This window comes from Coffea eugenioides, chromosome 5 (assembly GCF_003713205.1).
Source record: "Coffea eugenioides isolate CCC68of chromosome 5, Ceug_1.0, whole genome shotgun sequence".
In the NCBI taxonomy this organism is placed as follows: domain Eukaryota; kingdom Viridiplantae; phylum Streptophyta; class Magnoliopsida; order Gentianales; family Rubiaceae; genus Coffea; species Coffea eugenioides.
Window position 1 is genome coordinate 41861013 of NC_040039.1, and position 72089 is coordinate 41933101.

Genomic DNA, 72089 nt, shown 5'->3' on the forward strand with positions numbered 1-72089 from the left:
CTATTCCTCCTTTTTTGCCTTTGAAATTGCCAAATAACAAGTTTAGTTGAGGGATTAGATTTGGTGGTTGAAGTAAAATTCAATTTCATGGTCAAACTAAAAGAGATGAAGAGGCATATAATAATAATGGAACAAATAATGCAATCATTGGCCAAAAGAGGAAGAAGGACTGAAATTGGCAAATTTGCTAATTGGTTTATTAACCATCCAAAATACATTTTAAAATGTTAATAAGTACATTTATATTTCTTTTTATGCTTGACAATTGTTGGTTGTGGTTTCACAATGGAGATGGAGTTTCTTCTTTGTATTTAAGACGTTAACATATTTGGAGATTTAATGGTAGATTAGATTCTTTTGTTTTGAGAATGTGTGGGCATTGGGTTTGTAGTTTGGGGTGTGATTAGCTGTAAACGGAATTTTGATTTTTGACAAAATGAATTTCTTGAAAATCTCTATAGTTATAATGGTGCCTTTCCTTCCCTTAAATTTGATTAATCCCATCCATGCCTAAATCTCCCCTAAGGATTTTCTTCAAAGCTAAAATGTGGTTCATGTAGTAGGAGTTAAATCACTTATATGGAACCAAATCATGGCATCCTATGTTGAAGATTATGCAAATATAAGGGTAGTTGATTGTGAGTTTGATTATTTCATAGAACCATATGGTGAGAGTATTTCTGAAAAATGGAACGAATCTTCAGACTTGAATGCATGCTTTGGAAGAAGCAATTTTATGACTATGGTGATGGAATTGTTTGCGTTTAAAATTTGGAATTAGACTATTTGTTAGGCTAGTTTGTTAGTATAGCGGGTTTGGTTGAAATATGGAAGAAAGCAATTGACAAAATAATTTTTGTACAAAAAGGGTAGTTTAGGATTTTTGAGAAAAAATAACCTTTTTGGTCTATATTGTTATTGAAACAGTAAAAGCAAGGGAGGTAGGTGTAATTTAATAAACTTGAAGGCAGATCTCTACAATTGTTAGAAATTTTAAGGGAGGTTTCTAAAATTATCCCTATTAATAAACTAGCTGCAAATTGTCCAGTATGATTTGATTGATTATCCAACTACTAGTAGGGGTGGGTGCGGGTCAGGTACTCGTTCTGTCCACCATTTGACTGACTCGACCCGTAATCAGTTATTTTTTAATTCTTACCCATTTCGCATATCAGTTATTTTTAATTATGTAACCCTAACCCGTCCCGCATCATATTTTTGGGTTGGATTTAAGATTATTTTGGTAGATATAATTGAAATTGAAATAAAATTTATTTATTTTAACTTATAATTTAAAAAATTTGTTTTTGAAAATCCAAGTTATTCAAAAATAGTAAACTTTTCATCATATAAAGTTTTAAATTAGTCTATTGCATGTATTATTTTGTGCATATATATATTTATATAAATTATTTTTTAAAAAATTTATTGAACCGAAATTGAACCGGTTCGATTTGTTGAATCTCGACCCTTTCACTTCACTGATTCAATTGACGGTCCGAGTTTTAAAATATTAACGAATAATTTTGTCCACCCCTAGCTACTAGCATAGTCCACAGATTGTTGATGTGCTTGTCTCACAATCGCTCGTTGCTTGGGCCCATATGGAGTTTCGTGGTCCATGATGCTCCTGCCTACATATTCAGAAATTTTCCATATTCACCTTAAAGGTAAGATAGCTGCCTCTTGTTTTATATACATGTCTCGACAATGTTGTAGGCAAACCAAGGGTCATATAAATATAAATATATATATATAAATCACCTTTTAGACGTCATATTAGAATTTGAATTTAATTTGCTACCAACACAACATCAGTCACAGTTAGTGTGATACGAGGCACGTATAATATGAAATATATTATGTATCTATATTGTACGGATTTTTAAAATAAGAGTACGATTAAGAGTTCGGTGTAAAAATTTGAATTTGATAAAATTATGCATACAAATTCATATATGAACTGTATGAATATATTTAAAAATTAAGAAACTTACCGTTTTTAACTCTTATTCTTGTGTATCAAATATTAAGTTTGTTAAAACTTTATTACAATGTTATGTTTACATGTATAAGTCTATACAAGTTATGAAATACATGTGTGCTTTTTTATGTATAACTGAAAAGACACGTCACTATTACTAAGCAAATTAAGAATTTCTTTTTTTTTTTAAATTTGAAGTAGAATTCGAGAATTATAATATGTCAAAATTTCATTATCTGATTTATACGGTTTGTAAGATGTATGAGTGCTTTTTTAGAATATTTTTTTAAAAAGCACGAAATATATAATTTTTTTGAATTATACGTGTGAATATATATTATATTAGATGTACTAAGAGCAGGTAAGTTGTTGCCAGTTCAGCTATTCCAAATGATTAAAGTCTGAAGAAATTGTAAGCTGTTTGTTCAACAATGTACTAGATGTGATATGAAGCGTACATTTCTACGAATTAAAACATTGGGGTCATCTTGCCCCCATATCTCATATAAAATTCCTCATTCCTTTTATAATTTTGAAGTGACCCTAAAACAGAAGACATATTCCGGTTAAAATGAGCCGATTTGGACTTCTATTTTCTGCTCTCTTATAGAAATATATACCGTAATGATTTAATATATGCAAAATAAAAAAATAATTAAAAATATGTTTATAGAAAACGTGAAAACTTTTTGTAGAAAAAATTACAATCCAAGCAAGATCTTAGTTTCCCAGAGTAGGCATTGAGGTAAATGAAAGGTTGAAAGCAATGTTTTAAAACTCGGACCGTTAATTGAACCGGTGAAGTGTTCAGGTCAAGGTTCAACCGGTCGGACCGGTTCAATCTTGGTTCAATGAATTTAAAAAAAAAATAATTTATATAAATATATATATGCACAAAATAAGACATGCAATGGACTAATTTAAAAATTTATATGATGAAAACTTACTATTTTTGAATAACTTGGATTTTTAAAAAATAAAATTTTTAAATTATAAGTTGAAACAAATAAATTTTATCTCAATTTCAATTATATCTACCAAAAAAAATCTTAAATCCAACCCAAAAATATTACAATATTTTGAAATTATACAAAATTCACTATGAGAATTTAGATATTGTGCACTTAAATTTTAATTTACGTTTTTGGGATTTAGAGATTGCAATTTAAAAAAAGAAGTTTGGAGTTTGAAGGAAGTCAAGAGAATCGAAAATGCAAACTTGATAAGAAACAAAAAATGAGATAAAAGTGAGTGGTTGTGGCATTAAATAATTTGGATTAAAGAAAAATAATTCTTTTTTTTAACTTTTTTCAATTTAATGGACAAAAACAAAATTAAAAGATGGAAGAAAACATCAATAAATTAAAACTAAAGAGGTTTGATTAAAAAGGAAGTGACAAAAGAAAAGAGGAGAGAGAGAGAGAGAGTTGAAAATTAAAAAGAACGAGTCATGAGAGGATAAAATTTTGTAAGAAAAATGAAAAAAAGAAATATGGGTGTTTGTTTTATATAAATAAGTTCTCAAAAAAAGCTAATAAGATGTGATGGTGCAATAATTATTGCATTGGTTTTCTATTACAAAGGTCTTGAGTTTGAATCTTGATAGCTGCATTTTGTAAAACTTAAAAAAAAAAAGAAGGGAAACTTAAAAATCGAAAACCACCGGTTCAATCCAATTTTCACGGTTTTGACCAATTTTCTGATAAAATCAATTCTAACATAAAATCGAACCAGTGCCATAGCCGATTCGCGATTCAATCGATCGAATCGGCCTATCCTATCCGATTTTCAAAACACTGCTTGAAAAGGAATCATTATGCCATAATGCATATAGCATCAAGAAGGAAAACATGAAACAGTACCATCACTATTGGAAAGCCTCGAAAATTTTACAGCCTTTCTATTCCTTCAAAACCAAAGGCAATGCAATCAGATTCACATCATTCCTTCTAACACGCACCCTCATAAAGTTTTAGGTGTAAATCAAAATCAGTACCATGAAAAGACATATGTACCAAATAACAGTCGATTGACAATCTGATCAATTGTCTCTTAATTAAATACTAATACCTTTGTGGGGCTCACTGCAATTTATCTCCATAGATGCCCTCCTACTTCAACCACATTAAAATTAGAACCCTCAAAAAAACAATTAAAAATCAGAAAAGGCACAACCATATTTGATTATTTCATTAATCTAACCATCAAAAACCTGCAAAGAGAAAAGAATATACTTTAGGAAATTAATTAAGAATTAAGTACTGATAAGGTACTGAAGTAACTAAAGATACTTCTTGCTGTCAGCTGGAATAATAGATATTCATGAGAGCGATGGTACAAGGCCAGCAAAAAAGCTTCCAATCTAAGCCTTAGAGGGTATCCAAAATCACATGTTTTGTGATCAAAATCAATCAGCTGAACAATTTTTTTTTTTTCTGAAGGAATATGTCAGAAAAAAAAAGAGATTAGTTAGTGGGCTACTCAGCTAACTCTTCTGTTTTTTCCTTTCTTAGTCTTACCTATTATACTTGTCTGAACTCTAATCTTTCTTTGTTTTCATCCTCTTAAAATATGCATATGAGTAATATAAGTATGTGTGTTTTCTCTGTCCTTTTATACACCCCATCACATTGCATATTGCTTCACATACACTCTTGTCTGTGAAGTGTGAAGCCAGTTGAGAAGAACCATATAGTACAGAGAACAGGTTAGGGAGGACTAATTGACTATGCATTTTTGAGAACCAAGAACTGGCCTTTTCTGCTTGTCTTCTTGTATATTCTCAGAGTATGGCTTTGTTGCCCCCATCCCTTGTTCTCATTTAGCTCAGGTCAGGACTCAAAGAGGGCCAAGAAGTTCGAGTTTTCCAAGATAAGTTGCCATAAAGAATCTTGATTAGAAGTGGGATTTTGGTCTTTTTTTATTTGGGGTATGGATGTCTCTTGTGATCTTGAAGTAGATGTCAATGGAGAAGAGGTTTTCATGGTGGATAAGGTAAAAATTAGAGTATTACTGTCTTTCATCTTCTGTTTTGTCTTTGTGAAACTAAAATCCTTCCATTTTTTGTTTCCTTGCTCAAATGTCTTCTGCTTCATTAATTGTTGTCTGTCTGATTTTACTTTGTCTGCTTCTACTAAAAATGCAATTCTCTCTGTCGCACTTTTCTGTTTCCTTCCTGCGAAAATCATGAAAAAACAGTAAAGGTTGGTTTTTCAACTGATTTCTGTTGTCAGTTGAGCATTGATTGCTTAATTGGAAACATTCATTTCAGCATCCAACGATAAATCAAGAAATTTTCCGCGCATTAATGATGAGTTCCATGTGAAGTTCAAATTTTGAGTTCACATTTTACCTTTTCAATATTCTCTGTACACCCTTTTGTGTATTTGCATTATTGGGCTATAATTTGTTGTCATTAACCTTTTCCTACTCGTAGAATTGCCCCCAGAGCATATACTGCTGGAATATGGGGTTTTCCACGAGTCAAGGGTTATTTTCCTGCATGCCTTCTTTAATTTATGATTGAGTTATTATGAGGGATTAAATGTTCAAGCCTTTATTTGTTACTTTCACATCTTTTCAGAGTGAAAAAGGGGGTGCTCATTCTCATTCTATTTACTCACCAGTCAGTAGTCAGTAGTCACTACTGTTGTTTCCCCCTTTTGCTGGGAATATCAACAGACATCTTTTTGTGATTCTCCTTCGGAAAATTTATTGTTTATAACGACCTCTCAGCAATCTTTTGCAAATTGCTACAAATTGTAGAATTTGTCCTGTAATTCTTGTTTTCCCTTTTTGGGATTTTCAACTAGCAATCAATTTTGGTGGCTTTTAGGCACTTACATTTAATGGCGCTTAATCTGAATCAGCAATAAGTGTTTCACTTGTTATTTTTGGCATTTCTGCTATGTGATAATCCATATTACTCAACTTTGTCAGGTTGCTACCGTTTCTTCTTAATTTCATTAGTTGCTAGTGATAAACTTTTGCTTCTTGATTTCATTGACTTGCTACATTATGAGCTGAAGTCGCATGGTTATCTGAAACTCTCTTCGCGCTCATATTTGCAGAAAGTTGTGTCCTTTTATTCAGGAAGAATAAACAAATTGTTCAGTAAATCAAAAGGTCTATCAAGAACTCTGAAGGTGATATTCAATGACTTTCCCGGAGGAGCTGAGAGTTTTGAGCTCATGACAAGGTTCTGCTACAATAAGGGCAAGATTGATATCAGTCCTGTGAATGTTTCTACGTTATACTGCGTTGCACATTTCATGGAAATGAAAGGGTCCGATTCTGGAAATCCAAATCTACTTGAGCAAACAGAGAAGTCACTGGAAGAAGTTAGATACTGGACATGGTCTGAGCTGTTGTTAGCTGTAAGGCAATGTCAAGATCTACAACCTGTTGCAACCACTTCTGGAGTACTAAAGAAGTACATGGATTCTCTCAGCGGAAGGATTGCTTGCTCCGGGGCTGAATTAAGTCCATGTCCATCCACTTCTTCTCCAGAAAGCTCTGGATTTAGGTTATCTTGTGACACAAGAAGTACTGAGAGCTTGAAAAACAGCTCATTTAAAGGAACATGGTGGTTTGAAGATTTTGTTGCTTTAGACCCCTCTTTGATTGAGATGCTAGTTAAGTCGATGTTATCCAAAAATGTTGACCACAGCATTGTCAGTAAGTTCCTCTTCTATTACCAAAAGTCAAGATTTGCAGCTGTTGCCACATCTGAAGAAAAATGTAAAATAACTGAGGCTGTTGTTCAGATGCTTCACACTTTAGAACCAGCCCTTGTTTCCTTCAAGAGTTTATTTGGATTGCTTCGAATTGCTTTGAATGTGAACAAAAGCAAATGCTGCAGGAACCTGTTGGAGACTCTGATTGGTTCACAGTTAGATCAAGCAACATTGGATAATCTGCTAATTCCGTCTCCAGCCGGAACAAAGTACCTTTATGATGTGAATCTGGTGCTGAGGTTAGTGAAATCATTTATCGGCAAAGGGGCATGTTGTTTGCCACTGACTCGATTGAGAAAAGTTGCTACACTGATGGATCTGTATGTAGCAGAAGTAGCCCCAGATCCTTGTCTAAAATCATCCAAGTTCTTGGCTCTAATTAAAGCCCTGCCAGATTCAACAAGAATGTCATATGATGGCATTTACAGTGCAATTGATATTTATCTAGAGGTATGTACTTTGTATTTTGATGTATTATGTGTATATTTTGATTACTATCTATTTCGTAGCATGCGGTTTGTCTCCTCCTATTTTATCAAGCTAATTAGTCTGTTCTGATTTTGGAAGGGCTATGTAGTATTGATAATTCTGTTTATCTCATGAAGGTTCATTCAGGGTTGTCTGAAGAAGAAAAGTTGACTGTATGTAGTGGACTAAATTACGAGAAGCTATCATCAGAAGCTTGTAGCCATCTCACGAAGAACAATAGGTTCCCATCAAGATCAGCAGTGCAAGCTCTTATCTCTCAGAAATGCAAACTCAAAAGCCTGCTTCATGAGACCAACAGGCCATGTTCTTTCACTGAATCACCTTCTAGCTTGGTGGAAACAAAGGGGAAGGCGAAAAAGGATGAATCTTGTCAACAAATTGTGCTTTATGCTGGGAAGCTTGACATTTCAACTGAGAACGAAAGGCTCAGAGCACATTTGCAGGGCATGCAATGGAGAGTGTTAGAATTGGAAAAAGTTTGCAGGAAGATGCAAATTCAAATGGCAAAGATGATGAGATCAAAGTTATCTGCCCAAAGCAATGCTAAATCTTTACCCAGGCTATGTTCTTGATTAAGATTTGTCAATGAGATTCAATTTTTCATTCCTTTTACCATTGCTTGTCTCTGTACATAGCATGAGGAATAGTCACCATGGGGACTACCAAAAGTTTGTTTTCTGCATCATAAAGTTAAGCTGCTGCCTTACAGAGAATAAATTTCTTGGCTGTACATAAACCACAAAGATGAAAAACAGAAAAAAGCTGTGTTGTACATTCTTGCAGAAACTGTTTATTCTCTGTAATTTGTGTATAACAGACCTAAGGTTTGGTCACTTTCAACATCATTCTCATATGGAGACAATGCATGATGCTCGAGGCAATTGGGATGCATGGAAAGAGATTTCACCTAAGGCTCAGAAGTCTTTGAATTTATCTTTTATCTTCTTTGTCCACAAGAAGACAATTATCTTCTAATAGTGCTCTCTGCACTTTCTTCCTCCCACCTCCCTATCTAACCAGAAGATAGGTTGGGCACAGGCAAATTATGCTGACATTTCTTGAGGGTTGTCCTTGTCACAGTGGCCTTCCTTCCTTTTGCTTATTACAGCATTGTATTTCAGTTTTCAAAATGCAGTTGTGTAAGCTTTACTTTCTTGATCATGTTAGCCAAAGGTAGGTCTGCAGATTCCAAGATTATTGGTATTTGTGAAGTTTTCAAAAAGAGCAGAGTGGTTATTCAAGATAAATTACAAGGATAAAGTAGTAAAACTTAATTCCACAAAAAAGTTTTTAGACAATTTAATTCAGAAAATGCCATGTAATCATTAACCCCATCATCCTAAACTTTCATTCGGCCTAGTTTTGCCAAAAGTGAGTTTTTTCATCTTGTAACCTATGATTTAACAATCATAAAGCTTACCTTGATAATTAGCTTTTGGGGGACAACTCAATCAAAGTATCTTTAACCCAAACCGCTGAAGCATCTTATCTGTTACTAGTACTACTGAAATAAAGTCAACTTTTCAGTTTTCTTCCCTCTTTTTTTTTTCACCCTCCCACGCCTCTTTACACCTTCCCCCATCTCCAACTAGCACAAATTCGAATTCTGAACTTTATAAGGAGCAAGATTCTACGAATCCTCCTCTAGTCACTGACCAATCTCAATGATTAACTTTGTAGTTTTTTTTTTTTTTTTGTCAAAAACTTTGTAGTTGACTTGTACAGAGTTCTATAAAAGAATAATAAAGATATAACAACCAACTATATTACATAAATTAAAGGAAAAACAAAAAAAAATGCTACTAATATATTGAACTATACATGATCAATTTTCCCTTTGTTTTGGGTGTGCTGAATGGTAGTTTCCCATGCTTCACTGATTTTTTTTTTTCACTTAGGGGTATTCCAACCTTTCTGCCAGATTAATCCTCTAAGATTGTGTAGAGTTTTGTCTCAAGGATACACAGCGAGGTAGCATACGGAGATAGATCACGGGACCTACTGATAATTATCAAACTACAGAACCAGTCCGACTACCCGCGAGGGGCAAATGCTTCACTGATTACTGTTGCATTATGATGCAAATTTTTGTCGTTGACGAACCTAATTATGATTCCTTCCGTTGGCAGGGAAAAGTCTGCAATTTTTAGCAACCATGTTCTACTTATGGTCCGCCTTTAACTACCTTGCCCTCCCTTTCTTGGCTGGTTAATTCAACAGTTTATCAACAAAGCAAAACCCTGTTTAGCATTACATTGTATCGGATTAATAGTTCTTAATAATTACCACAAGTTATTATCCAGTTTTGACATCACTTCCTCAACAATTATAGTTTGTTTATCTCGTCCTAGCTCTAATATGGCACTCATAACCAATAATAAATCGACATAACTTTAATCGTAAATTAAATCCTTCACGTTTTGGGTTAAGCGCGGGAAATTTTCGGGCTAAACATATGATTAGCTAGTCAAATGATGCGCTGAAAAAAAAAAACTAGTCAAATGTTGCACCAAGTCCTGTCCAAATGAACCAATTACAAGGATAAATAATGATGAAAGAATTCCTTGCGCTATGATTTTGCCGTGTCAGTGCGTTTGCTTAAGTTTGAAGGATATGTTATTCCTAAGCAACCATCCCTTTTAGTTTCTACATTATGCTCCACGAGAAAACTCTGCCAATCCTAGTAAATGTCACACTAATCCATATGGAATTTGTTAGTAATTTCTACCTTTTTGAGGTTAATTCTGTTTTGAAGTTTGAAATATACCAAAGTCCTGGAGGTAAATTACTTGGACGCTACTCTTACTACACCTTCCAATGTCTACATATATTTCAGGGTCAAAAGCAAGGTCAAAATAGTTTATAGTAGTAAAACTTTGCTAGCCACACATTTCTCGAGTTTTGTAGTTTTGCAAATATTTACTCTTTCCAATGTTTTGATATATACCTTTTACTTAATTGTGCATCTTGATTAAGTCTAACCCAATAAATTCAATGGTTTTCTAAGAATGATAATGAATTCAAGTAAACAAAAAATCAAGACTTGAAAAAAAAAAGTCAAAAATTAAGAAATTCTGTTGTTGCAGTTTTGGCCCAGTTTTGGTGTTTTGCTTTAGTAATCCATGAGTTGTGCCTGCTAAATTCAGAGAGTTTTTACCTAGGCAGTTTGAGTTCAGCATGCAAGAACCTCAAAGAAGGGAAACATATAGATGAGCCCTTCAAATTTTAGACTATAAATACATTAAATATCACGCATCTGCAGAAAATCTGCCAATGAAAAACATTCGTTAATTATATTTTCTATATATAAAAAAGAATAATCTTTTCAAAAAATATCAATTTCAAATTTTTGTCTACACTAGTAAATGTAGATTCATGACACATAAGTATATTTCATTTCAAAATTTCCTTTTGTATATGTGACATGCATCTGCACTTACACCTATTAGTGTGTTAAGAAAAAACTGACAACATAGAAAAAATTAACAATAAAAAACTTCAATTACATTAAAGAAAGAGTAAATCTTATATACACTGATAGTGTATATACTATCACCACTGGACCCATGATACAAGTATAAGAATTAAATTTCAAATTCAAATTTTGCATCATTATTGTTCATTCAATATTAACAATGTATACATTTTCAATATATAGAAAATTAATCCTTAAAACAATGGTGACTTAAAAGTTTTACCCAAATGCAAATGTGAACCACATACTCTATGTCTGCAGCATCTTTCAAGTTGCATATATGTTTAGCGCTATAGTTCGCTTAGTTTGTAATTTAATTCAATACTTTCAACTTTTTTTTTCCATATTTAATTTCTTTTATGGCCTCAAAAATTGCAAATGGATTAAGTGGTAAAAACCCATGTTCCAAGGATTTTAGTAAATTATTAGTTTCATCAGGGTGAAAGAAATAATTACTAAAAGTTCCAAAGATTAAGTGGTAGGAGATTATTTGAAATAATTACGGTAACACTTTTTGTGATGTGATGTATGTGAGAGAAAAATGTGTGTTAAAAATTGTGTTTGTAATGCAAGCATATTATTTTTGATCAAATAATGACTGTCCAAATACACTTTTCAAACTAATTGCGTAACTATTAATTAAAGAATGTAGGAGAGAAAACATTTGCGTCCGTGCATTGGGCTGAAATCGGCCTCCAAAAGCAAAGCGAATAAACAGGCCTTCAACAAATAAGAAGACTCCCTTGTACCGGGCCTTATGAGCGTCCAAAAACAAAACATTTCAGGCTTCGTCTATCAATCAAGTGTGAGCCCTGTGTTCAGTTCATAACAAGGTAATTGAAGCATTTGATGAAAATTTTACATGAAATTTAGAAGGAACTAACTAAAATGCTAAAACTTTGATATGTTATGTAGTTTCCTTTTTTTTTTTTGAAAAATGAATGAATTCCAACAGTGTAATTTTCCTTTTTATTTTTTGTTCCGAGTAAGAAATAGTAGCAGTTTGGAAACTTTTGGAGGTAATTATCAAATTGTGGTAGTTTCTAATAGAAGTTCACAAATAATAAGGAAGTTCACTATTAGTGATTGTTTTGAAAAAATATATTCAGTTCATGAGACTTTTAAAATACATTAAATGCCTTTTGTAAGAAGTAAATGTTTGAAGAAATCAAAGTATGCTTTGAATAGGTCTTTTGAACAACAGTGATCTTTTCACCTTTATGAATAGGTTTGACAAAACATCACCCTTTGGGAAATCCTTTTAAAAAGTCCAACTGTTTGCCAATTTGCACTTAACTTTTGGCATTTTATAAATCTCTAAAGCATAAATAGCATAACTAGAGTATGAGTGTGTGTATGTTTTTGTGTGTGTGTATTATCCTTTCTTTATTTACTTTTGCAATAACTTAGGAATTCCCTTCCTTCTAAATATGATCAATCCATACTTAAAATTACTTTTTTTTTTTTGCATCCAAAGTTGAATATGGATGATAAAATTTGTTTGGATTGCTTCATATTTCCCCAATTTTATTTGCTTACATCATCTTTACAATTTCCAATACACCTTTTTATCTTCCCAATATTTTTTTATCTCACATACATCAGATCACAAAAAGTGCTACAGTAAAAATATTCCAAATAATCCCAAATAACTTACAATCCAAACAGAGATGTGAGAGAGGGGACGAAATCAATTGTGGAATAAAATAATGATCTTGAGCTTTGTCATGACAACCAGATTTAGATTACACGCAAGCATGCTTATTCTTCGAAAAAATATCAAACAAGTTTAACTTGTGTCAAGTAAAACCTAAGTCTCTATGGATGTACTCTATCCCATTCTGTTGGATTGCTGTATTTGCTATGTACAATCATATTATATTGTTAGTCTCAAATATTTTTGAAACATTATATTATGTACATCAACTTGTTCATCAATACAATAGTCCCAAATATAGCCTTGTTTGAATTGCAACTTTTATCTAAAAAATTTTTACGGTTTTTATGAACACATTTTTAATTACCTTGTATCTCAAATATATCAAATCGTTGTAGTATATTATTTTACTAAAACTCTAGAAAATAACAATTTAAATGGGCTAATTGTAATTTTGTACACCCTATAAAATAACAAATACAATAACAGTATGGTACCACACGAAAGCGCACCTAAGACCCGAAAGTTATTTACACGTAAATCTTGTTATCTACCCTTTTTGACGTAGCTTTTATCTACCAGTATTGTAAATTTGTAATATTTACAAAGAATCTAAAACAGCTATTAATGTTGTAATAGCTTCATAAATTTGCTCTTCTTTTTCTTTTCTCCTTTTGTATAGTTGACATTTAGAGGAAAGGCTTCGTGGGACAAGCAGTTGAATCTTGAATCTGCGAGTGGGTTTCCCTTCCCTGGGCACTAGCATTTTCGATCCATTTTTGTAACCCATGGATGATTACCTAAGGTGGAGATATAAAACAGAAATAATTTATGTTGTCAGTTAGATAATTTAGGTTTGTAAAAGTGAAGAAAATTTAGGTTTGTACAAGTGGAGTTCTACTAATTGTAGTGCCAGGTACCGGGAAATTTAAGGGTTCTATTTGGAGTACATTCTTGGAGAGTTTTTGTAGAAAAATAATATTGTTACATTTTGTTTTAAGATGTGATGCATGTATCTGAGGCAAAAAGATGATTAGGAGTCTCCAAAATACAAATTAATTGGTAAGAACATTATTTAGGTGACCTTGAAGTCCCTTGTTCAGTTATCAAGTCTTCCTTTTTCCCCCTTCCTCATTGTACGAATTAAAGTCTCTCATTAAATAAAAAAAGTAATAGGGGAAATGTGTCAAATGGAATATTTTCAAAAAAACTCAATTTTTTCCCCAACAAGCAGAAATCTGGCCAATTGGGACCTCACATTATACATTGGAGCATAGTTATTAAGCACGGCCCAGTAAGAAACCCGGCAGAGGGATTGGGTCAGTGGTTCACTAGTTCAACCAATGGGTCACTGGTTAAACCGGTGAGCATTAATTTAATATTTCTAAATATAAAATAGTAATTTTAATATACATAAAATATATAATAAAGATCTTTTAAATACTAGTTATTATACTTAGAAAGATATATAATAAACATATAGATATTAATAGAAGATGTAATTTCATTTTATCATACTTTTAAATAAATAAATAATATAGTCAATTATAAAACAAAAATTTATATCGATTGTTTTAAAAAATATAGCATTATTTTTTCATTATTTTATTTTTTATTTAAAAGCAAAACAATTTTCTAACTAATCAAATATTGTCAATTTAAAAGTTAAAAGGATTAATTGTATAATAAAAAAATAAACAAGTTTATTAAAAAATATTTAGTTATAAAAAAAACTAAGCAAGTGGTAAAGTTTATACATATTTAAATGAAAATTCAATGTGCAAATCTTATAAAAAACATCTATATATTTTGTTCAAAAAACAAAGACCCACAATTTAATAAAAAAAAAGGGTAAACCGGGTTAATTGAAAAATTGGATGAATTCTCGGTTGAACCATCGGATCAAAAGGGTTTGTCTGGGTTTGATCGGGTCAATTTCTTGTCCGGTCAAACTAGAGACCCGACCCGGTCTAATGCTCGGATCACTGGGCCAACCGGTTCAACAGTTGGACTGGGATGAATTTAATAACTATGATTAGAGTTTCAATAATGATCATCCGTTGGCGTGTGGAAGGAAGTAGTGACATGTGATCTTGGCTTTGAATATGAATAATTTGATTCCATTTCTTCAAATGTTAATCCCAAGTAGACTTTTGATTAACTTGTCAAATGTTGCCTGTCAACGCACTGGCCACTTGTGCCAAGTCGAAGGATTAAATATCAATCAATTTGCACAGAAAAAAAAGAAATCAATCAATTTGCTTTAGTTGGAAGGACATTTAACCTAAAGAAAACGTCTTTGATTCCTTTGTATGGTGTCGTCAATGAAGATACAACTTACTAGAAAAAGGTATTGTAATGGCTGGATTTTGGTGGGAGGACAAAGTATGAGATATTAAACATTTGGTCCATACTTTGGATTTTTTTTATTTATAATTAAAGTAAGACTTTTAATTTGTCTAAGACTTTTAATTTGTCAAGAAGGGGCGGCTGCAGGAGTGAATTTTATTAAAAGAGAAAAGGAGGAAGCCTTAATAGACGAGATAAATAACTTATTGTACTTAATTAATGTCGCAACCAAATTGGATACGATGAGTTCTTTTGTGAGTTGATGAGACTCGAAGTAACAGTTATGGTGTGGCACTTTGGTTTGAATATAACGGAGAAAATTGCATCAATTGTCCCTCATATATTAGTGATGTGAAATTTTAGTTCATTAGAATCAAAATGATGGATTTTAGGCCTTAACAAATACAAAATACTAGTTTTTGGTCCTTGGTCAACTTTTCGGCAATGTTGTTAAAATCGGACAGGATAGCAATTCGGTTAAATTATTGGGTTAGGTGTCAACTAGTTGAATTAGTCGGACCGCTCTAAAAAATCCATTGACGTCAGCATGATGTCTTAATTATTTTATATTTTATAAGTTTTAGAAATATTGAAATTAAGTTTTTGGTTATATTTTGATCAACTATCCAAAATGTTCCAAAAATATTAGGTTTGCAATCAAATATAAACATACAAATTATATATAAAAGTATGAATTCATGTCTAAAATTGTTCCATTCTCCAAAACTACTTGAAAAACTAAATTACAACAAATCATACCCAATTCGAGATCTTTTTATTGGGAATATGACTTTCTAATGGGAGTTGGAATCACTGATGATAAATTGATGAGATTATAGGGATAAAAACATCTTGGTTTAGAGATCATTTAGGGTGTGAGTGATTTTAGTGTTTGTACAAAGCGGTGGCTTCTTTTATTCCTATTAAAAAAATAAAATTTTACAATTTAGGTAACTCAAATTATGTTTAAAAAAAAAAGAAAGAAAAATTTGATAATCGAGTCAAGCAGTCGAACTAGATCACTGGTTTGATCAGCTCTTGATAGTTCTGATTGGTTTTTGACCAAAGTAATTTTTTGCTACTAACCAAATCGAGAAAAGGTCGGTTCATGGTTGGTCCAGCTGGTTTAGTTTGGGTCTAACAGCACTACTTTTCGGTTGAATTTTGACAGAATTCTATTGGATCCCATCATCTTCGCCATTGGACTTTGTACATTTTTTGGCCCAACTTGTTGGAAAGTTATTTTGACAAATTTTACAACTTGATTTTTGCATCCATCAAGTTCTGGAATCATTTCAAAGATGTCCAAAACTTCAAATCAAATCAAAGTCACCGCATATGCACAAATTAAAGGATCAAAACAGAAATCCAAAACTCCAAATTTTCTTTCTTTAGTTTCTCCATAGGACTCAAATAAAGTTGCAATCATATTACATCCAAGTTATTTCTAGGATCCTAATGATCAAAACCCATGAGAAATTTGAACCCAATAATCCATAAACAAAGGACCAAAATTTCGGCCAAAATTACACGGGAAAGTTGAGCAAGGATCAAAAGTGAGCATTTTTTTTATTTGTTAAGAACCAAAATCACTCGTTTTGATTTTGAGGGACTAAAATTTCACATCAATACTATGTGAGGAACAGTTGGCATAATCTTCCCATGACATATATGACGTACGTATGACACATATAATATTGAAGTAACCTCTCTACAGTTATACCCCGATCTCGTTACTTGGAGCCAGTTGCGGTTATAATACGAATTATTTAACTCTATGATCTATATTTACTTTTTGATTCAATACAAACTTTGTTCTTTTGAATAATATGTACAATCATGCTTATTTATTTATTTTCCACTTATTATATCCTACATTTCATCTCACTTATAATTTTTTAAAATTCTTAATGTGTTTGTATTCATATTAATATTGTTTTAGTTTATAATTAAGCTAGGTTTATTGTATAGTAAGTTTTTAAGCGTGGAAATTTTACAATAGACGTAGAAATAGCTTTTGGTATTACAATTACATGTTACAAAACTACTTTGTTATAGTCATGTAGTAATGAAATGTATCACCATGACAATATTCTTTTATTTGATTTATTATTTGAATACATTTATGATTTTTTGTCTTTTTTTCCCCATCACAATGTAGCAAGGCTGGTATCTAAGTTAATAATTAACTTCCATTACCCTAATGGTCGTTAGTTTACAAACTAAGGACCATGAAATGGATTATTTTCATGGTATCTTGCGAATTAGCTCACCCTAATCAAATATGACATAAATAAATCAAGAGGCATTAGAAATGTAGTATAGGGCTCGAGATCATTACTTTGTAATTACATGAGTTTCAAGTGCTTGGGATAATGTATGGTGTAGGCAAAAAAGAGTGAGTGAAAGCAATGAATATTCCGAACTTCAAAATATAAGTTCAATTATTGTCCAGACATGAGGGAAAAAAAAAAGAAACAAGACAAATTCAATAAATTTTAACAAAAAATACCAACAATATGAAAATCTTTTTTGCACAAGAGATATTCATAATTATATAAATAATCCGCAAGTTGATGGTTTTTTAATCCCCAAGTTGAGGTTTGACGCTCAATGTATCCTTATATAAGAATCCCCTCATTCTAGCTTCTCACGCCAGGAGTACACTTACCAAAATATTCATCTAACTCAGGAACTAGCTTTTCTTTATGGCATTCATATTGAAATGGTTCAAATTCTAGAATATTTGCTTCCAAGTTACGTAAATGTTAAGGGGAGGCTATTCAAAGATTGTTCAGGGGGATCCCTCTGCTATCACGTTCATGTTATTAATAGAAAAAAATTGCAAACACGATGCAGTGTTTCAAACGCAGAAGAAGCTCATCATCATTCCTCAGAGCTGATCGACAGAAGGTCAGCTAACTACCAACCGAGTTCTTGGAATCATGTCCTCTTTGGCTTAGCCAATGAGCAAGATATTGAGGTATATATAAACAATCTCTTACAAGTTGATCCATGCACACGATCCATTTACCAGTTTGTTATTTTTGTTGGGCAAATTACATTTTACCCCTCTGTGATTTAGTATTTTTTACATAATCCTCCTATGATTTTAAAAACTATACATAACCCTCTTATGGTTTGGATTAAAGTGTCAAACTGATGGAAATAGTCATTCGTAACAGAACTTCTAAAAATGTCGAAATTGCCTTTATAAATATATGACACATTAACCCCGCATGATTTTTATATTTTATCATATAACCCCCTTATGGTTTAATACTTTACCATATAATTCTCTTATGGTTTTTAAAATATACACATAACCCCCCTTGGTTAATAAATAATTTTTAACTTTATATAAGGGTATTTTTGACAATTTAGATGACTCCGTTAAGAATGATCATTTCCGTCACTTTGACACTTTAATCTAAAACATGAGGGAGTTATGTATAGCTTCTGAAATCACATGGGGGTTATATAAAAAAAATCCTAAATCACAGGAGAATAAAGTGAAATTTGCCCATTTTTGTTAGAAATGTACTACCTTCATTTTGAGAGGAAAAACAGTAACAAGAAAAAAAAAATGAAACCCTTTTTGTATAATCTTGTGATGAATCAATAGCACCGCTGATCACTTATGGTCAAGGGCGGAGTTATTCTTGGGCAGGTGCTACCACTGGTCAAAGGGTAACTTCAATTTTTTAGGCATAGAATTTTTAAAAAAAATGTGTTTTTACCCCAATATTTGTAGATATGGCCCCACTCACCAAAGTAGAATGTTTATTTTTAGGTATTGAATTTTTCAAAAGTTTTGCTTTTTATGTCAAGTAATTTATTGAAAGTCAATATACATATATATGGCACTTACGATATATATATGTATGCCAAAAAATCATTTAATTGCAGTTCTTAATAAAATAACAAGTATTTTATGTAACCTATCATTATAACTAATGATAACAAAAGTACAAATATAACCCTGGCACTTTAAGGAGTCTAGATCTTTTATTACATAAAAATTTTTACAATATTGAGCTGTAGGGCATTAATGGATTTGTTTTTGCATCATCGTATTTTAGTTACATAATATTTATGTTATTATGTGTTGTTATGCACTATGTAAATATTATAATTGTCTATTTCTATTATCAAAAATAGAGAACTTGTGCCTCCAGAGAAAAATTGAAAATTGTGCTGGTTTCACCACTGCTTATGGTTCTTCAAATGCACTTTAATTGGTTCGGTGACAATCATGTAAAAATCTCGTTATACAAGATAAAGTATTTAGTATGGTGTTTACTAATGTTTCTGCCTAAGAAAATCTATCAACATGCAAGCCAAAGTGATCAACACTACATGGAGGTGATATACTATATTAATACTATAATATATGCATTTATTTCTTTTTTTTTTTTGAAGAATACACTAAGCAGAAATTTGGTAAAGGGTACCTCGGACAGAGAGAAGTTGTACTTTTCTGGGTATATATGGTGGCTATCATTTGTTTTTAATGAAACAGGAAAGAAAGAAGGGAAAAAAAAAAAGATTGCAGTGAAATTGGATTTCTTTTTCTTTTAACACAAAAATTTACCGGTTTACTTATTTGTACTTCGCTGTTGTGCTCAGCTATAAACAAGAGATGAACCCTTCCTATTTAGAGTAACCTGAAGAAAGTAATCAAATATAGATCAGAATCTCCTATTCTCTAAATATTTTCTTCCTAATGAAAACAGCCAAATAATTTATTTTGTTTCTTTAATTTGGATAATTGATGTCTTGGATTAAGGTTGAAACTCCAAAATTTAGATGTTTTCAGTTCCAATCCCCCCTTAATTTCCCCCTTACCCTCTTGCTTCTTCAATCCTGTCACTCCCCAGCTACATTAAAAAAAAAAAGAAAAAGAATAATTGATGTCAACCATCGAATTAAAATGAATGGTAAATATATTTCTAGAGGATGAAGGTTCTAAAGAATTTAGAGGATGAAGGGAGATGCATACTTGATGGTGAAGACTTGGAGCCATTTTCTTTGCTTGAAATGATTAATGACATCGATCAGCTTGCCTCTCCTACCGGTTCAGCCAAAGCATTGTTGGACTCTGGGAGAGCCAAACTTGGGGAGAATTTAACTATGAGCTAGAATGGGAACCACAACCATGGGTTTGACACCACATCCAAACCCAAAACCTTAAGGCATTGGGTCTATGGATCATTCCCACTTATATGTTCCTCATTCTACTCATTTTTTTTCCCGCTCTTATCCAAGCCACGCCTTACCACTCCCACTGGCTTTTTATCCTGGAGTCACTGCCCAGTCGAACCATCGGCTCTGATACCACTTGTTGGGCTCTGGGAGAGGCAAATTTGGGGAGAATTTAACCATGAGTTAGAATGGGAACCACAACCATGGGTTTGACACCACATCCAAACCCAAAACCTTAAGGCATTGGGTCTATGGATCATTCCCACTTATATGTTCCTTATTCTACTCATTTCTTTCCGATGTGGGATATTGATTCACACTTGATATCGCAACAAGCATTAAACACGCCCTTGATAAACTTCGACTTTTGGAGGAATCAACTCAGAGTCTTCATGTTTCGGCTCTCTATTTCAGGTTGCTTAGGCAACATGGTTGTGAAATTTCCCCAGGTAATAGTCTTTAGATTACATGGATGATATACTTGTACAATTCAGCCCTTAAAAGGGGGACGTTATGGCCATGATCCAGATAAAATAAATGGCACTAGTCGTTTGTGCTCTGGTTCTGAAAAATGTACATGCAAATCTGTGTATTCATATAGCGGAGCGGAGCCGTTGTTCCTTTCCTCGATAACACCATATTTTGCAAATCTGTGAGATGCAGATATCTTTGAGAGATTTAAGGACCAAAGTGGCAACTTCAACAAAAACCTTGCTAGGGAAATTCGAGGAATGTTGAGCTTGTTTGAAGCTTCACATCTTGCATATGAAGGAGAGAGTATACTAAACGAGGCCAAATCATTCGCAAGTCTACATCTCAAAGATTCCAAAGAGTTCGTTGGTTCAAACATGTCAGAACAAATAACTCATGCTTTGGAGCTTGCATATCACTATAGAATGCGGAGGCAAGAGGCTAGGTGGCATATTGAAGCGTATGCTAAAAGAAGTGACAAAAATCAAGTGCTGCTTGAGTTAGCCAAGCTAGACTTCAACATGATGCAGCCTAAGCTTCAAAGTGAAGTTCAAGAAGTATCGAGGTAAGATCAAGCAGGAAAACAGATGCATTTCATTGTATGGATTTTTCTTTTAAAAGGGATAATTTCAGAAACCTCTCCTGAGGTTTTCAACAATTTCATTCAACTCCCTTGAGGTTTACATAATTACGGAGACCTCTCTTGGTGTGATAAAAAGACAACAATGCCCTTCATTAATTGTCAATACATTGAAAAACTCTATTAAATATTAAAACTCTCTCATCTATTATCAACTAATAAGTCAAACTACAGTTTTTCCCATTTAATTATCTATTCTCTTCCTTCTACATCTATTTTCCTTTCAAATTCATTTATTTATTATTCTCAACCAAATGTGTGTTGTCACCACTAATAAAATTATCATATGCACCAAACCACCAATATTTACATATCTTGATATCTATTCTCAATACTTGATTTTTCATTATTATTAAATAGTTTCCTTGCGCCCATTTTTGTTTCCAATTTTTGATAGGCATTAGCAAATTGAAATTGTTAAATGACAAATTGAGTGCTAATTTCATTATCAAACTAGATGGAGATGAAGAGTGACAGTGATAAAAAATAAAAATTAAGGATAAGAAGTGGAATAGGAACTAAATATAGGCTATATTGTTATGGTTGTCATGAAAAAATGTGTCCTTGGTATATATTTATAATTGCATTGTGTTTCTATTTTTGATTTACAATTATTGATGCTATTCTTATAGAGAGAATTTGATTGATTTTGAACTCTGTGCCAATGGAGTATATTTGATATTGATATTAATAGTGATGGTTTAGATTATTTTGTATTAAAAAGGTGGCAGTAATGGAATTGAAATTTAGGGATATTGATGAATTTTGTTGTATATTAAGTAAAATCTGATATTGATATGAGATTGTATGTAAGTTTTTAAGTATCTGATGTAGCATTTATAGTTGATACAATGGTCTGCATAAAAAATTTTTAGATAAAAGAGGAACATTAGAACAAAAATAAGTGTTTATTTAATGGTGATTTGGATGTTAACGAGTAGGTAACAGTAATAACAAGTAGAAATAAATGAAATAGAGACTATGAACCATTTTTTTCCTTTACATTTTTGTTGTGATTATAACTCAAAGGCATTATAGGAATTTTGAGAAAAAGTATAGTTTTTTGGGCCTAGAATGTTACTTAAATAGTGAAAATGGGGGAGGTAGGTGTAATTTTTAGAAATTGAGGGGAGCTTTCTATAATTATAAAAAATCTCAAGTAAGGTATGTGAAATTAACCCCTTTTAAAATAAGTGATAGGAGCTTTCACAAAAAAAAAAAAAAAAAGTAGTAGGAGTCTTGTTCCCATTGGAACTGTCAATGCCAGAAGCATAATTAGGCAAACGCACTTTACAGGTTTCTCTTGGGAATCAGGGGCCTCAGCAGTCCATTGCGTTTAACATTTCGGCAAAATGGTCATTCCAAAATCTTTTTACACCCCATTCTAACTACTTTACATTCTGTCTAAATTTATCTATATCCTACTCCAATTTGTTTACACCCTAAGGGCAAACTAATCTGAAATCAAACTTGAGAGGCGCCATTTAATTCCTAATAAATATTTGCGTTACCTTTCTTGTATTATCATAAATTATCCGATGTCACTTCTTCTACATCACAGTTGATCTGGCCTACAATGATTAAAATTGGACAAGTAGATGGATCCAAAGTCTCTCCAGTTGAGTTCCATTCAGTTGGTGTAATTCTTACTGTATTGAGTGTAAACTTTTACAACTTTGGTGTAATCGTAAAATTCGTTAACTCATACAAGTAAATATTGTTAAATTCAGTATTACATCAACTAGACCAAACTGGACAAAACTCAACAGGAGAGGCCTCATATCTCCCTGCAGACATAGTCTACCTAAATACTTTCTTTCGGATGCTAACTATTCCAGTTTCGAAGTCTGGAAGTTTTCCCTGGCAGAATTGCATTTCAATGGGATAGGCAGATTGCCATATAACGGATTGCTCTCGGTCATTCTTAGGTGGTGGAAAGTTGTAGGCTTAGCAGACAAGTTGGACTTTGCAAGAGACAGGCTAATGGAAAGCTTCTTTTGGTCCGTTGGAATGGCATATGAGCCTCGATTTAGTAAATGCCGAATAGCAGTAAGCAAAGCATTTACGCTGATCACTGTCTTGGATGACATCTATGATGTTTATGGTTCCATTGATGAACTCGAGCAATTAACAGATGCCATTGTGAGGTACGTAACTAAATACTCGATTTTGTTATGATGGTTTTTTATTTTTTATTTTCCATTTTATGATTATCAAACTATATATTTTTCTTCAGATAGGACCTTGATGCTATGAAAGATCTTCCTCAATATATGAAACTATGCTTCCTTGCTCTTTACAACACTATAAACGACTTGGCTTATGACACTCTTAAGGAAAAAGGAGAGCTCATAATTTCTCAACTGAAAAAAGCAGTAAGTAATTAATTAATCAGTGATTCCTCGTCCCACTCTAATATAATTACTATTTTTCTGATTTGCTTCATTACTGTTAAACATTTGCTCAATTACTAGTTTGATCTCTCATGTAATCAACATAGTCTAACTTTCGTTCATATACTATTTTTCAGTGGGCAGATTTATGCAAAGCATTCTTACAAGAAGCTCGATGGTTTTACAAGAAAGTCACACCAACCTTTGATGAGTACATCGAAAATGGATGGATTTCATCATCTGGAGCTGTGCAACTAATTCATGCTTACTTTTTGGTCACAGAGAATATCTCAAAGGAGGCCATAGTGTGCTTGGACTATGATCTTGGTTTCTTGCGTTGGCCCTGCATAATTTTTCGTCTTACCAACGATTTGAGCTCCTCGACGGTACGTGTACTCATGCACCAATTCCCTCTATACAGATGATTAAAAAACTTGTCACTAATGCAAAGGCAAATAATGAAAGTTAACCTATTTTTGGATGATCAGTTCCATTTCTAATCTAAATTTTGACTTGTTTGTCTGTTGATCTCGGTTGAGTCTCAGTGAAAGTGTAATTTGGAGTATACTATGAATGCAAACTTATTAATTTAAATTTGGAGTATACCATAAAAAAGTTAAAAATACAAAAAGTGACAATTTCCTATTGAAAATGTGACGACGTACATAAAATGTACATTTTGCTTGTTTCTGTTCTGCTGTTTATTGTAAAACATTACTGTGCCATTTTCGTAGGCTGAGATAGAGAGGGGTGAAACTACAAATGCAATTACATGTTTCATGCATGAAACTGGCCTGTCTGAGGAGTTTGCCCGACAACATATAAGCAAGATGATTGAGGAATGCTGGATGAAGATGAACAAACAATTGTTGTCTCCATCACCAAATAAGGAAAATTTCATTCAAGTTGCTATGGATCTTGCTCGAATTGCTCTTTGTCAATATCAGCATGGGGATGCTCATAGTGCCCCGGATGCTACAGCCAAAAACCGCATCATGTCTGTTTTGCTTGATCCTATCCGGTTGAGGGAGATGGAAGATAATGCCACTACGTACGGGGACAACACTGGGGCCATTTTTTTCTGATTTGTTCTTAGGTATCTCAGAACATCTGAGACCAACCAACTATAAGCATTTGTTCTTAGGCCACACATTTCTCATGTTTACTAATGTTACAAATATTTACTTTTCCAATATTTCAAAGCATTTTTGTTTGAACTGTGCATATTTATTAAGCTCTATACATTAGCCAGATTACCAAAGATTCTTCCCTTTCCCCCTAGTAAGATTTGGAGTCTCCCTTCAAAAACGATGAAGTTTCAAAATTAAAGAACTAGTTATATGTACACAGAATTCTATGGGACGTTGCCCCTAGTATTCTGTGGGACTTTGCCCAATATATGTACACAGAATAAAAAAAATTAAAGAACTAGTTTTGTAAAAATTTGATTTTTTATACAGTTTCTTCTTGTTCACAAAATATAGTGTTTAATTCAAGATTTTCTAAGTTTACTGGAACTGAGATCGAAATAAAGGTCCAAATAAAGGTAAAAGGAAGAGAAGATACTATTATTTATCTTTGTGCGAAGGGAAGTAATGAAAGCCAGTAATTTCATATTCCAAGGGACTAGAGAACTCTTCAATCTTTGTACATCTTTGTATCTGAAATTTTCAAACTGCTTTCATATCTAGGTTTTGGAGCTTCACGAGTTTCATTTTGTTGATTTTTCAGCCTCGAAAGGAGATTTCTTCTTCTTCTTTTGGTATCTGATGCATGTAGTAGATACCACCAGTGTAGGCTTTTTGAAGTTTAAAAAAAAAGGATCACTACCATTCATAAGAAAGAAAGAGTTCTCGATTTTTTTGAAATCTAAGTATACCAGTGCTAATAAAGATCCTGAGGAACGATTATCAATGCCCATGGACGATTAGTTATGAGATCGAGCAGTGTTGTGAGTTCTCTCAGGGGAGTATACAGTTCAAGTATTGACAGGTGCCGAACTTGTGTAATAATAATTACTAAAAAGTCCTAATTACCACCACAATTAATTATAGAACAAATCCGAATACTGGAGTAGGGACCCTAAGTATGCAATGGGTTATTTGATTCACTCTGTTCCCGAAGAGTTTGCTTGATCCGATATACCAGAATTGTCTATAAAAATATTAAATTTGCATACAATGGCAAGTAGGGTCGATTCCACAGGGAACGGATAGGAAGCTGTTTCTTTCCAAATCAATAGAACAAAATTGGGGGATATTTAATAGAATGAAAATAAAAGTAAAATAAACAAAATTCAAAAGCTAACTCAACAAGTACAATTTACCAAAAATAGCAATTAATAAACTTCTACCCAAAGGATCAACTGTTCAGGCACGGTACAGTTAAATAATCATCGATGCAAAGATATTTCATTCGTTCGTTACTAGGTTGGTTATAGTCATCAACAAGTTTTGACAACCAGTTCTTCCTTACTTTTTCAACAGTCAAGGTACGACCATTGACTGCTTCCCTAACCAGAAAACAACCCTAGATACGACCGTAGGAATTTAATTATCCAGTTGCATTAAAACTAGAAGAACCCAACCCCAACCAATAAACACGTTGAGAGGGTTTATTTAGATCAGATCTTACGTTTCCCCAACATAAAGCCAATTATGGTGGTTGCCACTAGTTGTCAACTAAACGAATAATTACGGATTCAATTTAATTAACGTGGCAGTAGGCTATTATATTAAATCAAATACCCGGCCGTTGATATTTAATTAATAAAATACCCATGAACAATTAATCCAGAAAAAGCACGAATAGTAACAAATTGAAAGAAATAATGAAAATTTGATTAGATCTCACAGATATTATGGACCGTGCCTCCGTGTCGACCTTTTGGTAGAGGAGAGAACTAGCCGCTCCTCATCGTATCAATCTCGCATGATTTAATTGATATCATCTAATTAATTGCTAAAAAGTTGCGAAAAGGGTAAATAATGAGGAGGTAGACGAGAAAGTGTTATCTCTCCTTTTTTTTTTTTTGGGTTTCATCTCCGTACTGGAGCCGCAATTAAAAAGCAAAAGCCAACGAAGAACTGTCCCAAGCAAAAGAAACGAATTCAAGAGTCAAAGTCGCATAGAGAAAAAAGAAAACTGAAGCTAATGTATCAATTACACGTGAATCTGGCCTTGCGCCTATTGGCCGCTCAAGCGCAAGAAGGAAAAACGTCTTACCCAAATTGAAACTCAAGCTATAACTAATTGATTGCACGTGAATCTGGCCCCTTTTAGCCTTTGCCGCCGCCAGCAGAGAGTAAAAGAGACGTCTCCAGTAGGGATTTGTCTAAGGGTTCTGATCCCATGCCTCTGGTCCATGTAGACCTGGTTTTCTAGTTGGTCCTACTGCTATCAAGCCCGTTATCAAGCCCGCGGGTCCAGCTTTTAGGTAGGTCTCTTCAGTTTCTGGTGTGAGCATGCCCTGAAACAAAGAGTCTTTTGGAATTTTGCCTCAAAAGATTACTTTTAACGCCAACTACCTGCAATTTACACAAATGTGAAATAAGAGCAAAATCCCAATTCTTAATACCATGAGTAGCCATAATTAGGATAAAATAATAGTGCAAAGTATGCAAAATAACCGCTCTATCAAGCATTGCTATCGCGAGGCCAATAAGGTTGCGAATGTTCTAGCCAATGTGGGGTGTGCCTTGGTTGAATCGGTATGTATTTATGAATATTTCAGGGACTTACCAGGTGTAGTTAGGGGTGAATATCGGTTGGATAAACTATCCTACTCGTCTATTCGGCGACGTCGAGTTAAGTAAGTAGGTCTCTTGTACTTGTCTTGTATCGTTGAGGTCATGCTTCTGTCCCTCTCAAGAACTATTTTGAGGCAATAAAATCCAAGCATCTTGGTTTAAAAAAAAAAGATTATTCCTTTCATAGGGAATCATGATGTTGGTAATCATCATGCCAATGATTGAAATGATGGACATTGCGGCAAAAAAAAAGAAGAAGAAATCTAAGTATACCTATTATATAACATCAAGAAAACTGCTCAAAGAAAAAAAAAATCAAGAAACCTAAGAAGGAGGGAGCTTGATGAGAATTCAAAAAGGAACCTTCAAAGAATGGAGTTAGATATGGTGAGGAATTTTATTAAAGAAGTGAGATGTGAATTTAGATAGATTGACAAATTATTGCATCTTAGATTAGGCCATGGAAAAAAAAATACATCGAAGAGTATTCAGAACAGAGTGTGACAAATGTTGGGTGTCAAACCACCAAAATTAAAATTCCTAGTCTAAAAACTTAAATTCGAGTATGGCAGTGAGTAGGATCGTCTCCTCAGGGACTAGATGATTTATTTCTTTATAAGCAAGAATTAAATTGGGGGGGGGGGGTTGGAAAATTAAAACAAATAATCAATGAAGATAAAAGCAAATAAACAGAAGAAAGTTAAGATTAAATCAATAATAGGCAAACTCTAGCCAAGGAAATAACTTCGGAAGTGGTTCATACAACTAGTTATCGATGCAATAATTATTTCATTTATTTCATCTATTCGTTAATAAACAATATTATAGTTGCCAAACACGCGATGAGAACTAATTTTTCTTTATCGTCTCGATAGTTAAGGTACGTCTGTTAACTACTTCTCTAATCAAGAAACAATCCTAGGTATGTCCATAAAATTTAATTTTTTGATTGCATTAGAAACTGGAGAGGCCATGTTCTAATTAATAAACACATTACCAAGGTTTATTTAAATTAGATCATATGTTTCTCTAACATCAAACCAATCACACTAGTCGCCACCAATTCAAGACAATTAAATAATTACGGATCCAACTGTTTTAACTGGTATTAGTTTGTTAAGTTGAATTAAATATTAGATGGCTATGATATTTGAATAACAAAATAACCATAAGAAGTTAAATCATAACACATTCGAATACTAATGAATAAAAGAAACTAATAAAAACAGTTAGATCTTACATATGTAATTAAACCAAATTCTTCGTCACTTCTTGATTTAGAAAAAAAATTAATTACTCTCTATTAAAAATAATTCAAATAATTTCATTGATAAAAGATGCACGAGCGATCAACAATGGAAAATAACGAAAAGAAAGCAAAAGGGAGGAGACGGCGGCTCCTTGTTTCTGTTTCTCTAGGCTAATCACCTCAAGGGGCCAGCCGCCTTCTCTCTCTCGGACCCGGAACAATAATGTTTCTAAAATCACGAAAGCCAAGAATCCCAACTCCTTACGTTTCTTTCCTTTCCTGCTATTACTACTACTAATTTCCTTCTAAAGAAAGATTCGGCCAATCGACAAAAGATAAGCTATTGTTTCCAAATACAAAACGAAAATCAAATATCTTGAAAAAGGATTTCAATTTAAGTAGGGAAGCTGCCATGCACAACAAATTCCGAGCTCTTCGGACTTGAAGCTAAACTTAGGTGCCGTCACACGGAACAGGCCAAGAATCTTCTTTAAATCACCTTTTACTTCTCTTCTTGCCAAATTCTTACTGTCAATACCAATTATCAAATATGAGTAGAATTTATCTAATAATACAATATTTGGCAAATATCAAGAAAAAATATTCACAGATATAATAGCAATTACGTACCCTATCAACAAACTGTAAAAGCGTACAAAAAAAGAACGGCCCAAACTATCTCTTTCAATGAAAAGGATTGAAGTTGGATAAATTCATTGTACAAGAAGCCAAGTGAACAATTATTCTTCGAGCTGGAAATTTTAACCAGCTTTATGTCAAATCTAAATTTGTTGCACATCCTTTTAGTTTTTCCGCTAACTTTGATTGTCATTCCTGTCAGTCAATACCAAACAATAGGTTCATGCATCAAATTCATTTTGATAAAATATTATTATTAACTGTTTTGCATTTAAGTTTTCGTGGTGGCTTTAGGAGAGGAACTATAATAGGTTCATGTATCAAATTCATTTGATAAAATATTATTATTAACTGCTTTGCATTTAACGCAACATGAATGTGTTTTAACTGTGAGACTAATTTTGCGTAACACATTGTGCGGCGGCTTCCTCACCCACCTCTACTGTTTGAATATTTTTAATGATGGACTGTGGGTGCACTTTGTCCCCATTATGCCAAAAAAAAAAAAGTTACCTTTGTCGGTATTATACTAATTTTAGAAAATTTGATGTACCTAAGCAAAAACAAAAAAATGTACCTAAGCAATTTGTAATGTGCCACCACGGGCCAAATGAAAAACGTTTTGTTTCATGTAGTAGAATTTAGAAAAACTTCAGTTTCAACCCTAATGTTTAGTACAAATTAGCTAATTTTCTTAGATGCTTATATATAAGTAACGATCCTGATCCTCTTTATAGAATTTGGATGGAAAGGACTCTTGCTTTTTGGATGTGTTATGCTTGGATTAGACGATTGCTTCCATTTTCTTGGGAGTTGTTGATTGCATGCATTTACAACTTGAGAGCAATATTGAATTTTGGTCAAATATTTTCCTGATAGAGAGCTAATTATGCATCTTATTTGTGAGTATTTTCTCTTAATTTTGGTCAAATATTGTGTTAATTGATACAGGAATTTTAGATCAAAATGGAGCTTAAAAGAAAAATTTTGACAGTCCGTTGTATGGTACGTGTATGGCTCATTTAGCTGTAAAGTTTGGTCATCGTGGGATTTTAAGCGGATCCCATGTGAAACTCTTACTGCTTAATTGAAACCAAATTTGATGTTTAAGTGCATATTTTTGTGGTAATTAATGTAATTTTATTCCATTAGAAGCTTTTGAATATATATTACAGGGAATATATAATCTAATTTAAATAAACCATTGATTAGAATTGGTGGCCTTTCGAATAATTAATATTGTTAAAACATTACATTTTATGGTCTCATCTAGGGTTCTCTTTTAATTAGAGAAGTAATTAATGGTCTTTAATTAGCGAAGTAACTAGTGGTTGTATCTTAGTTATTGACAAAGTAAAGAGTGGTAGGTTGACGAAGCAAGGAGAATCAAGTTGTCAGAGTTTATTGATAACTATAAACAATTTATTCATGAATAGGTGGTTTTTACCCTTGCATCGATAATTAATTAAATGATTCAAAGTCGAGATTAATTCTTTGACTAGAAGCTGTCTCTTATTGATTCAGTTTTATTTAATTTTTGCCTTCCTATTATTTTAGTTTAATTCCTTAAAAACCCCCTTTTTATTTATTCTTTTCATAAAGAAATAATTAACTTCAGAAGAAGTGTGGCTCCTCATCACGAAATTGCTTATGTTGTTGAGGTGATCAATTCTTGAAGCAAAGAGCCCGACAAGAGGAGTATCTTTCAGTACATGAAGTAAAAGGAGAGGGATGGATAAAGAGCAATAACCCAAACATGTAAGTTCTCTCTCCCAAATGGAAGTTAGAATGGTTTAAAATTTTTTTTTTTCAAAAAAAGAGTCTACTTTAATGAATGTGCTTAAAATGGCTATAGCATTTTTTAAATAAAATCGTTTCATTTCCCTTCTTTTCCTTTACCTTATCCCACCTAATACATAGTAGCACATTTTACATCAGGTAAGTTCCATCCAAACAGGCTAAAAACAGCCTCTGGCAGAATTGCACGATTGGACTTTAGCAAGAAAAGACAAAGCTATATTAAAAAAAAAAGAGCAATCATATAAAAAATACAAGTGAATTCTCCAATATGGAGCAGTGATGGCAGAGTGCTTATTGGCAAGTAGAACACTATATAAGAGGCCTTCGTGAAGGTAATTTTTGCATCTAACCACAGACTCCATATTCCTTGTTTGATCTGTATATCTGCCTTTATCTCATTCGTTGCAAGATGGTTCAAGTTCTTGTAAAATTTCCTTTAACTTGCATTCAGCCTAATTTGAATATACTCAAAAAAAATTCAAGATCTGGACCTCTTCATCATGCGTATCGTGTCCAAAAAACTTGGCAAACGAGATGCAGTAATCAATCTGCAGAGCTGACGATCGACCGCCGGACAGCTAATTACCAGCCGAGTTCTTGGAGTCATATTCTCTTCGAGCCGACTAGTGAGACAGATAATGAGGTATATTATGTTCTCAGTTAATCCATTTAGGAAATTTTATTTAGGAGTTTGATGTGAAATAAGTGAGGAAGTAACTCCGTCTAAAACACAATGCTAATAATAGTAATGGTAGGGTAATAGAAATTAAGGCAAGATCTGTCTGCTTGTTTTGAGTCCTCCTGTTGCGGCGGAAAAATATGCTCTTTTTAGCAACCTTGTTCTTCTTATGGTCCACCTTTAACTAACGTGCCCTCCCTGTCTTGGCTGGTCTAATTAACATTTGATCAACAAAACAAAACCCTGTTTAACATCAAGTTGTACCTCATTACTACCTCTTGTTAATTACTGGAAGGTATTATTGACTTTTGACAACGCTTCCATAATTATATCCTCTTGCTTAAGTATCTCCGCATGTGAGTATAGCCCTTCCTAGCTCATGCTAGCCCTAACCCCAACATATACTCCCACTTTTCCCTCTCACCTAATCTTGGGTTAAGGTCATGAAATTTTCGGGCTAAACATTGGCAGCTAATTTGGACATTTAACATGTTGTGGGTAGGTAGAAATTTGTAGCCAGACTCTGTTGCGTAACACATTGTTTTGTTATTCTTTTGTATCCAATATATGTTTTTGTATTCTTTTGTAGTGGGAAAATCAGACAAAGATTTTAAATAAGTTGGAGAACGAAGTTGGCAGCATGCTTGATTGTGAAGACCTGGATCCACAGGCTCTGATTGAACTGATTAATGACATCGACCAGCTTGGCCTCTCTTACCGATACAGGCAAAAAATTAAAACTGCCCTTAAAAAGCTTCGAGATTTGGAGGATGCAACTGGAGAAAAAATTAAGAGTAGTCTTCATACTTCAGCTCTCTATTTCAGGTTGCTTAGGCAACATGGATTTGAGGTTTCCCCAGGTAACACATTCCCTTTGCAACAAACTCTCTAATTTTGGATGCAAAAGAGTACTGCTATGGATAGCTGTGAATCTTTCCTGTCATTGCAACAACATCCCTTTGATTCAGTCATGTCTCTAGATTACTTAACTACTTTGTCAAAATGGTGGCGAAGGATTTTGCTTGGATACCACAAATCGAGAATTTAACTTTATTTTCTGGTTAACTTTATACCCTAAACATAAGAAAATTCTACAATCTCCTTAAGGCATCATACTGTTGTATTAATTTAAGTACAATGCTGGTTTAATATTTTTGTTGATGTAATGAGGAGGATCGAGGCGAACAATACCTCGCATGAGTCGGGAAACAATACCTCGTACAAATTCTGGCATCAACAATTTTCATTTGATCGATTGCTAGTGATCAACCGTCTAAGGGATAGTTGTGTACGTTTATGGCATCAGTAAAGGATAAAGATGCATAAATGGAGTCAAGTCATTTTTATCCCTTAAGTACCTTTATATGAAACCTTTTTTGGCGTCCTTATGGAGGCTAATTACTTTATCACTCCAATTTAAGGTCTTTTTCTTAAAAAGGAAAAACTTAAAAAAATAAAACAGAGCCTTCATGTTTCAGCTCTCTATTTCAGGTTGCTTAGGCAACATGGTTGTGAAATTTCCCAGGTAATAGTCTTTAGTAACTTTGTGAGATGCAGATATCTTTGAGAGATTTAAGGACCAAAATGGCAACTTTAATGAAAACCTTGCCGGGGAAATTCGAGGAATGTTGAGCTTGTTTGAAGCTTCACATCTTGCATATGAAGGAGAGAATATACTAAACGAGGCCAAATCATTCGCAAGTCTACATCTCAAAGATTCCAAAGAGTTCGTTGGTTCAAACATGTCAGAACAAATAACTCATGCTTTGGAGCTTCCATATCACCATAGAATGCGAAGGCTGGAGGCTAGGTGGCGTATTGAAGCATATGCTAAAAGAAGTGCCAAAAATCAAGTGCTGCTTGAATTAGCCAAGCTAGATTTCAACTTGGTTCAGTCTCAGCATCAAAGTGAAGTTCAAGAAGTATCGAGGTAAGATCAAGCAGGAAACACTTGCATTTCATTGCCTGGATTTGTCTTTTAAAATAAGTGATAGGATTATTGCGCCCCAAAAAAAAACAAAAAAGTAGCAGGAGTCTTGTTGACCTTTGGAACTGTCGATGCCAAAAGCATAATTAAGCAAACTCGCTTTACAGGGTTCTCTTGGGGATTAGGGGACTCACCAGCCCATTTTGAGTTCATTTCACGGCAAAATAGTCATTCCAACATTTTTTACTTCCTACTCTAACTAGGTTACATGCTATAATTTATCTATATCCTACTCCAACTTGTTTACACCTCAAATTTATTTGAAATCAAACTTGTGAGGCGCCATTTAATTTCCAATAAATATTTGCATTGCTTTTCTTGTATTATCATAAATTGTCCGACACATCACTTCTTCTACATCACAGTTGATCTGGCCTCCAATGATTAAAATTGGACAAGTAGATGGATCCAAAGTCTCTCCAGTTGAGTTCCATTCAGTTGGTGTAATTCTTACTGTATTGAGTGTAAACTCTTACAACTCTGGTGTAATCGTAAAATTCATTAACTCATACAACTAAATATTGTTAAATTCACAATTACATCAACTAGATCAAACTGGACAAAACTCAAATAAGAGAGGCCTCGTATCTCCCTGCAGACCTAATCTACCTAAATACTTTCTTTCGGATGCTAACTATTCCAATTTCGAAGTCTGGAAGTTTTTCTTGGCAGAATTGCATTTCAGCAACATAGGCAGATTACCATATAACGGATTTGCTTTCGGTCATTCTTAGGTGGTGGAAAGTTGTAGGGTTAGCAGACAAGTTGGACTTTGCAAGAGACAGGCTAATGGAAAGCTTCTTTTGGTCTGTTGGAATAGCATTTGAGCCTCGATTTAGTAAATGCCGAATGGCAGTGACCAAAGCATTTACGCTGATCACTGTCCTCGATGACATTTATGATATTTATGGTTCACTTGATGAACTCGAGCAATTTACAGATGCCATTGTGAGGTACGTAATTAAATACTAGATATTTTGCTATGACGATTTTCTTTTGTTTTCATTTTTATTTTCCATTTTATGATTATCAAACTATATGTTTTGCTTCAGATGGGATCTTGATGCTATGAAAGATCTTCCTGAATATATGAAACTATGCTTCCTTGCTCTTTACAACACTATAAGCGACTTGGCTTACGACACTCTTAAGGACAAAGGAGAGATCATCATTCCTCAACTGAAAAAAGCAGTAAGTAATTGATTAATATAATCAGCCATTCCTCGTTCCACTCCAACATAATTACTATTTTTCTCATTAACTTAATACTATTAAACATTTGCTCAATTATTAGTTTGATCTCTGGTGTAATTGAGTCTAACTTTCGTTCATATACTATTTTTCAGTGGGCAGATTTATGCAAAGCATTTTTACAAGAAGCTCAATGGTTTTACAAGAAAGCCACCCCAAACTTTGATGAGTACATCGAAAATGGATGGATTTCAGTGTCTGGAGCTGTGCAACTAATTCATGCTTACTTTCTGGTCACAGAAAATATCTCAAAGGAGGCCATAGAGTGCTTGGACTATCATCATGATTTCTTGCATTGGCCGTGCATAATTTTTCGTCTTACCAACGATTTGAGTTCCTCGACGGTACGTGTACTCATGCACCAATCCCATTTTAATCTACATTTTGACATGTTTAGCTGTTGATTTCGGTTGAATCTCAACAAAAGTGTTATTTGGAGTATACTACAAATGCAATCGTACATTGATAGTGTATATGCTGTCAATTTTAAATAAATGACAATTGTGTAAAATTTAAATTTGAAATTCAAATTTTGCACGTCTGTTTTGGATCTATCAATGATAATATATGCATTATCAATTTATAGAAAATTTACTCTAATTTAAATCTTGAGAATCCCCTTTTTCAACCAATAGTTTACTTTTGTTTTGTCAATTTTTGAAGAGAAAAATAGTTGAGTCGTTACAAAATTTTATCAACTGTACTTCATCTCCGTTCTAAGTTTTACAAGAAATGCACAAATTAAGAAAGTGGAGCGGCATTAGTAAAAAGCAGAATGCCAATAAAATTAGTTTAAAAAAAAAAAAAAGCCACAACATGAAAGGTAACAATCTCCGAAAGCGTGACGACTTTCACGGAATGCACATTTTGCTTGTTTCTATGCTACTGCTTATTCTACAACATCACCGTGTCGATTTTGTAGGCGGAGATAGAGAGGGGTGAAACTACCAATGCAATTACATGTTTCATGCATGAAACTGGCCTGTCCGAGGAGTTTGCCAGACAACATATAAGCAAGATGATTGAGGAATGCTGGATGAAGATGAACAAACAATTGTTGTCTCAATCACCATATGAGGAAAATTTCATTCAAGTTGCTATGGATCTTGCTCGAACTGCTCTCTGTCAATATCAGCATGGAGATGCTCATAGTGCACCGGATGTTAAAGCCAAAAACCGCATCATGTCAGTTTTGCTCGATCCTATCCGGTTGAGGGAGACCGAAGATAATGCCACCGAGTACGGGGACAACACTAGGGGCCATTTTCTGATTTGTTCTTAGGTGTCTCTGAACATCTGAGACCACCCAACTATAAGCATTTGTTCTTAGGCCAAACATTTCTCATGTTTACTAATGTTACAAATATTTACTTTTCCAATATTTCAAAGCATTTGTTCTTCGGTGTTTCTGAAAATCTGAGACCAACCATATAAGCATGTTCCATGGGTGTGTACGTTTTTGTGTGTGTGTGTGTGTGCGCTTCGATTCAGGATTCTGAAAACAAATTCAAGGCAAGATCTGTCTGCTTGTTTTGAGTCCTTCTGTTGCGGCGGAAAAATATGCTCTTCTTAGCAACCTTGTTCTTCTTATGGTCCACCTTTAACTAACGTGCCCTCCCTGTCTTGGCTGGTCCAATTAACATTTGATCAACAAAGCAAAACCCTGTTTAACATCAAGTTGTACCTCATTACTACCTCTTGTTAATTACTGGAAGGTATTATTGACTTTTGACAACGCTTCCATAATTATATCCTCTTGCTTAAGTATCTCAGCATGTGACTCAACTTAGCAAGTCAAAGGTCTAATCAAAATTAATCTTCTTTGTATAGCTCATGCTAGCCCTAACCCCAGCATAAACTCCCACTTTTCCCTCTCACCTAATCTTGGGTTAAGGTTATGAAATTTTCGGGCTAAACATTGGCAGCTAATTTGGATGTTTACACTGGAAAGAAAGGAAGAGAAACCTTTACTTACGAGAAAAGAAGAGATTTTCATACTGTTTAATAGTTTAAAAAAGAAATATCTAGATTGACTTTAGACATATATGTACATGTAATTTTCTTTAATAGCCATTTGAGGACAAAATTAACACCTTGAAAAAAAATTCATCAAGCTTCCTCCAAATTTCCTTTGTTTTCGGCCCATAAAGCTTTTTATTACTGTAGCGCAAAAAAGATCAGCCCATTCCTCTTATTTTCCGGCTTGAAAAAACATCCAAACAGTTGTGAGTTCAAGCTTTACCTCTCTCTCTCTCTCTCTTTCTTTTCTTTTCTCATCCAATCGCCCGCTCCCCGGCTGCAAAAGTGTGCAACGAAAGAACAGCCCAGACTATCCCTTGCAATGAAAATGATTGAAGTTGGACAAATTCATTGTCCAAGGAGCCAGCGACCAATTATTCTTCGAGTTGGAAATTTTTACCAGCTTTGTGTCAAGTCTAAATGCGTTACACATCCTTTTAGTTTTTAAGCATGCATATCATCAAAGCATCCAAGCTCGGGACTGTTGAAGAAGCGGCTTTGCCAGGAAAATAAGCTACAGAGTAGGGGAATTCAACAAGGAATTTGGTTGAAGAAGCAAGATTTGATACCAAGAGAATTGACAACAATAGGTATGAGCATCGTCAACTTTGATTATCATCCCTATCAGTCAATACCAGACAATAGGTGCGTGTATCAAATTCATTTGACAAAATACTATTAACTGCTTTGCATTTAAGTTTCCATGGCAGCTTTATGAGAGGAAGGGCAAAAAAATCTCGACGGCTCCTAAACTATTGGTTGGGTCGAGTTTTGGCCATCAAACAATTTTTCATAACAAATTAGTCAATAAACTAACTAATCAGTACACTCATGACCAATGCATCGATTAATGTTCTTAATCTATGAAATAAGTATAACAAGTAGCATAGTTTTGCTCTTAATCACGTAAGTGGTGGACCAAACTGCCCCCACACTTTGCCACACGTTCTACTTATTTCATAGATTAAGAGCATAATTGATTCAATGGTTACGAGTGCATTGATTAGTTAATTTAGTGGCCAATTTGTGACGAAAAATTATTTGATGGTCAAAACTTGATCTGACCAATAGTTTAGTGACCGCTCAGATTTTTTGGCCCGAGAGGAACTATTGAATGCAACAGGAATGTGTTTTAAGTGTGACAACAATTTTGACAGGACGGAGTACGAATGCAAGATTCAATAAAAAGCTGTGCGTTGGACATTTCACATTTTGTGGGTGGCAAGGTAGATATTTGTAGCCGGACTCTGTTGTGTAACACATTGTGTGGCGGCCTCCTCTCCCACCTCTAGTGTTTCAATATTTTCAACGATGGACGGTGGGTGCACTGGTCCCCATTAGCGCACAAAACAAAAAAGAAAAAAGGTTACATGACGTGCTAATTTTACAAAAATGGATGTCCCTAAGTAATTTGCAATGTTCCACCACTGGCCAAATGAAAAAGTTTTGTTTTAGGTAGTAGAATTTAGAAAAACTTTAGTTTCCACCCTAAAGATTAGTACAAATTGGCCAATTTTCATAGGTGCTTACATATAAGTAACGATCCTGATCCTCTTTATAGAATTTGGCCGGAGAGAACTCTTGCTTTTTGGATGTTCTATGCTTGGAGTATACCATTGCTTCCATTTTACTTGGAGTTGTTGATTACATGCATTTACAACTTGAGATAAATGAAAATTTGAGAGCAATATTGAATGGCTGTTCGTACTTGCATGGCACAGATAGCTTGTTCGTCCCTACGAATGGACTGTTTGTTTTCAACTCCAAATTATGTATACATGTAACATTTGCAAATTCTAAATCTATTAATAGTTTGTTACTGAGTACTATGAACCAATCAATCCATCAATATTTCTTTTAATACATTTTGACAACTATAGATTACCCTTCAGTAAAAATTTATCCAGACATCCTCACGAGACTGCAAATTAAACTAGTGTTACATACAAGTATTTTCCTGATAGAGAGCTAATTATTCCCTCTTAATTTTAGCCAAATATTGTATTAATTGATAGATTCTATTTGTACTTTATGTTTGGTGCTGTTTACAGGAATTTGAGGTCAAAACGGAGCTTAAAAGAAAAATTTTGACTTTCCTTTGTGTGGTACATCTCATTCAGCAGTCAAGCCTGGATATTGTGGGATTTGAAGTGGATCCCGTGTGAAACTCTTGCTGTTTAATTGAAAACGAATTTGATGTCCTCATTGGGCTAGTTGCGGTTGATTTTTCTTAAAACAAAAAAAAAGAATTGCTTATCTTATTAAGTGGAAGTAATTCAGCAGAATTCAAATAGGAAAGGAAATCCTTTCCTTGGGAGAATTCGGGAGGAGCCGGGAGTATAGAAGGAGATTACTCAGAGTGTTTTTTTTTTTTAAGAGATTGGTCAATAGGCCTGTCAATCGGGCCTAATGAGCCGGGCTTTGATGAGCTCAAGCTCAGCTCATTTAATTTGAATCATTTTCGGGCTTCGGGCTATGAGTTTCGGGTTCGTAAATGTGAAGCTCATACTCAACTCACATAATATTCGGGTTGTGAGCCTTAATCGGGCTTAGCCCAAGCTCACTTATTACTCCTTAATTTTCTTAATATAATTACTATAACTATTAAGTTGTAAAACTAATTTAACATTTACAAGACTATAATATTAAAACTAAACATGAACAAATAATAGTTCTTAAAACGTATATAAACCAAAAATTTTTCAACAATATTTATATTTAATCCATTCAAAATGCATGAAAAATAGTAATAAAACATGCGATCATAAGCCAATACATCTTTAAAAGTTGAAACTTTTTTTATAATCTTGTGATTTAAATCCAAATATGCTTGATGATTTTTGTGTTTGTAGACCAAAAAAAAATCAACCAATATTATGCCAATACAAAAATTTACTCAACCAATAAGAAAAATTAGAGATTTAGTTATGCGATCATAAGCCAATACATCTTTAAAAGTTGAAACTTTTTTTATAATCTTGTGATTTAAATCCAAATATGCTTGATGATTTTTGTGTTTGTAGACCAAAAAAAAAATCAACCAATATTATGCCAATACAAAAATTTACTCAACCAATAAGAAAAATTAGAGATTTAGTTATGCATTACCAATATTGGCTCTCAAGAAAGCTCGTGAAAGAGTTTTTAGATGTATTTTTGTGTTTTGTAATTTATGTGTATATTTAGTATTTAGTAATAATATATTTGGATATATAATTGTACATAATATCAAGATATAAATATTATATATATAAGTAATTAAAGAGCCGGGCCTATATCAGGTTTGAGCCTAATAAGACCCAAGCTCGGCTCACATTTAATTCGGACCTAATTTTTAGGCTCAGGCTCAGACCGGCTTACTAAATGATCGGGCTCATCGGGCTTTCTGTCGGGTCGAGCGAGCCGAGCTCGGGCTGACCCAGCCCTATTGACAGTCCTATTGGTCAAGCGAGAACAAAGCTTGGAGACGTCTCTGTTGTTTGCTCTTTTTTAGTTTGATACCTTTTCTCATCTTTCTCCTAACCAAGCCTAATTTTTTGACTGCATTTTGACCACCATGAAGAATGGCTAAAGTTTTTTTCTAATTGAAGGATAATCAAAATTTTGATTCTACAACAATTATGATATCTGATGTGATTTTATTGTTTCACCTATGTATGAGTATTTATATATTTCTTGCACTTTCTCAAGATGATTGTTTTTCATGATTAAATAACTAGCCATTATTTAACTATTGAAATTGTCTATCGCCATTTGAAATGTCAAATCCATAATTATTTGATTGTTTTGGTATTTGTGCCAAGTAACGTAATTTGATTCCATAAGAAGCTTTTAAATATATATTGCGGGAATATATAATGTAATTTAAATAAGCCGTTGATTAGAATTGGTGGCCTTTTTAATAATTAATACTATTAAAAGATTAAATTCTATAATCTTATCTTGGGTTCTTCTTTAATTAGAGAAGCAATTAATGATCGTATCTTAGTTACTGACAAAGTAAAGAGTGGTAGGTTGACAAAGTAAGGAGAGGCAATATGTTAAAACTTATTGACAACCATAAACAATTTATTCATGAATAGGTGATTTTCATAAACAATTTATTCATATAGGTGATTTTTATCCTTGCATCGATAATTAATTAAGTGATCCACAGTTGGCCTTTGACTAGAAGTTGTCTCTTATTGATTTAGTTTTATTTAATTTTGCCTTGCTATTCTATTAATTGAATTATTTTAGTTTAATTCCCCCTTTTTATTTATTATTTTCATAAACAAATAAATTATCTAGTCTTATAAATACGACCCTACTCACCACTACATTCCAATTTATATTTTTATAGTATAAATTTATATTTTTATTAGATTCAACACCCATCACTTCCGAAGGTTGCATGCATCTTTATTAAGTTTGAATTAATTTTCTATACACTGATAGTGTATACATTTTCACCATCGGATACATGACATATAATTTAAAGAGTAAATTTTATATACACTGACAGTGTATACATTATCATCGTTGAATTCATAACATGTATGCAAAATTTGAATTTCAATTCAACTTTTGCATAGTTGTTATTTATCCAATACTGATAGTGTAGGAAAAATTAATCCTAATTCAAATTTAAATTTTATATACATATCGTGTATCCAATTTTAACGGTGCATGTACTTAAATGTATATAAGATTTACTGATTTAGTTCTTGTTTATTTGTACGTAAGCGCCTTTCGTGTGGTGTCACATGGATGTGTCCATTTGTGCATTTGCGGTTCCCCAATGAAAGAGATTTGCACGCTCAAGGCCAAAATGGCCTTCCTCACTGCCCCACCAAACAGTACACAGTACCAGGTAAACATAATACGAACTGCAACCGTCCCCAACGGTTTTGGCCATTTTCAACAGCGCGTAACTTTGATTACATACGGCGTAACTTTATTTACACAACGTGTAATTTTAATACAAAATTTTGAGGGTCTTACACACGGTGTGAAAATCGATGCACAACTTGTTATTTGGATCGCACAAAATTTTTTGACCAAATCATGGCGTTTAACTGCTCAGGGACAGTCCTGCCCCATTTCCACATAATACTGGAAAAGTCACCTATAAAATTCACCAAACAGTACAACTGTTTATTCGTAGGCGAGCACCTTTCATGCGGTGCACTGGTGTCACGTTGATGTGCCTATTTGTATTTGCAGTTCCCCGATGAAAGAAATTCACCCGCTCAACGCCAAAATACTGGGCCTTCCTGACTGCCCCACCAAATAGTACACAGAACCAGGCAAGCATAACACTGGAAAATTCACTTGATGAAAATTACTCCGTAAACCTCTACCAGTACTCAAAAATTAATAGGGTTTTCTAGCAAGTGCTATCTGGACACTCATTAATACATCTATATCTCATCCAAGTTACCGTATATATACACACACTAACAATTTTTACTTTCTCTTGCATTCATGCACTTTTTCTAATTAATCCCTTATATTTGTACGCTTTTCCTAATTAATCTTATATTTTTAAACATCTAACACCTGAAATAAATCTTAATGACTGCCCACCCGTTAGACAGATCGAATCAAATATAACACTTGTAGACCAACATATGTGTATGTTTCAATTTCCAGACCTACTAATTAATTGCTTCAAACTCCGATATTAATGGTGAGATCTGTCAAGATAGGCTCGAGGAATCCAGATCTGACAACCAATTAATCTAAAATACTTACATCTAATAATAAAATGTAGTAAAAACTTGCAAAAAACTCATAAAATTTTTAGGAGAGAAGAAAACTCTTATTGAGAAACCTATGAGAGGAGAAAATTCTCGTTAGGAACCCCTAGATTAGAGACTTCAAGTACAACAAGGGTAAGTTTAATTAAGTGTTTGCCTTGGAAAATAAGTGGGAATCACATGCTTAATTCGAGATAGAGATTAATGAGCATCCGATGCGTGTGTACTACATAAAAAGTACATTTTTAGAAATATTTTTCACAGAAATTGATTTTACATTTTCACTAAATTTAATTTAATAAAATATGTTTGTGCAACTGTGTGAGTTGATGGTAATAAAACTATTGCCTTGAAGAAACGAAGTTTCTATTTATCGGACTTGCAATAATTGAAGACATAGAGTTCGGTACTGGGCTTGCTAAGGAGCGGAAGTTGCCCGAAAACAAATTAGCCCCACAACTAGCTTAATTATTTCATTTCCCTTCTTTGCCTTTTCCTTACCCCACCTAATAACCTAGTAGCACATTTTACATAAGACAAGTTCCTTTCAAACATGCTAAAAACAACCTCTGGCAGAATTTGACCAGTCAACTTCAGCAAGAATAGACACAGCTACGTCTTTGACTATCAAGCAATCATATTAAAAAGAAAGATTAATCATATAAAGAATACAAGTCAATTCTCCAATATGGAGCAGTGACAGCAGAGTAGAACAATATATAAGAGGCCCTCATGAAGGTAGTTTTTGCGTCGAACCACAGGCTGCATGCTCCTTGTTTGAACTGTATATCTGCCTTTATCTCATTCGTTGCAAGATGGTTCAAGTTCTTGTAAATTTTCCTTTAACTTGCATTCAGCCTAACTTGAATATACTCAAAACCAATTCAAGATCAGGACCTCTTCATCATGCGTATCGTGTCCAAAAAACTTGGCAAACAAGATGCAGTAATCAATCTGCAGAGCTGACGATCGACCGCCGGACAGCTAATTACCAGCCGAGTTCGTGGAGTCATATTCTCTTCGAGCCGACTAGTGAGACAGATAATGAGGTATATTATTTTCTCAGTTAATCCATTTAGGAAATTTTATTTAGTAGTTTGATGTAAAATAAGTGAGGAAGTAACTCCGTCTAAAACACAATACTAATAACAGTAATAGTAGGGTAATAGAAATTAAGGCCATTATGTAGGAGATTGGTCTTGTGGAGGAATTAAGCTTGAAAATAAATTCATACTAGGGAAAACGTAATCTCCTTTTTCTCGTTATGTCTTTTGTTTTAGTTAATGATAGTTGGATGTTACGGATTAAAATGCCTCTTGGCTCATCCATTCAGTATCATGTTGCATTTTTGTGTCTATGCGAAGATCAACTGTTTATTATCCTTACCTATATGCATACAAGAGTTTTGTACCGATTGGCATGGCTAAATTACCTTCGAAAATGCATAAGAGAATTCTACTAGATGGCATTTTATAATTTGGCCTTTATGTTCATTTATAGCATATGCCACACGATGTTTTCCTCAGAGGAGATCAGTTCTTTCAATAAGGGGTAAATTACACCTTATTCCCCAGTGGTTTAGCACTTTTATACACAACCCTTATGTAGTTTTAAAAACTATACATAACCTCCTTATGATTTGAACTAAAGCGTCAAAGTGATGAAATTTACATTTCATAACAGAGTCAACTAAATATATCAAAAGTACTCCTGTTTAAAATAAAAAATTATTTATTAACCACAAGGGAATTATGTATATATTTTGAAAATCATTAAAGAGTTATGTGATAAAACTCTAAATTGTAAAGAGATTATGTAGTAAACACAAAATTATAAGGAATTAAAGTGTCATGCATATTATGTTTATATATTTTGATCATTTCAACTATTTTAGTTTTTAAACCAAAGTAATCTCGGCATTTTTATAAGTAACGATACAAATGATCATTTCTGTTACCCTGACACTTTAGTCCAAACCATGATTGGGTTATATATAGTTTTTGAAACTCTAGGAGAATTATATAAAAAATCGATAAACCACAAGGGGTAAAGTGATAAGCAATTAAATCCTGTGATTGAAATCAACAATTTTATGACTTTATTATTGCTCATAAAAGAATCATGTTTTGTTCATGCATGTAGCATCATTATTATAAGAGTAAATTACCTTTTACCCCATATGATTTGGTGTTTTATCACATAACTCCCTATAGTTTAAAAACATATGTACAACTCCCTTATAGTTTGAGTTAAACTGTTGATGTGACGTATCAACTGTCACCGTTAGTTTTTCTGTTAAAACTAATGGTTAATAGTAAAAAACCAAAGTCAAATTATTAAATTGACAAATTCGTCTTTCACTACTTTGTTTTCTTTTTTCATTTTTTCCTTTTCTTTCTCTCTTTTTTCTTGGAAAGAGAAGAGATGATTTTGAAAACTTATACTTTATTCTATAATATCTTAATTTTCTCCAAATACAAAAGAGATGAAGTGAAATAAAAAAGATGGAAGGGAAATATAAAACAAACAAATAAGAAACAAAAAATAACAAAATCTTTTTCACTATAAATATAATTATAGGTTTTTAAACCAAATTTTATTTTCTAGTTCTTATTTGTCTATTTTTTCATGTCCCACAATCGTGTTGGATAATTGGATTATCAAAAAATCATTTCTAAGAAAAATAAACTTTAAAAATTCCATAGTTTCCCGTTAATCCATAATATATTTTAGTCTGTCATAACTTCTCATCCCCTACTTAAATTGACCTCAAGAAATCAAATTAATTCATTCCGGAATCAAACCCAATTTATGTCGCAATCATCTTGTTCAATTAAAATACAAAGTATCCAATATATGTTTTTGCTAATCTTTTGTAGTGGGAAAATCAGACAAAGATTTTAAATAAGTTGGAGAGCGAAGTTGGCAGCATGCTTGATTGTGAAGACTTGGAGCCACAGGCTCTGATTGAACTGATTAATGACATCGACCAGCTTGGCCTCTCTTACCGATACAGGCAAAAAATTAAAAATGCCCTTAATAAGCTTCGAGATTTGGAGGATGCAACTGGAGATAAAATTAAGAGTAGTCTACATACTTCAGCTCTCTATTTCAGGTTGCTTAGGCAACATGGTTTTGAGGTTTCCCCAGGTAACACATTCCCTTTGTAACAAACTCTCTAATTTTGGTTGCAAAAGTATAATGCTGGTTTAATTGACTTATGTTTTCTCGTTTCATTCGTTTGACTAATTTTTACAAAAGAGAAAAATATTTCAATCAATGAGCAAGTGGTGTTTAGCAGCAAACCCTAACGGGATAAGTAAGTATGCCTCTATGAAGACCATATATTCCATCGTACATGAAGCCCTTTTTGGCCTGCGTATAGAGGCTAATTACGTTATCACTCCATTTTAAGGTCCTTTTCTTAAAAAGGAAAAACTTAAAAAAATAAAACAGTATTGGTCATGATGTAGATAAAACAAAATTTTGGCATCAATTTTCTTTGATTTGGTATTGAAATAGAATCCAAATAAACCTAACCCTATCCTCCCACCACAAAAAAAAAGGACATGGGAATCCGTTTATTATCGTATATGCAGCTGTTGTATGATTGTATCTTTCCTCAATAGCACCAAGTTATCAAATTTCTATTTGGTGCAGATGTCTTTGAGAGATTCAAGGACCAAAATGGCAACTTCAATGAAGACCTTTCCCGGGAAGTTCGAGGAATTTTGAGCTTGTTTGAGGCTTCACATCTTGCATATGAAGAAGAGAATATACTAAACGAGGCCAAATCATTCACAAGTCTACTTCTTAAGGATTCCAAAAAGCTGGTTGGGGCAAACATGTCAGAACAAATAACTCATGCTTTGGAGCTTCCGTATCACCATAGAATGCGAAGGCTAGAAGCTAGGAGGAATATTGAAGCATATGCTCAAAGAGGTGAGAAAAATCAAGTGCTACTCGAGTTAGCCAAGCTAGACTTCAACTTGGTTCAGTCTAAGTTCCAAAGTGATGTTCAAGAAGTATCGAGGTAAGATCACGCAGGACACATCTGCATCAGATTGCATGAACTATTCTTTTCATTACTTTTCTAGTATTGTCGTAAATTACTCGAAATTATTTTTGTTATATCACACAATATGTCATTTAGAATTATGGTGCTTTTGTTATAAAGTACTTTTGTTAATTGAAGCACTTTTGGAGTTTTTTTTATGAGCATAATTCAGAAAATTTATGAGTAGATTTTTTTTATCTCAAAAGTATTTTTAACACAAGCTCAAAATTGGTGCATTCAAAATGACTTTTATATTTTAAAAATAAAATTGTAATTCTAGCCATTTTATTATCAATTCTAAACTAAATAAAGAGATAAGTTTTTTGGTTTTCAAAAACTCAAATTACACATTATTTAATATGATAAGAACTTATGTAAGTGTGTTCTCATAATGTAATTAACTAATCACTAGCCATGGGGACTAGTGGCCAGGGAGTTGAACTCTTGCCTGATGTACCAGGGTTCAAATCTTGACAGGTATGTTTGGGGAAGGGAGGGAATAGGAGAGTGAGAGGAGGTGAAAAAAAAAACTTAAAAAATTAGCAGGTACTTCTATTGAAAACTCTATTAAATAAAGTGTTTTGTTAGGAAGGCTGAGGAGGTTTTAGTCTAGTGCTAAAGTTGAGACTTAAGGAATTAAAAGTTTTAGATTTAGATCTCCTTTCTTCCTACCCACTTTTTAAATCTCACCTCCGCCATAAATAAATAAATATACACACACACACACATTTCAGATGCTAGTCTACCTAAATATTTTTTTTTCCAGATGCTAATTACTCATACTTTAAAGTGTGTAAACTTAAACACAATTTCATATATTTTAGCCAGATCACTTTGTAACTGGTTACCCTTGGAAATTATGATTAGGTGGTGGAAAGTTATGGGCTTAGCAGACAAGTTGGACTTTGCAAGAGACCGGCTAATGGAAAGCTTCTTTTGGTCAGTTGGAATGGCCTTTGAGCCACGATTTAGTAAATGCCGAACGGCAGTAACCAAAGCCCTTACGCTGATCACTGTCCTGGATGATATCTATGATATTTATGGTTCCCTAGATGAACTCGAGCAATTTACAGATGCCGTTGTTAGGTATATATACAAAATGCATTGGCTTTCTATTGTAACAAAAACTGTTCCTTTTTTCCATCTTACAAACGTCACTAAATTATGTTGGTTCAGATGGGATCTTGATGCTATGAAAGATCTTCCCGAATATATGAAATTGTTCTTCCTTGCTCTTTACAATACCATAAACGATTTGGCTTATGAAACTCTCAAGGAAAAAGGAGAGATGATAATTCCTTGCCTGAAAAAAGCAGTAAGTAATTAAACAGCCATTAATCCCTCCATTCCCTCCAACATATGCTTAATTACTAGTCTAATCGCTCATGTAAACAGAATAGTCCATCTCTAATTCATATGCTTTTTTCAGTGGGCAGATATGTGCAAATCATTCTTACAAGAAGCTCAATGGTATCACAAGAAAGGTACTCCAACCTTTGAGGAGTATATGGAAAATGGATGGATTTCATCAGGTGGCGCTGTGCTATTAATTCATGCGTACTTTTTGGTCACTGAAAATATTTCAAATGAGGCCACAGAGTCCCTGGACAATCATCATGATTTCTTGCGTTGGCCCTGCATAATTTACCGTCTTACCAATGATTTTTCCTCAACGGTTAGTATGCTCATTTACCATATTTTTCCTCTACACAAATCATAATTGTCAATGCCTCTTCATTGGTTGATCAGTCAAGTTTTAACCTAAATAATAACGTACTTGAGCTGATCTAGGTTAAGTCTCAAAAGTGTAACATGGAGAATTATAAGAATGCGAATTTATTACATTGAATTATAAGGAACCTTTGCTGCAACCAATAATTTATATCGGATTTTTGGAAATAAAAAACAACTAAATCATAACAAAAATTGAACCCAAAGAAAAAAGGATGCAAGTAATATGTACAATTTTCCTTGTGTTTATGCTACTGCTGCGAGCCCGAGACAGCACCTTAATACATCATGTGCCATGTTGTAGGATGAGATAGAGAGGGGTGAAACTACAAATGCAATTACGTGCTACATGCGTGGAACTGGCCTGTCTGAGGAATTTGCTAAAAAAAATGTAAGCAAAATGATTGAAGAATGCTTGATGAAGATGAACAAACAATTGTCATCTCCATCACCATTTGAGGAAAATTTCATTGAAGTTGCTATGGACCTTGCTCGAATTGCTTTTTGTCAATACCAGTATGGAGATGCTCATAGTGCTCCGGATGTTAAAGCCAAAAACCGCATCGTGTCAGTTATGTTCGATCCTATCCAGTTGAGGGAGGCAGAAAATGATGTCAAAGGAGGAAACAATTAGAGGCAATTCTCTGATTTGTTCCTGGTGTCTTTTGAAAATCCAGGAACAACCGAAATATGTCTGCTTTGTGTACGTGTGTGTTTTAATTTTTAAGATTCTGATAAAAGCTCAAAACAGGAGCTGTTTTGCTTGTTTCAAGTACTTTGAAATGGGCCATTGAAACATTTTATGTGATAACATGGAAATGAAAGCGATGAATATATTGCAGGTACAGGGTCGGTTCTTCCTCCCTAATAACTGCTCACACTAATTTACATATTATCATAACGTTTTGCCATGAGTCTTGATTCCACTTAGCTTTCATCTTAACCTAATTATAACCAAGGTTTCAAAAAAGCGGAAACACTGACCGGAACATTTTTAATTATTATGTCGAGGCAAAAGCCCTACGATGTGAAGATCAGTCCTATGAATTTCAATTTTTAATGATTTAAAAATTAACAGGATGATAGAAATATGTAATTTTTTATATAAATAAGTCATTTTATTAAATTATTTGAAAATAGTCGAATAATGGACTTCCCTTCTAATTCTAAGGTGCTACAAGCATAACGTACTTAGGGTGTGTTTGTTTGGATGTAAAATGTTTTCCTGAAAATGTTTTCCAAATTTTCCCGTGTTTGGTAATCATTTTATCTTGGAAAAAGATTTACGCGGGGAATATATTTTACTTCACTTGGTGGAAAATAACTTCCCCTTTTGACTTACTGAAGTTATTTTCCTTCATTAAAACGAGCGGCTCTTGCACTTTACAATAGAGCTCCCTACTCCCACATTCTAACAAAAACAAACAAAGACAAAAGCGGCTAAAGATACAGAGAGTGAGCAATGGAGATTGGAGAGACCGAGAAATCACCAACACAATATGATCATTTTTTATGGCAACCATCTCCAACTCTGGCAAGGTGCCTTGGGTGAGATTCTTATTTAGGGCTTTGTCTTGAATATCTTTTATTTTTTTCCAAAAAAATCTGATAAAATTGGTTGCTCCAGTCTAGGATTCTATCGATTTTTTTTTAAAATTTTGATGCTATAATTCTTGAGAATTGTGGCACTAGTTTCACGGAGGAATTTGGATTTTTTTTTTCTGAAAAATGCTTCTTTTGTTTTAGTTTTCTTTTTCTATAATTATATGAAGCTCTAGGAATTCTGGTAAAATTTATTGCTCCGCTCCCCTTTTCTGACGATTCTTATTGAGGTAAGGGCTTGAGCTTGCATGATTGTTTTTGTATCAATTGATTGATAGATTAAGAAACTTCAATAGTTTTTCTGTAAATTATCAATCAATTGGCGTCCTTAGAGTTTTATTTTGTCTTTCTATTGAGAAATTTGTTGTTAAATGTATATAGTTGTTATTGATTTCTCTGAGCGATATGAATACTGAATGTTGGGATTTCTTGTCTAGAGAATTTAAATTTTAGAATTTATGTTTTGGGATTGGGGTAAAGGTTAAGCTGTTAAGACGTTTGCAAGTTGTTTAGAAATGTTTTCTGCTTGAACTGAACAATATACTTGATTCTATTTTGTTTTTTCACACAGATCTAGATTTTCACTTCTCAATTTGGAGAGTCTAGGCTATTACTCATGCTTGAATCTTTTAGTATGACTGCTCGAGTTGCTAAGGATAAGATGTTTTCCATAGTGGTAGTTGTAACATTAATTGGAAGGCCACCTTGCTACCTATTGTTTTGTTCTGTGGCATCCAATATTTAGATATAATTTGAGTTTGCGATTCTTTCCTTTATTGTAGGAATTCTTGTTCAATTTGCTGATTGGAGTAATTCAATGTTGAGTTTAGTAATTGAAGCTTTACACTTTTTATAGTCTTTGCAACCTAGTATGTATGCTTTTCCCTCTTCTATTGTTTGCAAGTATATAGTGTCTAATTTTAACTAACCAAAGTTGGCCTACATCGCGAGACAAAACTACCTTAAGCACTCTTGTATGGAGCCAAGAGAAGCTGAAATCATTATTGGCAGAGAAGAATGGAAGGCATAAACGGGTTGCCCTTTTGTTTTTTCTCCTTTGCTTGTGCATCTTGATAGCTGAACAAGGGGACGTGCAATGGCTGTATTTGCTTTTCTTCTTTCTTTGTTGTTCCCTCTTGGTGTGTTTGTGAGTTTTGGTTTGGTCTGAACTCTTTAAGATATTTAAGTTTTTAACTGGTACTAGTTGATTTAGATGGTGAAATATCTCATTTCTTAACTGGTACTAGTAATATGGTATACTTGATCCATTGAATGCCATTAGCTTGTTGCTTTGGATGGTAAAATCTTATTGGAACAAATCCTGAATTTGTTGAATAAGTGTCTTGCAGTACTATGTAGAACAATCGAAGTCATGATGAGTCCATCAAGATGTAGGACTGACTTCATGAATCAGCAGGCGAGGTTCTCTATTGGTGATGACTATTGAAATTGATTAATTTTTTGAAGATGGGCAAGAAGGGAGAGAAACAGTTCCTATGGAGCGTTTGATGCTTGAGATTCTTGCCAATGAGGTGAAACATGGGAATAGGCCTAACAATAGCTTTGAATCAAGTTCATTTACACGTGTGGTAGACGCCATGAAAGATAAGTTTGGGGTTACGTGCTCAGCAGAACATGTGGAAAATAGCTGATCAGTGCTTGAGTTGAGATCTATTCTACTTTTGAATCTGTATATCTAGAGATTGATTGAAGATCGGGGGATCAACTGTCTTCTTGGCTTGTAATGTATATATTGCCATTTCTGCAATGTAGCAGCAGCAATTGCTACTACACTTGATGATTTATTGCCGTCCAATTCATTGCGCTCTATTTGCAGTAATTGCCACCAACTACACCAAAATATATATATATATGTATATATATACTCGTAGTATATAAATATAAATTTGGGATGCAGGGAACTCGACTTCCTGTTTTGTTGTTCGTTCCCATTTTGTCACCAGAAGTTGCCATTTGCCCAACTAAAGCAAGATTTTTTTTGCTTCAATGCAAAGAATTATACTTGAAACATTTGTGTCTTGATAAGCAAAAATGAAATGTTAATCGCATTTCACTTTTTTATAATGCCACTCTTACTATCATTTTTAATGTAAAGTCTAACAAATGATAACTATATAATAAAAATAATAATGAGATTGTTTTTACTTGAAAAAAAAGGTGTGAAATTTAAGCGCATGCAAGTGGCGGAGCTTGTTTTGCAACATATCAACAAACATATCATAAAATATTTTCATTGACAAACCAAACACTAGAAAATTCTGAAAAAAGAAATTTGAAAAATATTTTCACTTAATAACCAAACACTGGAAAATTATGGGGAAGGAAGTGATTTTCAAGGAAAATGACTTCAATGGAAAATATTTTCCTAGGAAAAATATTTTCAGTCCAACCAAACTAACCCTTAATGTGAAATCTAAATGGACACTCTGCATCTGGCATTCTCCAGATTGATGGTAGCGCAAAGTTAAGAGTCCTGTCGAGTTTCAACTGTTTTGCTAGCATTCGAGTAGTCCTTCGGCCTTCTAGACTTCTTTGAAATAGCCTAGATATTTTTTGATCATCCTCATGTTTATTGTCTTTATTGCTTCCTTGGTCACGTGCAAAGTTGGTTTCACCAGAAATTTTGTTGAATTTGGACTCAAAAGACTCTTGAAAATCCTTAAAAAATTGTATCATCTTTTCTCAATCACCTATCTCGTAGATATGAGTATTTTGCGATTTGAAGTGTTTAATTTTGTTGCCGGGGAGCGTCAATATTAGAGGTTGACAAACTTTATTAGTTTATACTTGTTTTTATTTTTGTTAAATTTTCTTTAATATATATCAAGTGGTTTGGTATGAATTTTCAAAGTTAATATATATAGTATATGCATCGAACTTTAAGAGTTGTTGTTGTTCCTTTTGATCCATCAAGGCAAATTTCTTGGTTAGTCCTCAAACTATTAAGTTAGTACATTTTTAGCCCTCTAACTTTTATTTATTTATTTTTAGCCTTCCAACTCCTGAAAGTGTACATTTCTTGTCCTTTCGTCTATTTGAGTCGTTAAAACTAACGGGAACTGAACCATGGACAATATACAAGCACAGATCTACTCATAGCTAGCAAGATTCATAGAAATTTGAGTTCAGGTTTAGAATCTAAGTGAAAGACAGAGTCTACTATATAATTTTGTCTAAATTTGACAACACTATATTACTAGAATAGTGGTCAACTATTGGTCAACGATAATCAATGGCTGTTGATTAGCAACTCATAGTTGCAATGGTGATTCTACATGATTGAAGGATTAAAGATGTACAAAATTATGTCATTTTGAAGTGGATTCCATTAGGAATAACGATTGAAATTTACAGAAGGACTTGAAATGTATGCTTTTAGAAGTAAGAGGACTATAAGTATACCAATAACAGTTGAAAGGTTAAAAGTGTACAACATTAATACTTTGAGGACCGACTAGGTTTTTTACTCTATAAACAAATAGTCAAAAACAAAGATGCGCATATGGTTTGAATTTCCGAACTTTCTTGTATATAACATAGCAAGACAATCAATAAATAAAGAGTATGCTGAAATTCTTTCGCCAATAACAGGAAAGATGGATGTTAGACAAGTTCTTCACATGAAAGGATGATAGGCCCAGTGAACTGACCCATGAATGCCTCGGCCTAGAGCAAGCCCTGGCAACGATGTATATATTTTTTCTTTTAAATGGATGGTCTTGAATCTACAATTTGCTATTTATAAGTCCTTCCAACTGACCATCCAACCCAATCCCTCTGGCAATGACTTTTAAAATCATTGTTAAAACATAACCATATTTGGCTTACATCTAAATTTATGGCTCCATCTAATATTCAAATAGGAACCTGTCATGTGATAGAAGCATCTAAACTGCCATATGACGCGGTTGCCACCACATGAAAGATGCTCAAGGACATATAAAGAAATAGTCAAAAATGAAGACGCACGTATGGTTGAATTTCCCAACTTTCTTGTATATAACGTACCAAGACAATCAATAAATAAAGAATATGCTCAAATTGTTTCGCGGATAACAGGAAAGATGGATGTTAGAACAGTTCTTCACATGAAAGGAGGGGAAGACAATGCAAGCTATGCCAAGAATTCATAAATTCAGGTAAGTGTCCAAGCCGGAGATTATTTCTCTACTCTACATCTGGTATGAATCGAAGTCTCTAATTTCTCCAAAATTCAATCTTTCAGAGTCTAGTATCAAAGAAGGCAAAGCATGCACTTGAAAAAAGCATGCAACAGTTTTGTCGACTGAATTTACCCTCAAAAGAGTGCATAATAGTAGGAGATTTGGGATGTGCATCAGGGCCAAATACTTTGGCTTCCGTCAAGGAGATTATAGAGCTCATTGACAGTGAATCCCGTAACATGAATTATGGGCTACCCTACATTCAAGTTTTCTTGAATGATCTTGAGTCCAATGATTTCAACTCCATTTTCAAGTCATTGCCACTGTTTTATGATAATCTTGAGAAATATGGGCGTCAATCAGGATCATGCTTCATTGCTACTATGCCTGGCTCCTTCTATGGTAGACTTTTTCCAGACCATTCCATCCATTTTATACATTCATCTTTTAGTCTCCACTGGCTCTCTCAGGTGCGTAGTTTTCAAACTTCAGGACTCAGTTTTTATGCAGCTATAATAAAAAAGTGCAGTATTAACATAAAGGTTATGTATCTAATTAAACTGGCACACATAATTGGAATACTTTTGCAATTTTATTTTGAGGATAGTCGATAAAATTAAAAAAAAAAAAAGATTCCTATCTTATACAATCTTTAGAAATTGTACCCTCTACAGAAAGTTGATCCTCTACAGTTTGTGTTTACATGTCATGCAGTCATAGTAGATATTGATATCTGTCGACTTTGTAATACTGGCTTAGAATGATAAAAAGTACTTGTGAGCAATATTTTGGAAACCTGCTCTGTGAGTGAACCGGTTAACCGTTAACCCGATAAATAGGTTGATTGGTTCAGCCAGTTGAACCGCTTGGGTTAACTAATTTTTCTTTCGTTTTTTTTGTTACTTTAAAAAATTTTCAAAGTTGAACACTCATACATAGGGTTAATTGCAAAATACCCCCTCAACTATTATTAGTTTATGACTTGTCTCGTATACAATTGAGTTTTAGCATTTGACCACCTTGATGGATCAATTTTTGGCACCTTACTCTAATCAAATATAAGCCAACATAAAAAAATGTTGTGATAACATTTTTATCCTGCTAGGAACTGTTTAAAACCCAAAATTCCATATTATTTTCTTTAACATTTTGTCTCTCCTCTCTTCACTAGTTTTCTCAAATCCTATTTCTACAAATTTCATCAATCGCCAAATTCCCATATCAAATGCACTGTCGCAATTTTCTCTCTATTCCTTTTGCCCCCTTCATCAGAAATTACCAAGTGTCCAGAAAATTAAAACATCTTATCTGTCCTTTATGCTCTTGGCTTTTTAACAAGTTGATAAGTCAAAACAAGAGTTTACGTTCATCAATTTTTAACTAACCAGCGAGACTAGAATGGAGCCGCAAATCACCCATTGGAGCTAGAACTTGAGGAGAGCATCCATGTGGCTGTAATGTTCTTTCAACCCTTTATCAACAGATCCTTCTATTCCTCATTTTCCTTCATGCAATGCCTTATCTTTTTAGATGTTTTATTTTTTCTCTAGGAAAAAAATTGGAATTTGTGTGACTATTGCTGATACTTTTTTCCAAAGGGAAAACTAAAAAGAAAAAGGCTTCTTACAGGTGCTGTTCGTTTTGAAAGAAAAAAGAGGAATAAAAGGAAAGTGATGCAAATTGGCAGCAAGTAAAAGACTGATAAACACAAACCATAGTTTTGACTTTAGGATGCAACTTACAAATTAAAGATAGTTCAAGGGTACATTTTGCCATTAACCCTTTTTCAATATATCACAAGTATTATTCTGATTTCACCCACAAAAAGAACTCAAAATGAGCAAAATGAATCCAAACCCGGTCCTCCTCAACCGTCCAGCCTGTCCAGAATTGTAGCATTGGTTGACTTGAGTTTGAACCAGATTGAAACGTTAGAAGTTTCCCATCGACAATCAATAACATTCCTGGTAGGAGACCTCCCATGGTATAGGGGCATTGGAAGTTGCAAAATGATTAAAGCATTAATAATCAGAAGAAAATGAGATAAAACTAAGTCGTTGTCATTGGATAAAGTATGGACGGCAGAATATGGTTATCTCTACAATTAACCAAGAACAATAAAAGCTGAACAGTGTAAGGCTGATGATTATAGAAAGGGTAAAATGCAATTTTCATCCCTAATGTTTAAGGTGTTAACCAATTTCATCCCTAAAGTTTCATGCAAAACACATTTCATTCTTATAATTTTATAATTTTGATTAATTTCATACTTAAAGTTTTACGCAAACACATATCATTCTCATAGTTTCCTAAATTTGGTTAATTGAGGACAATTGGTAGATTGTCAAATAATTTGAATGGAATAGCGTCACTTGACCATGGCATGCCTATTAGTTAAAAAAATATATATTGGATCAACAAAAAACTCAAAAATCTTTTCTTAATTCACTTTCTCATTTTTGTACAAAAAAGACTAAGAAATTTTTAACCACCATTACTCCCTTTTTAATCACAATCAAACTTGAAGATCCAAAAAAAATGAAATCAGTACAAAAGAAACAACCCTACTATAGCCAATTGGAGAAAAATGTCAAAGAAACCCATTCCAACTAATTGGAGAAAAATATTAATGCGAAAGAACAAATGGTTTGGATTGTCATTTATTTGCAAAATTTTGTTTGTTGCATCATATACATGTTTTTCAATCATTTATTTATCTTTCAATCTATTTATTTTGTATCAAATACATCATATCACAAAAACACTCGTTGTTATTTCTATAATTTAATCAATAATTGAATTAAGTATTCATAATACAATTATTAATGGGACATGTGATGTTATTATGTCTAAATTAGTTAATAATCATTTAATTGTCCTTAATTGGTAGGAATTATAAAATTATGAGGATGAAATTGTTCTATACAAACTTTAGGGACAAAATTGGTCAAAATTACAAAATAATAAGGATGAAATGTGTTTTGCATGAAACTTTAGGGACGAAATTGATTAATACCTTAAACATTGGGGATGAAATGTGCATTTTCCCTCATAGAAAAGCATCTAGATTCACAGGGTTTTTGATCTACAAATCAAGGCTTCTCCAAAATGGGTTTATCTCATAAGCTATTCATTAGAATGACTCAAACTTTAATTGGTTTTCAATTTGTCGACCGCAAAAATTCCTTGAGCTGATGTGCAAGATAAAGAATTCTCTCTCTCTCTCTCTCTATTGAAGGATCATATATGGTGAATTTCTACCTGCTCATTTGATGACTTAAATCAACAAATTTAGAACTTATAGATCCAACTAATTTATTGACTAAATTGCACTGCATACTAGAATTAGTAGGTATTATTAATGACCCATTGGTAAAGGGAGGAGTTTTCCCCACTATCAGGTTCACACTTCGAATCTTAAATCTGAGTTGAGAGTAAGAAGAGTGTGAGAAAAGGAGGGAGGGACAAAAAAGAAAAGAAAAGAAATAGTAGGCACTATCAAGGTTAGTGTTAATGCTATAGAAAATGATGTAGAACATAGTACACCAACTCAGGACTAGTAATAAGCTGTGAAAAAGATAGTTAAGAATGAACTGTATTTACATAAGAAAACAACTCCTGTTGTTGTCTTGTTCACATCAGATACAATTATATATACAGAAAGACATGAACCCCTCACAATTAATACCAACTAACAACTAAATGACATCAGTAAACCAAAAGATAATTCTAGACTCTACAAAAAAGTAACAGTGGTAAATGACAAACTAATTGCTCTTCATTAGTCTTAAAAAAATCAACTTTAATATTCAACACTTCCCCTTAAAGTGATTTTTTGGAAACTAATCCAAGTTTGGCCTTAAGCACCTCAAAAACTGCCTTAGAAAGTGCCTTAGTTAAAATATCTGCAACATTCTTATCACTTTGTATGTGTAAAACTTTGATAATACCATCAAGAATTTTCTCTCCAATGAAATGGTGCTTTAATTCAATATGTCTGGCTCTTGCACGACAAACTAGATTGGAAGCAAGCTTGATAGCACTTTGATTGTCACCAAAAACTTTAGTGGGTCTAGAAATAGGAAGATAAATATCTTTAACAAGCCTTCTAGGCCATACACATTCTTTAGTAGCAAGAGCAGTGGCTTTGTATTCCGTCCTTGTTGTTGATAGTGAAATAGAATCTTGTTTCCTACTACATCATGACACTGCTATTGAACCACACAGATATACATATGCGGAAGTAGATTTATGATCATCCAAATCTCCTCCCAAATCAGCATCTGTGTATCTATGTAGTGAAAAATCAGCTCCATTCTTGTACAGCAATCCCATATCAGATGTGGTGCTTGTGTACTTCAAAATTTTCCTTGCCGTTTCTAAATGTGGCTTCCGTGGTGGTTGCATGAACTAACTTATAAAGTTGACTGAAAACATGATATCTGGCTTTGATACAGTGATAGGTCATAATTTGTTGTTAAATTTATAATTATTCTCCCCCTGATTTTAGCCAAATATTATTTTAATCGTCGGATTTTACTTATATTTGGTATTTTGTGCTTATTTCAGGAGAAAGAATGAAAAGTGCTTAAAATCAAATTTCAGAGAACTTCTTGATGAGTAGGTATGCCCACGCCTAACTCCAGCCTTCTTGGCCGGACCTTCGGGATTATGTGCACATGGAAAGCTTCTTAGAATGAGTGGAATAGCTGGCTTCAAACCAGGAAATCACAAGACTCGTGGGCCGCAGAGGTGTAGAGGATAAAAACTCTAATCCTACAAAACGTCAAGGACTTGGAAGCTTACTTTTCTTTTCAGCGGCCAATAGGAACAAAGCCAGAATCACGTATGAATTAGACTAGCTTGAGTTTCCTTTTTCTAGCGGTCAGACGTCTTCTTTTAAGAGGACAATTCCCCTATCTTTTTATTCGGACTCCTTAGCCGGCTTTTGGGAGAGGAGAAAAAAGGATGAAAAAGCTTCGGTCAACCTTTTCTCAATTGCTTTGCACGGCTTGTTCTCCATTAATGGAGAACTAAGTTCTTATTTCTAGTCAATGGACAACTGAAAATTTGGTTCTGTAATTACTGTGAGATCGAATTTATTTTAATCGCTTCCTCATTTATTGGTATTTATATGATTCCCGCTTTTAATTGTTATAGCTCTTGTGTATGATTGATTAGTGCGCAATAATTAATTATTCATATAGGCTATTTTGCTAAATAGGGGTAATTGAATCCGTAATTGTTCGTTACCTCTATCCCAGTAGCAACTGGCGTAATTGGGTTTATGTCAGGGAAACATACGATCTAATTTAAACAAACCCTCTTAGCGTGTTTGTTAGTTAGGATTGGGCCTTTCTAATTTTTAATGCAATCTAGAAATTAAATCCTACGGTCGTACCTAGGATTGTTTTTGGGTTAGGGAAATAGTTAACGGTCGTACCTTGACTATCGATAAATTAAGGAAGGGTTGGTTGTTTATCGCGTGTATGACAACTATAACCAATCTATTAATAGATGTGGAATTATCTGTGAATCGATGATCAGTGCATGAACCATTTCTGAAGTGTACCCTTGGCTAGAGTTTTCTCTTAATTATTTCTCTTAATCAATTATTTTCTGCAGTTAATTTATTTAGTTAGCATTCAATCCAAAACCCCCCATACTTTGGACTCTAAAAGAAACGGATTATCCCCAGTCCCTGTGGATTCGACCCTACTCACCGCTATATACAAAATCTATATTTTTCTCGAGTAGGTATTTATTATTGCACAGGTTCGGCACCTGTCAATTTTTGGCGCCGTTGCCCCCTGACTAGAACCAGCGAATTAGCCCTCCATTAATGAAGGACAAGCTACGCGGGGAGAATCGGGGTACGTCGCTGTACCGGACCTTTTTCTTTTGGTCAAGAGCAGAAGACCAGAGCAAGAAATTTTGATTTCTTGCACTTGTCTCCAAAAGCCCAAGCGTATGAAAGGCAGATTGTTCACTGTAGTTGTGGTCAGCAAGAGTGAAAACCAAAGCTAAGAAAAGTCAACAACGGCGGCTCTTGGTTTCTTCTCCCAATTGCTAGCAGGACATACGAGAGAAAGGTTCTCCAATTGATTGATTTCGGTCAAAGACAAATTCACAAACAGTTGGTAGGTCCATAATTGCGGCTAGCCTTTCCTTCCTTTGTCAGCAATGTATTCGAGAGAAAGGATTCAATTCTTTGATTTCTCAATTTTTGTCAAGGCTAAACAAAACTCACCCAATTTTCAAAGTCAACCCCAGAGGCAAGGTAATACCGAGTCTAGGAAAAAGGATCCAGGCTCTTGTCTCCGCCTCCCCTTACAAAGCTGCGGCCAATCTCCCTTTTAAACGCATAGCCGCAAAGAGAACCTAAGCCAGGCGGTAAAAATTGATTTTCCTCCCCTCGGGAATTGTTATTTTACAGATTAAAACGAGACTCTCTAAATTGAAATAAAATGAAGCCTATTACAATTTTCTTCAGCTTCTCACGCGGGCCCCACGTACGATGAATCTTCTAAAAGCTGAATTTAAACACTTTTCAGCATCCATTCCTGCAATTAGCATCAAAACAAAATATTAGTAGAATCCACCCAATTAATGAAAATACTTAGTCAATTCATTGTGCAATAATGCCCAAAATACCCACTAAAATGCATCCTATCAATCTCGCCAAAAATTGACAGGTGCTGAACATGTGCAATAATAAATACCTACTCGAGAAAAATACAGATTTTGTATATAGCGGTGAGTAGGGTCGAATCCACAGGGATTGGGGATAATCCGTTTCTTTTAGAGTCCAAAGTATGGGGGGTTTTGGATTGAATGCTAACTAAATAAATTAACTACAGAAAATAATTGATTAAGAGAAATAATTAAGAGAAAACTCTAGCCAAGGGTACACTTCAGAAATGGTTCATGCACTGATCATCGATTCACAGATAATTCCACATCTATTAATAGATTGGTTATAGTTGTCATACACGCGATAAACAACCAACCCTTCCTTAATTTATCGATAGTCAAGGTACGACCGTTAACTATTTCCCTAACCCAAAAACAATCCTAGGTACGACCGTAGGATTTAATTTCTAGATTGCATTAAAAATTAGAAAGGCCCAATCCTAACTAACAAACACGCTAAGAGGGTTTGTTTAAATTAGATCGTATGTTTCCCTGACATAAACCCAATTACGCCAGTTGCTACTGGGATAGAGGTAACGAACAATTACGGATTCAATTACTCCTATTTAGCAAAATAGCCTATATGAATAATTAATTATTGCACACTAATCAATCATACACAAGAGCTATAACAATTAAAAGCAGGAATCATATAAATACCAATAAATGAGGAAGCGATTAAAATAAATTCGATCTCACAGTAATTACAGAACCAAATCTTCAGTTGTCCATTGACTAGAAATAAGAACTTAGTTCTCCATTAATGGAGAACAAGCTCTGCAAAGCAATTGAGAAAAGGTTGACCGAAGCTTTTTCATCCTTTTTTCTCCTCTCCCAAAAGCCGGCTAAGGAGTCCGAATAAAAAGGTAGGAATTGTCCTCTTAAAAGAAGACGTCTGACCGCTAGAAAAAGGAAACTCAAGCTAGTCTAATTCATACGTGATTCTGGCTTTGTTCCTATTGGCCGCTGAAAAGAAAAGTAAGCTTCCAAGTCCTTGACGTTTTGTAGGATTAGAGTTTTTATCCTCTACACCTCTGCGGCCCACGAGTCTTGTGATTTCCTGGTTTGAAGCCAGCTATTCCACTCATTCTAAGAAGCTTTCCATGTGCACATAATCCCGAAGGTCCGGCCAAGAAGGCTGGAGTTAGGCGTGGGCATACCTACTCATCAAGAAGTTCTCTGAAATTTGATTTTAAGCACTTTTCATTCTTTCTCCTGAAATAAGCACAAAATACCAAATATAAGTAGAATCCGACGATTAAAATAATATTTGGCTAAAATCAGGGGGAGAATAATTATAAATTTAACAACAAATTATGACCTATCATATAGTCAAATAAAGAAGATTTCCAACCAATGCACGAAAAGGACGCGGATCCAAAAGAAGTGAGCCCTTCTTGCTCTTAATCTTTGCATTTGCGATAAGGGTTTATTTTATGTATTTTTAAGTGCATTTTATTAGTTAATTTTGGTTTGATTATTTAGTTTTATAACTAAAATAACTAAGGTTTTGGTAAAAATCTACATTTTATGTTAAAGTGGCTAACATTGCATTTCTATTGATTTTAATGGTAAAAACTTCATTTTCATGCAGGATTAATGATTCAATCACCAAAGGATGTCAATTGAGGAGAAAAGTGGATAATTGGTAATGAATTTAAGTGATCAAGAAGAAATGAAGTGAATTGAAGAAATGCAAGTGAAAACAATTTTGACACGTTTTCGTATTTTGACTATATCTGGAGCTACACATATTGGATTGAGATTATATTTACATCATTTTGAAGCTAAGAGATAGATCTAAATTTGGTATGAAGACATCAGAATCCAATTCAGCCGTTTTCTCAGTCAAAAGGTCGAAATACCAAAATTCAACACTGCTGTCCAAAGTTGAAAATAGGGGTTTGACCAGGTAATAGTATTTCAATCATATCTCAGTCTTCAAAGCTCCGATTTGGATGATTCTTGAAGCATTGTAAAGCTAATTCAAAGAGCTACAACTTTTGTGTTTTGTACAAAAGCTAGTTTGGCCTCAATCATAGAGAAAATTGTAGCTGAAGTGAGGCCAAAAACACAGAGTTGAAAACGCGAGTCATCAAAACGTGGCTTAAAGCCGCGTTTTATCAAATCGCGTTTTGTAGTTGAAATTCTGCAATTTGCTCATCCATTTCTCTTATGTTTACCCCACTTTTCAACTATTCTTAGTAAGGGAATTCGGCTGCACATGCTTCAGAAGACATAAGGAAGAGGTATAGCCAAAGTTTTAAGTCAAAAAGCCATTGTTTTTTACTATCTTAACAAAAGGAGATTTGGAGAATCATAGTAGAAAATTTGGACTGGTGAGGAGAGGAGCTTTTCATCAGTTTATATGCAGAGACATTTGGGAGGTTTGACATTATCATACGGGAGAAAGCTTGAAGAGTGCAGAAATGTAGTTCTTCCATTTTCTTAGTGTAGGGTGGTGTAGTAAGTGCAGTTCATCCATTTTTGTATAATGGCTAGATTATGATGAAAATGGAGATGAAGAAGGAGGAGTTGATGCTTAAGTGACATGGGTTATCTCTTCTCAAACTCTTTATCTTTTGTATTGGATTCTTAAATATGGTTATTATGCAAGTTCTGGATTTTATGTTTATTGTGTATTTCTAAAGTTAATGCCTAGAGTATGGATGAATTTTTTATATTTTGTTAGTGATGTTTATTTGGTTATTTGGTGATGTTATTTTGAGCAAGTTATTTATCACTTTTGATATTTTAATCATAATTAACTGGTCATTAATTGTGATTATCTAATGTGTTAAATTTGCAATGAGAATTGGAATCTAACACTAATTCAAGGAAGTGATAAACATAGGGAGTTCACTCACGAAAGTAGAGGTGCACTTATATGGCTTATGTGACTTGTTTCATGTAATTTCATAGAAGAAATGAACTTGTAGTTAATTTCATAACCACGAGAGTAGGTATGGCTTAATTACAAGTATAGTTGATTCACTACGAGAGTAGGTTTCACATACATTAGGAAATTATACCATAACTATGTAAGATAATAGCATTCACTTAACCGGTAATCTCATTTGCAAGAGCAGTAAGGAATTTCATACTTCTAGGAGTTTTCTAGTATTATTTTCATTACTTTTATATGTTTATGGTAGTCTAGATAATAAAGGAATTTGAAAAACACCGGTAATTGCAATCTTTCCTGTGGGATCAACCCTTAATACCCTATACTCGCTCACGATTTGTGTACTTGTGATAAATTGCGTGTGGGGTATTTAGCAATTATAAATGTAAAATTTGATTGGGATGGGCTTAATGTTATATGTATACCCCGCGCCCGTCAAGTTTTGGCGCCATTGTCGAGGAAGATTTGGCAATATCGGTGTGAAGAGCAACTTTATTAGTTTTGACATTTTATTAGTTGTCTAGTGTTTATTAAATGTTATTTTCTTTTATTTTTGTGTTTTATGTATGAATCACCTATTCTTCTTACTAATTTTGCTCTTAAATTGTTTGAAAGCAATTTTAGGTAATGAGGAGAGTAGGTCAATTTGGAGGACAATGCTTGAGAAATGGAAGATTGGCAATGGATGGTTACCAAGTGCAAAGCTCCTTCAATAGAGTTACTTAAGAAATTACTGAAGGTATGTCTTTTGAAAATGGTTTAAAGTGTTTAAAGGCAAAATTTGATGCTATCATGTTACAAGTTCAAATGGACACAATTATGCATGAAATTTGGTAAAGGAGGAATGTTAATATTTTTAATTCTTATCAAGTGATTTGTGACTTGTGTGGAGGTTATCATACTACTAATACGTGTATGCAAGCACAAAATGTGGATTATTATGATGAATTAGAGCATTACAATCCTTGTTTTGATCAATATAGTACTAATTGGAGCAATTCTCCTGCCTATGGTTCGGATAATCAATGTACTTATAGCAATTCTTCATATTTTTATGATTACCAACTTGAATGTGTCCAATATGAATCAAAATCATCTTGGGAGTTGGCAATTGAAATGGTAGCTAATGATTCTAAGCCATCTTGGGAGTTAGCTTTAGAAAAATTAGCTAATGAAACTTCCGACCATTTTGATAGGGTTGAGGAAAGAATAGATGAATTGACTTCTCATTTTGGTAGAATACAAAAGAAATTGCATGCATTGTGTGAAGTTATTTTTTCTAATAATATGAAAAATAACCCTAGCATGAATGGTGAGAATGTTGTATGTGAAAATGGATTGCATTTGGATGAAAATGATGAATCTCAATTGTGTTTTAATGAGCAAATATCCATTTCATATGATAATATCTTTGGATCTAACCTTGAACCTCAAGAGGTGAGTTTTAATGACTCATTTTTCACCCCTCTTGAGGAGTGTATTGAAGGTATAGGTTCTAAAGGTATTGCTGCCCAAGATACTCTCATGGCATTCCCTTTGGTGAGTTCTTAAGTGGTGCATATTCAATGTAATATCTATGAAACATTTGGAATAGGTAAGTCACTTCCATCTCTCATATCATTAGAACATGTGACTTTTACTATAAAGTCACCATTTAATGATCCACCACGACCTAAAATGGTGGATTATTCTTTAACCAAACCTCCTTGAAAAATGAGATTTAATAGTCGAGCCAACAACTATAAACAAAAGCGCCTGTTGGGAGACAACCCAATGTTTTAGTATTTTATGTTATTTTGGTATGATTTTATGTTTAAATTACATGTTTGAGTTATTTCATTATTTTTCATTTTTAGGTACTAGAGATGAAAACAAAAGTGACCAAATGAGGTGAAAAAGGCGAAATTTAATCAAGGAACTCAATCCCTCGATTTGAGTAATTGTTGTTTTTGATACTTTAGAAGGGATTAAAATGCATGTTTTGATCATTATACATGTGCATGCATTGAGTATTTTAGCAAACAAATAATCTATGATGCATTTTGAAAAATTGGGGTACCATTTGTAATTTTTCAAAAGTTAGATTTTTGCAAAAAATTGCAAAAGAAAACGCGTTTGGCTCAAAAACGCGCCTTGCTGTCGCATTGTGAACAAACCGCGTTTTCAATTCTGCATCGGCATCAAAGAAAACGCGCCCTCAAAACGCGACAGGAAGTCGTGTTTTCTACCAAGTCGCGTTTTTCAGCCTATTCAGAAACCAGAAATGAGCCTTCAATTATAGTCGCGTTTTGATGCTGCAACTTTTGTGAAGAAACGCGACTTCACAACACGCAGCTTGATGACGCGTTTTGATGAGTCGCGTTTTCTGAGCATGTTTTTTTTAAGAAAAATGCAGGTTCCTTGATTCTCTTTTTCTTCTTTTCCTCATATATTTTCTTGTATCTTGAGTAGTTTATTGTATATTTTATATAGGTGCATCACCAAAACAAAGGTTTGAAGTTACAGATCACTATTTTGTTTATTAAATCTTTGTTATCACTTTTGTTTCTCATTTTCCATTTTTAGGTTTATATAACTAATGGTTATCCAATGGAACTCATGAAGCATTGAAGATACACGGACAACGGATCTTGAAGTTCATATTCAATCGCAACAATAGGGGAATATTACTTTTTTTTATCTTGGTTTCCCTTTTTACACATTGAGGACAATGTGCATGTTAAGTGTGGGGGGAGAATTGAGATTATATACATTGTATGTGATTGACTTATTAGTTGCAAATATTGGACTTGTGTTAAAATTCAAAATTTTTCTTGTCCAAAATTGCAAAGTTGCCCAAAAAATGTTTCAAATTTTTTTCAATTTATCTAAGGGGTAACAAGTTCCTTACCATTAATAGTTCAAATTCCTTCTACATTTGAGATAAATATATATGATTTGGATACTTCTTTTCTCATTTAACTTGGAAATGACTATTATGTGATTATAATTTTGCATTTGTAGGAAAGTATATCTTTTAAAGTGGAGAAAATTATGCCTATTTTTTTGCATATTTAATGAAATTTCTTCTCTTTATTTGATTTTATAAGTTAAGTGATAAATATGGTCAATAAGTGCAATACTCTTCTCATGATTATTCTTTTGAGAAAATTATTATTATCTTTGCTGTTAAATAAAAAAAAAAGAAAAAAAGAGAAAATGAAAAAAAAGAAGAAAAAAGAAAATAAGATTTGTTCTACTCCAATGATTCTTGTACTTAGTAACCGGGAGTCTTCATCTGCAAATGTCGACTTTTACGTAAAACGGTACTTGAATTAAGAGTATGTAAAGCAACTTAAGTATGTGAAGTGTTGAATAACCGGTGATCTTCATCTAAAAAGATCGATCCTCGCGTCAAAAGGTATTCTCACGTCTTAGGTAATATTTAGATATGTTATATGAATAAATATCTTTTTGATTAGAATAAAAAGATGATCATGAGTTTAGGAAGCATTATTATTGACCATATGAGCTGCTTGCTTGTGAAATTGGGTAAGGATGAAAAATCGATTTGAATTTGTTATAATGGTGGTATAATTGGCTCTCTTTTACTTGATATTATGATTACTTGAGAATTAACAAAAGATTGCATAATAGTTATTTACCTTGATTCGAGAAAATGAAGTTGATTTGAGCACATATGTTTATCTTCAAAAATGTTGAATCATTGTTGGTTTGTATTTCTAATTGCTTGAGGACAAGCAATGGTTCAAGTGTGGAGATATTTGATAAGGGTTTATTTTATGTATTTTTAAGTGCATTTTATTAGTTAATTTTGATTTGATTATTTAGTTTTATAACTAAAATAACTAAGGTTTTGGTAAAAATCTACATTTTATGTTAAAGTGGCTAACATTGCATTTCTATTGATTTTAATGGTAAAAACTTCATTTTCATGCAGGATTAATGATTCAATCACCAAAGGATGTCAATTGAGGAGAAAAGTATATAATTGGTGATGAATTTAAGTGATTAAGAAGAAATGAAGTGAATTGAAGAAATGCAAGTGAAAACAACTTTGACACATTTTTGTATTTCGACTATATCTGGAGCTACACATATTGAATTGAGGTGATATTTATACCATTTTGAAACTAAGAGATGGATCTAAATTTGGTATGAAAACATCAGAATCCAATTCAGCCGTTTTCTCAGTCAAAAGGTCGAAATACCAAAATTCAACACTGCTGTCCAAAGTTGAAAATAGGGGTTTGACTAGGTGATAGTACTTCAATCATATCTCAGTCTACAAAGCTCCGATTTGGATGATTCTTGAAGCATTGTAAAGATAATTCAAAGGGTTACAACTTTCGTGTTTTGTACAAAAGCTAGTTCAGCCGCAATCATAGAGAAAATTGTAGCTGAAGTGAGGCCAAAAACACAGAGTTGAAAACGCGAGTCATCAAAACGTAGCTTAAAGCCGCGTTTTGTCAAGTCGCGTTTTGTAGCCGAAATTCTGCAATTTGCTCAGCCATTTCTTTTATGTTTACACCACTTTCCAGCTATTCTTGGTAAGGGAATTCGGCTGCACATGCTTTAGAAGACATAAGGAAGAGGTATAGCCAAAGTTCCAAGTCAAAAAGCCATTGTTTTTTACTATCTTAACAAAAGGAGATTTGGAGAATCATAGCAGAAAATTTGGACTGGTGAGGAGAGGAGCTTTTCATTAGTTTATATGCAGAGACATTCGGGGAGGTCTTACATTATCATACGGGAGAAAGCTTGAAGAGTGCAGAAATGTAGTTCTTCCATTTTCTTAGTGTAGGGTGGTGTAGTAAGTGCAGTTCATCCATTTTTGTATAATGGCTAGATTAGGATGAAAATGGAGATGAAAAAGGAGGAGTTGATGCTTAAGTGATATGGGTTATCTGTTCTCAAACTCTTTATCTTTTGTATTGGATTCTTAAATATGGTTATTATGCAAGTTCAGGATTTTATGTTTATTGTGTATTTCTAAAGTTAATGCCTAGAGTATGGATGAACTTTCTATATTTTGTTAGTGATGTTTATTTGATTATTTGGTATATTATTTTGAGCAAGTTATTTAACACTTTTGATATTCTAATCATAATTAACTGGTCATTAATTGTGATTATCTAATGTGTTAAATTTGCAATGAGAATTGGAATCTAACACTAATTCAAGAAAGTGATAAACATAGGGAGTTCACTCACGAAAGTAGAGGTGCACTTATATGGCTTATGTGACTTATTTTATGTAATTTCATAGAAGAAATGAATTTGTAGTTAATTTCATAACTACGAGAGTAGGTATGGCTTAATTACAAGTATAGTTGATTCACTACGAGAGTAGGTTTCACATATATTAGGAAATTATACCATAACTAGGTAAGATAATAGCATTCACTTAACCGGTAATCTCATTTGCAAGAGCAGTAAGGAATTTCATACCTCTAGGAGTTTTCTAGTGTTATTTTCATTACTTTTATATGTTTATGGTAGTCTAGGAAATAAAGGAATTCGAAAAACACCGGTAATTGCAATTTTTCCTGTGGGATCGACCCTTAATACCCTATACTCGCTCACGATTCGTATACTTGCGATAAATCGCGTGTGGGGTATTTAGGAATTATAAATGTAAAATTTGATTAGGATGAGTTTAATGTTAGATATATATCCTGCGCCCGTCAATTTGCATCAAGATAGGTAGAAAATTTCTTGCTAGTCTTCATTCCAAATCTGTCAACAAGCTTCTTAGCAGATTTCAAATTTCGTTGAAAGTTTAGCTCTTAGATTTGCTACTTCTTTTCCATCATTTCCTGTTATTATCATGCCATCCACATACAACAATACCACCATATGCATGCAGATCTCCAGAATTTTAAATAAATAAACTAGAATTAGAATGGCTAGCAATATAACCACAAAAATGCAAATATTCAACAATCTTTCTATACTAGGCTCTTAGAGTTTGTTTTAGTCCGTAAAATGCCTTTTTGAGTTTGCAAACAAAGTCAAAATGGGTCTTAGAGATGTAATCTGTTGGTTATTCCATGTAAATGTGTTTATCCTGCTCATTATATAGAAATGCATTTTTCACATCAAGTTACCATAGTTTCCTCCCTTGAGACGTTGCCAAGGAGATTAGAAGTCGAAATGATGTCATTTTTGCCATAGGACTAAAAGTTTCCTCAAAATCTTCACCGTGTTTTTGAGAAAAGCCACGAGCAACCAGCCTTGCTTTGAACCTGTCTATGCTGCCATCTGCTCTCCTTTTCAGCTTATAAACCCATTTACATATGTTAGGGTGTACATTTCTAGTCCTTGGGACAAGATCCCAAGTTTCATTTTTCATTAATGCTTTCATTTCTTCATCCATAGCAAGCTCTCAATCCTTTGAATCCTTGGCCTCTTCATTGCCTGACGGTTCATCTTCATCCATTGGTCCTGCAAAATAACATGAGTAAGTAGTAATAAAGTTTTCATCTTGATAACGGGCTGGTTTAATGATACTTCTCCTTGGCCTTTGATTTACTAATTATGATGATTGCTTTGAAGAAGCATCTTGAAGAGATTGCTTAGTCTCATTTTAATAACTTATGCTCCCCCTTTCACATGACATGGAACCTTGAAGACTAGAAGAACCATTTGAAGCTTCAACTAACATAGGCTAGATAGTTGTATCTGGTACATGAAGATTCTAATCTGAAGTGGTCCCTTTTAGAGTGTAGTAGCTCGATATCTCATCAAACACAACATCTCTGGAAACGGTAAACTTGTGATTTTTAGGATCTATGCATTTCCAACCTTTCTTTCTATCATCATACCCTATAAAAATGCACTTCTTTGCTTTGGAATCAAGTTTGCTCCTTTTGGAATCTAGAACATGAACATAGCAGATTGAACCAAACACTTTAAAGTGTTTGACGCTAGGCTTCTCTCCGTATATCAACTTATATGGAGATCTCATATTGGTTGGACTGAGAGGCATGATTAATGACATATGTTGCACATATCATACCTTTGGTCCATAAAAATTTAGGCAAATTCTTAGCATGTAACCAGTTCTTGCAAGTCTTAGTAATATGTTGAATTTTTCTTTCAGTGACTCCATTTTGCTGTGGGGTTTCTACACAAGAGAGCTGCCTTCTTATTCCAAGTTGCTGACAAAAAGAAAGAAATCATTAGAAGTGAATTCTATACCATTGTTAGTTCTCCAACTCTTCCAAAGATGGTTGTTGTGCCCATCCTTGAATAGATGTAATAAAAGGAGTGTATCTGGTTTCAAGCCTCAAACAATATGGCGTTTTAACCGGGCTTCAGAGATCGGCTCATCTGGATCTGAACACAGGTTTTTTATCTTGACAAAGAACTAAGAAACTGAGAGTTCACCTTGTGTTGCATTTGCCAACTTATTCCTTAGTATTTGCAGCCGATTTACATCCTTTTTGTTGTATAGCTGATTGAGAGTTTCCCAAATCTCATTTGTAGACTTGCCCTTGATAATATACTCAAAGAGACCATGAGAGATAGATCTTTTTAGAGCAAACTCAGCCTTGCCATTCAAACTTCTCCATTTCTTAACCGCTTCAGCATTTTGTTCATTAGATTCTGATGGCTTAGTTTTATCACCACCAACCACGTCCCACAGATCTTCACCAACCAAATAGGATTCCATGCAAGACCTCCATATTTTGTAATTGAATTGATTCAGCAACTCCATTCCCAGTCTATTAAAACGACATGCAGAGTCCATCGTCCCAGTTGATCTTCTTCACCAAGGGACAAGACAGAGATAGCAATCACCCTTGAAGCTCTAATACCATGTAGAAAATGGTGTAGAACAAAGTACACTAGCCCAGGACCAGTAATAAGCTATGAAAAAATAGTTTAGAATGAACTGTAATCACACAAGAAAATAACTCCTCTTATTGTCTTAGTCACATCAGATACGATTATGTATACATAAGGATAGGAACCTCTCATAATCAATATCAACTAACAACTAAATGACATCAATAAACTAAAAGATAATTCTAGACTCTACAAGAAAGTAACAATGATAAATGATAAACTAATTGCTCTTCATTAGTCTCAAAAAAATCAACTTTAATGTTCAACAAATGTCGTTGCCACAATCTTATTTACACAACAATTTTTTGATAACATGTTGTTAGGTCTAATCCTAGAAAATTGACCAAGGAGAATTAGTAAGGTTCTTGACAACTCAATAATGACAATAATAAAACAAATAAATCAAACAGAGACACCAAAAATTTTACATGGTTCGATCAAATTGACCTACGTCCACGGGCGAAGGGGTAATAGATTTACTATAACAGAAAAAAAGTATAAAAGACAAAGTACAAAATCTTTGGAAATAATTTCTAGACCCAAAAGGCACC

The 72089-nt window shown here is 33.7% G+C and overlaps 5 protein-coding genes across 6 annotated transcripts in view; all 5 read left to right on the plus strand.

Moving 5' to 3' along the window:
* Positions 1–4638: 4638 nt before the first annotated feature.
* On the plus strand, positions 4639–8100 carry LOC113770756 (BTB/POZ domain-containing protein At3g22104). Of its 2 annotated transcripts, none has more exons than XM_027315332.1 (3): positions 4639–4978; positions 6055–7170; positions 7326–8100. In XM_027315332.1, exons 1-3 carry the CDS (start codon positions 4916–4918, stop codon positions 7779–7781), a joined length of 1635 nt encoding a protein of 544 aa, XP_027171133.1. In that variant the 5' UTR covers positions 4639–4915; the 3' UTR covers positions 7782–8100. The 2 variants fall into 2 exon arrangements, with proteins under 2 accessions (XP_027171133.1, XP_027171134.1); XM_027315333.1 differs by having other exon boundaries at positions 4954–4978; positions 6077–7170.
* Positions 8101–19649: 11549 nt separating this feature from the next.
* Positions 19650–24484, plus strand: LOC113771684 (isoprene synthase, chloroplastic-like). Its single transcript, XM_027316253.1, has 6 exons — positions 19650–19767; positions 20559–20931; positions 22935–23157; positions 23247–23381; positions 23537–23785; positions 24134–24484. The coding sequence occupies exons 1-6, from the start codon at positions 19650–19652 to the stop codon at positions 24482–24484; spliced, it is 1449 nt and encodes a 482-aa protein (XP_027172054.1).
* Positions 24485–31245: 6761 nt separating this feature from the next.
* On the plus strand, positions 31246–36035 carry LOC113771685 (isoprene synthase, chloroplastic-like). Its single transcript, XM_027316254.1, has 7 exons — positions 31246–31479; positions 32105–32375; positions 33073–33445; positions 34237–34455; positions 34555–34693; positions 34849–35097; positions 35676–36035. The coding sequence occupies exons 1-7, from the start codon at positions 31246–31248 to the stop codon at positions 36033–36035; spliced, it is 1845 nt and encodes a 614-aa protein (XP_027172055.1).
* A 7293-nt stretch (positions 36036–43328) lies between these two features.
* On the plus strand, positions 43329–49129 carry LOC113771686 (isoprene synthase, chloroplastic-like). The gene is made up of 7 exons (XM_027316255.1): positions 43329–43562; positions 45393–45663; positions 46174–46546; positions 47438–47656; positions 47747–47885; positions 48000–48245; positions 48606–49129. Exons 1-7 carry the CDS (start codon positions 43329–43331, stop codon positions 48933–48935), a joined length of 1812 nt encoding a protein of 603 aa, XP_027172056.1. The 3' UTR covers positions 48936–49129.
* Positions 49130–51399: 2270 nt separating this feature from the next.
* Positions 51400–72089, plus strand: part of LOC113771688 (7-methylxanthosine synthase 1-like) — a 24689-nt gene continuing 3999 nt past the window's right edge. Inside the window, exons 1-2 of the mRNA XM_027316256.1 lie at positions 51400–51519; positions 54150–54557. Of these exons, the coding sequence (XP_027172057.1) occupies positions 51400–51519; positions 54150–54557 (528 nt within the window). The remainder of the gene's footprint in view (positions 51520–54149; positions 54558–72089) is intronic.

What these genes read in the sequence shown, in the direction of transcription:
- LOC113770756 (XM_027315332.1), top strand. Translation starts at nt 4,916, where the DNA reads ATGGATGTCTCTTGTGATCTTGAAGTAGATGTCAATGGAGAAGAGGTT. An exon ending in AGGTTTTCATGGTGGATAAG is followed by an intron (nt 4,979 to 6,054) that starts GTAAAAATTAGA and finishes TCATATTTGCAG; the next exon opens with AAAGTTGTGTCCTTTTATTC. An exon ending in CAATTGATATTTATCTAGAG is followed by an intron (nt 7,171 to 7,325) that starts GTATGTACTTTG and finishes TATCTCATGAAG; the next exon opens with GTTCATTCAGGGTTGTCTGA.
- LOC113771684 (XM_027316253.1), top strand. Translation starts at nt 19,650, where the DNA reads ATGAAGGTTCTAAAGAATTTAGAGGATGAAGGGAGATGCATACTTGAT. An exon ending in GAAGTTCAAGAAGTATCGAG is followed by an intron (nt 20,932 to 22,934) that starts GTAAGATCAAGC and finishes GGTCATTCTTAG; the next exon opens with GTGGTGGAAAGTTGTAGGCT. An exon ending in TTTCTCAACTGAAAAAAGCA is followed by an intron (nt 23,382 to 23,536) that starts GTAAGTAATTAA and finishes ACTATTTTTCAG; the next exon opens with TGGGCAGATTTATGCAAAGC.
- LOC113771685 (XM_027316254.1), top strand. Translation starts at nt 31,246, where the DNA reads ATGGTTCAAGTTCTTGTAAAATTTCCTTTAACTTGCATTCAGCCTAAT. An exon ending in TGGATTTGAGGTTTCCCCAG is followed by an intron (nt 32,376 to 33,072) that starts GTAACACATTCC and finishes TGTGAGATGCAG; the next exon opens with ATATCTTTGAGAGATTTAAG. An exon ending in TTTACAGATGCCATTGTGAG is followed by an intron (nt 34,456 to 34,554) that starts GTACGTAATTAA and finishes GTTTTGCTTCAG; the next exon opens with ATGGGATCTTGATGCTATGA.
- LOC113771686 (XM_027316255.1), top strand. Translation starts at nt 43,329, where the DNA reads ATGGTTCAAGTTCTTGTAAATTTTCCTTTAACTTGCATTCAGCCTAAC. An exon ending in CTAGTGAGACAGATAATGAG is followed by an intron (nt 43,563 to 45,392) that starts GTATATTATTTT and finishes AATCTTTTGTAG; the next exon opens with TGGGAAAATCAGACAAAGAT. An exon ending in CCAATGATTTTTCCTCAACG is followed by an intron (nt 48,246 to 48,605) that starts GTTAGTATGCTC and finishes GCCATGTTGTAG; the next exon opens with GATGAGATAGAGAGGGGTGA.